The sequence below is a fragment of the Solanum dulcamara genome, chromosome 1 (assembly GCF_947179165.1).
Source record: "Solanum dulcamara chromosome 1, daSolDulc1.2, whole genome shotgun sequence".
NCBI classification, from domain to species: Eukaryota; Viridiplantae; Streptophyta; class Magnoliopsida; order Solanales; family Solanaceae; genus Solanum; species Solanum dulcamara.
The window spans coordinates 40,377,254-40,449,342 of NC_077237.1; the positions used below are offsets into that span (position 1 = coordinate 40,377,254).

At 37.5% G+C, this 72,089-nt stretch overlaps 1 protein-coding gene across 3 annotated transcripts; it reads right to left on the bottom strand.

Annotated features, from left to right (window-relative positions):
* Window positions 1-19,079: 19,079 nt before the first annotated feature.
* Window positions 19,080-31,791, bottom strand: LOC129900987 (ATPase GET3B-like). Of its 3 annotated transcripts, none has more exons than XM_055976429.1 (12): window positions 31,561-31,791; window positions 26,727-26,926; window positions 26,542-26,604; window positions 26,256-26,366; window positions 25,915-25,989; window positions 25,748-25,816; window positions 25,609-25,674; window positions 24,963-25,040; window positions 24,778-24,876; window positions 24,021-24,155; window positions 19,787-19,958; window positions 19,080-19,408 (listed from the first exon to the last, which is right to left on the bottom strand). In XM_055976429.1, exons 1-11 carry the CDS (start codon window positions 31,685-31,687, stop codon window positions 19,821-19,823), a joined length of 1,161 nt encoding a protein of 386 aa, XP_055832404.1. In that variant the 5' UTR covers window positions 31,688-31,791; the 3' UTR covers window positions 19,080-19,408; window positions 19,787-19,820. The 3 variants fall into 3 exon arrangements, with proteins under 3 accessions (XP_055832404.1, XP_055833680.1, XP_055833007.1); XM_055977032.1 differs by lacking the exon at window positions 19,080-19,408 and adding an exon at window positions 19,513-19,675; XM_055977705.1 differs by lacking the exon at window positions 24,021-24,155.
* Between the last annotated feature and the right edge of the window lie 40,298 nt (window positions 31,792-72,089).

Genomic DNA, 72,089 nt, shown 5'->3' on the forward strand with positions numbered 1-72,089 from the left:
GAATTATCTAGTAGATTCAAAATACGAGCAGAGTTAAGTCGATCTTTCAACATTTGGAAACTCCTTTTACACTCATCCGTCCATATGAATTTCACCTTTTTTGAGTCAACTTTGTTATAGGAGATGAGATGAAAGAAAAACCTTCGATGAATCTTCTATAGTAACCGGTTAGATCCAAGAAGCTCCTAATATCCAAAGGAGACAATGGTCTAGGCCAATTCTTGACCGCCTCTATTTTCTTAGGATCCACCTTGATCCCCTCGTTGAACACTATGTGGCCAAGAAAGGCCACCTCCTTCAACCAAAACTCACACTTGCTAAATTTTGCAAACAATTGCCTATCCCTTAACGTTTGGAGAACAACCCTCAACTGATCCTTATGTTCTTCCTCACTCCAAGAGTAGATCAAAACATCATCAATGAACACCACAACAAAGTTATCAAGGTAAGGTTTGAACACCCTATTCATTAGGTCCATGAACACCATTGGCGCATTCATCAACCCAAAACTCATTACCACAAACTCGAAGTGTCCATACCTTGTCCGAAATTCTATCTTGGAAATGTCACACTCCCTCACCATTAGTTGGTTCTAGTCAGACCGAAGGTCGATCTTAAAGAAGTAACTTACCCCTTGCAATTGATCAAACAAGCCGTCTATCCTAGTAAGTGGATACTTGTTCTTAATAGTCACCTTATTCAATTGCCAGTAGTCTATGCACATTCAAAGTGACCCATCCTTCTTTCTTACAAATAGAACGGGGGCACCCCACGGCGAAATACATGGCCTTAGAACCTCTTTTCTAACAAATTATTTAATTATTCCTTAAACTTCTTTAATTCCTTTGGGGCCATTTGGTAAGGAGGAATAGAGATAGGTTGGGTATTGAGAAGGAGATCGATACCAAAATTAACTTCTCTTTTGGGAAGAACACCGAAAAGGTCATTGAGAAACTCATTGACTATGGGGACCGACTCAAGAGGAGGACTTTCAGAGTCGACATCCCTAACTCTCACTATATGGTAAATAAAACCTTTAGAAATAAATTTTTGAGCCTTGAGACAAGAAATAAATCTACCCTTCACCACTGAATTACGACCCTCCCATTCAAGAATGGACTCATTTGGGAATGAAAACTTCACTTGACGAGTCCTACAATCTATGGTAGCATAAGATGCATTTAAAATTCCATCCTAAGGATGACATCAAAATCTACAATATCAATATCTATAAGATCACAAGGAACGACTTTATGCAGGATGGACACGGGACAACCCCGATAGACCTTTCTAGCGACAACTAACTCACCCACAAGGGTAGATACAAAATAGGGCTCTACTAACATTTCGAGCAATAAATGAAACCTATTAGCTAAGAATGGAGTAACAAATGACAAGTTTGCACACGGATCCAACAATGCATACACATCAAAAGTAAAGATCTTCAACATTCCAGTAATAATATTTAGTGCTTCCTCAACCTCATGCCTTCCATGCAAAGCATAGAAATAGTTGATGCGTTGTCCACCTCCTTGAGTTAGTTGTCCATGAGCAACTTGGCCTTGAGGCCAACCACCATCACTATCTCTACAATCCCGAGCATGATGACCCAGTTTTCCATACTTGAAGCACGCATTTGAGCTCGCCAAACACTTTCCTTTGTGGGTCCTCCCACACTTCTTACATGGGGGAAAAGCTTAGGCTCCAACATTCTCTTGTGGGACCATTTGGTTGGGACCTTTGTCCTTGTTGAACTTAGAAGGAGGAGTATTGGTGGAACCTTGTCCTATAAACCATTTCCCAACTTGACCTTTGCCAATGCTACCATAACCATACCTTTGAGGGTTGGACCCTCCACCATCCACTCTAGCTTTCTTGAACCCTCTATACCTCTCCCTCAACTTCTCATATTTGATTTATTCTGCATAAGTCATCAACCAGGATATGTCCATCTCCTTGACCAACATGGCCATTTTGCATTCCTTGGACACCAAGCTTGAGATGCCAGAAATAAACTTACTCATCCTTACCCAGGGGTCGGACACCATAATGGAAGCATACTTGGATAGTTTTGTGAACTTGAGGGCATACTCCCTCACACTCATACTCATTTGACGGAGGTTGATGAACTCTTGGATTTTGGCCTCCTTAAGCTCCAATGGGAAGAAATGGTCTAGGAAGGTACCTTTGAACTCTTCCTATTTTGTCGGTCCCCTTTCTTAATTCCTATCAACAATCCATTGCTCATACCACACTCGAACCACTCTTTTTAGTTGGTAAGTCACTAGTTCAACCTTTTCATCCAGTGGAACACCTATGATAGCCACAATCATGTACACCTCATCGATAAAATCCATAGGATCCTCATCTAGCTTAGAACCATCGAACTTGGACAGATTCATCCTTTGAAAATCTTGAATCCGAGAGGCCAGATTTTGCACTTGAAGAGGAGTGGCACCTTGATGCCTTTGGTGGGATAACACTTGATCCAATAATGCAATGATTTTGCAAAACTCGGCATGAGTTACCCCATTCTCATGATATAGATATTCGGAATCGGAGGAGTTTGGTCCTCATCGTCAACCCTTGCTCTTAGAAGTGCTCTTCCATGAGGCATTATCTAAAGAGCATAAAATTGGTTGTTAGTTAGAGGAAAACTTAGGATATTCTAGGTTACGACATGAATTGAAAGAAGTGAAGACCTTCCTAAACATCCTTATTCTCCTATTCATAGTTGTGGCATGCTTCACAACCGTGAACAAGGTCATACTTTGATACCAAGTTTGTCATGACCCAAGCCTAGGGCCTAGATGTGACACAGTGAGTGAGACACCTAGAGGTACCTTACCCAAGCCTCTTAGCATTCTTTAAGCATGTCATTGGTAATGATAAACAAATTAAGCGAAAATATAAGGGATATAGGGACTAAGGAGCTTCAAATTAATAACATTCAAAGACAATATAATATCACGACCCAACTCCGTAGGCCATGACTGGTGCCTGATTTGGGCATCCATACGTACCTTTCACCCCACTTAGTATGTTAGCAGAATAGACAAAAGTAAGAGTCAAAAAGGGGTCGCTAGAGAGCGCATGAGAACAGATATAGCACAAGAGGGCCGTTAAGGCCATCACAGAACACAAAGCCCAAAATATATATACATAACCCACATCACAAGTCTACAGACCTCTACAGAATGATAGCGTAGTCATATGATAGGATAGGGCCCCATCGTACCTTTAACCAACATGTACAAATGTACAACAGAAAAGTTAGCACCAAAATAGGGCTCTAGATAAAGAAGCACTGTCAACCAACAGGGTGGATGTCCTAGGCGAGCGGATCAACAAACCGAGCATCTGTACTTGTGGGCATGTAATGCAGCCCCCAAAGAAAGAGGGTCAGTATGGACAATGTACCGAGTATGTAAAGCATGGACTTTAATAAGTAAAGCCATTACCAGAACAGAAAGTGCAAAAATGAGAAAAATATCTAGAATACCAAAATGCTTTTCATAACTACAGATAATGTATGCAGAAAATATATGCCATATTCTGCCCCATTATGGGACTCGGTGAAAAAATCGTGGGCGCCGCCCCATCACAAGCACCACAGGACATCATAACTCCAGAGTAGGGAATATTTCTGTAACAGATCATATTATATCAGATGGTCATATCAGATCATATCATATCATATGTGTATGGCACATCATAACTCCACAAATCCTATGTATAGGTCATACCTGCCCCCTCACGTGGGGGCATGGCGAATAATGCAAAGAAGTACACATGATAACAAATCCTGGCCCGGGCTCAGTGAAAGAAGTATTGAGGCATCCACGAGTGGAATAGTGAGAAACTAAATGCAATATAAAATACAAAACATTTCCAGAGACTGGATAGCGTAACTCCGATGCCAAGTCATATAGGAGAAATTGAGCGATAATCATAGTGCATGTCTTTCAGATGTCATGATGGTCTATGTCAAAATAATCTTTCTGAAATCATTTCCATATTTCAAAATATATTATGGGGCTCAATGAAATAATTAAAATAAGCTATCATTCAAAATCAAGATAAGAGTCATATCAAGTACCTTTTGAAAGTCACTATGGATTACATCAAAATGGAACTTCTGGAATTTTATACTCATATCAAAGCGTAATAAAATATCCTTTGGAAATCAAGAAATTGGCCATCCTAGTGACTCTAGAAATAGGAACTTCCTTGGAACCATAAAAAAAATTCATATATTTGTTTCATAAAGACCATGCCAAAAGAAAGATTAACTTTTCATACTTATGTCAAAATATGCCAAGAGAAGGAATAAGCTTTACACTTATGCCAAAAGGAGGAAACATTAGCTTTACATACCTCTTACGTATTACTCTTAACACGTTTGCCTCATCGTCTATTGAACCTATTTAACATGAAAGTAATTCTAAGGTTAGTGACCTTCGACTTTCTATCTTGTAATTCTACCACCAATTACCCATAGGAATCAATCCCTTATCCATTCCCTTAGACTAGTTCATTACTAGTTCCGAAGTTAGCAAATATCTAGCAGCATCTCCCCTATAACTTGCCCTATCCAAACTTCCGTTTTAACCTCCAAACCTTAGCATACAACCAAAAACAACAATAAGAAGCATATATACAAGTAAACCACTTCAACATTACACAACACAAACTCCAAACAATTCGCTTAAAACTACGATACCAAAATAGGGTTTTTAATCTCTATTTCGTAAAACCTTTAACCACACGAACTGGGGTGTCATGTGGCTGAAACCAGAAGTATATACAGTCATTTTTAGTCATGTTCCAGCCCTTAAATACTAAAAAACAACACCCAACACAACACCACAATAACAACGACTCTATCCAAACTTTAACCCGTTAAAATTGCATCAAACCAGACCCTACATGACCTGCAACGTTCGTTAGTTATAACATGTATATTTTCATGTTTCCAATCCGTATTTATACATTCATAACATGTCCAAACCCTTACCAAAATGTAGGAGAAGAGAGCCAAGCCATACCTTGCTAGAACTCGCTAAAACTTGCCTAGGAAGTTCTCTTAACATGCTGAAAATTGACGGGTTGTTCGCGTCCCTTTTTCGCTACTCCAAATAGAAATTTTACACTGTTCAACACCGTCATGTAGATATGGGATACCTTAAATAATTAATTCACGAAACGAAAGTTGGAGGCTTACCTCAAATTTGTCAAATCTGTGGCTGTCTTCTTCCTCTCTCATGTTTTTCTCTCTTTTTTTGGATAAGGAAGCTGAAAATGAGATATTCTTTAGCATAACATACATATATACACCTCCTTAGGAGGTAAAACTTGGCAGACCCTAGGGGTGACATGTGGCATCCTTCTAGGGGTGACATGTGGCAGCCTACTAGGGTGCCACCTCATCCATGCGGCCACTCATATGCTGCCACATGGTAGTATGGGGTCCACCCCAAGTAGGTCCATCACCTACTTGCTTCCAAGTAGGTGCTACGCCTCCTTCCAACTCTTCCATGGGTTCGTAATCTCATCTTACTTTAAGAACCTATGTAATACTTGCTATGTATGCTCGACACGCCCTCCAATAGCTTAAGTATGTAAGACATCCAAGTTGGTAGCTTACGCAAGTAAGTTGAGTCCCACGACTTGTTATTTTGGCCCCTAACTCATTTCAAATCCTTATAGCCCTATTTCCAACCTTCACTCTTATGGGGCATCACGTCCTCCCTTCCTTAGAGTTATTTGATAACACTATAAATAATCTTGGTCACGTGGCAACTTTTAAGAAGTTTAAGAAAGCTTTTTGAAGTACAAAAGTACGGGGCATAACACATAACATCCTTTATTATGTCCAATAATTCCATCTACATTAAGACTTGGCAGGGCTAAGACATGTCCCTAGCTCACCCTCAAGATTAAGTCAAAAATACCAAACTTAATTTAAATGTCTAAAGTTATATATGATAGGAGTGTCATTCCCAAAACATAGGAACTCACCAAAGTGGTATCCTTCAACGCTCAACTTAGCCACGGGAGGAGAGTGTGGAGCAACACCGATCCCTAAATGGTGATATCATGTAGGCAAACGATTTTACATCAGAAGATAGAAGTATGTGAGTATGCTACGAAATGAAGAACATAAGAGAGAGACATGTATAGGCAATATGCATAAGTGAATGCATGCATGAGAAATCATCATTTGAATCCTTAAAATATTTATTTTGTGGGGAAGCGACTATAACTGATATTTAAGACCATGCGAGCTATTACATGGAATCCAACATATCCCCCTACATTGGCACGGGAAGACTACTTGCCTGGTAGAACTCCATTCAACTTTAAACATTCTTTAACTTTAACTTTAATGGTTAATCGCTTAAAGTTGACCTATATAGAATCCTACATCAAAACTCAATTGGTAAGGAAGCTTTCAACTTAACTTTGTGCTTAAGAATTCTTGTGACCTTAAAACATCTCCAAATCTATTCCCATACTAAAGAATTAACCTTAAAGTCCATAAGATAGAATGAATAGACCACTGGATGGACCATCTTTATGGTCCATGAAAAGCTCCACGAGCCGTGATGGTCGTCCATGGCCCTTCCCTTAGGATATTTCCTAAGGGGTTTGGGGAGGGGTCACCATAAAGGTCTTCATGGCCCGTGGTGCTCACCACGGTCCGTGGTCCTTTGTCGTGGTCTTCTTCCTGTAAGTCTGAACCTCTGAATCTCCATTACGGTTGCTCACCACTATCTGTGGTCCTTTGTCTTGGTCTTCTCCCTGCAATTCTGAACCTCTGAATCTCTAGAACGGTTGCTCACCACGGTCTGTGATGGCTTCTGTGGTCAACCTCTGGTGCTGATTTCTACAACTTTCTGAGATTTCCTCCTTTGATCCTTGGTTTAGGACTTCCCAAGTTTCTGGGGTATTACAACTCAGAACTCAGTGTTGGAGATTTGGTCATTCAAGGGAACTTTCAGTGCTTGTTTCTCCTCTTCAACCATATTTCTTCTAGCGGGGTATCTTCATGGAGGCATTTTCTTAAAATCGCAATGAACAAGTGTTAGGGGAAAAGACTTAACCATTTTACCACACGATGTAGATCATGAAAGAAGTGAGCCTTTCCTAAGATAATTTGTAGCCTCCTATTCATGGACGTGGCTCACTTCACACCAATGAACAAGACTCTACTTAACGAGGCATGTTAGACTCCCTAGGACTCTTGAACCTTGTGCTTTGATACCAAGTTTGTCATGACCTAAACTAGGGCTAAGCCATGATATAATGATCAGGATGTGAGGGACCCCAACCAAGCCATCTTAGCATATATCTCATACACAAGGTAAAGGAAACATAATAAGGATAAGCGGAAGTAAACTTCAAGGGGATGGGACTAAGGGATAGAATTAATTAACCAATGTCTGAATGGACTACCTCATAATACTGTCTAAACATGCCTCTAGTCTAATCTTTTGATGGGGGGCTTAGAAAAAGCCCCTAGCTCACCCGAAACAACAGAAGAAGTCAAAAAGTAGCAATATGAAAGGAAAATCATTGCCCTCGATAAGATAAAGACTCAAGAACTCTTTGATATCTAAGAAACTCTAGCCACAAATAGGATGGTTGTGAGTATCGTCTGCCCCTGTATTATCAAACAAGGTAGGCAAAATATGTGTTATTACATAGAAGGTACTAAGTATGTGAGATATGCATGAACAAGTAAAGGAATGTGTACAACAAGCCATAAGATGCATGAAAAATCATAATGAACATGAGTAAGGCTTAAAAGCATTTGAAAACATATGAAAACTCTTGGTCAATGCATATCATAAAACTTCATCATAAACTCATAGCTTAACCTTCAACTTTTGTGAGATAAGACCGTTAACTGACATCTTAAGACCATGCGAGTTATAACATGGAATCCGATGGAACCCTCATCGAGAAGGGGAAGGCTACCTTGCCAGGGCATACTCCATCATGGTACTCAACTCAGTTGTGCTATATATGGATCCACTAGCTAGGCCATAAAGTCAATCCTATGTAGGCAACGTAGTTTGGGACTTTAGGTTGCTACTAGGATTCCCTTGGGTAACTATCTGCGTCACCAGACCTAACTCCACCTAGAAGTCCTCTCAGTGCTTAGTTAATATACCAATGAAAACTCATAAAAACACATGATCATAACATAATAGGGAAAGATAGTAACTATTTATCAATCCATCTTTATAAATATATTAGGAGTAGCTCATTAACTTTAATGATTCATATGAATCCATAACTTCGGTGAGAATTGTATTCTGAACTAGAATCATGAATTGGATTCGAACCAATATTGCTTTTATCATCATCTTTAACATGATTGTATAAGAATTGGACTTATCACACCATAATAACTTTCTTTGATCAAAACTTGATCATTAAAATCATAATCTCAACTTTAAATCATGAAAACTTTCCTTGAAAAACATTGAACTCATAATAAACTCATGAAAATCATCCTTGAATCTTAAAATCATAATAGAGATAGTTTTATGCATGGGCATCCATAATTCATATTAAAATCATGCAATTCATGTAGAAACATGCTTATAATAATCATTGATAACTATTCAAAAGAAAATTTACACAACCCAATGCAATTCATCAAAACTAGGATTAATACATCATTGAAAATAGAGGAAAACTTAGAGAAAACTTTGGGACTCCATGGGTTAAAGGAACCCATAGATCAATACCCAGATATATTGATTGAAATTACTCAATATTGAAGAAGAAACCTTGGTGAAATCTGAAACTCTATCTTGGAACTTGCAAAAGAATCCTTTAGAGAATTTTGTCCTTTCCTTAGAGAATTTGGAAGAATGTTTTAGAATCAGGGATATTTTGAAAGAATTGGGTAGATATAGGCTTAAACTTAGCCATAATTTTGTCTAGATTCATTGGACCGATCTTGGGAAATGACAAAATTACCCCATATTAAAACTGGGATTTCGACCCTACGGGATAACTTTATGAATCGTAGAAATAATGACGAGTTGTCAAGATGACTCGTCTTGTAGGTCTGAGAAAAGGGTTAAATTTCAAGTCTTTGAAGTTTGCAAATAAGTCATTTCTACGACCCATCTTCATGACGATGAATCGTCATTTGGAATCATCCTGCAAGTTCCAAAACCTGCAAACTTTAAGGGTCGCTAAACTTTGGTTATGAGTCATGTGTATGACTCATAATAACTTCTACGAATCATCTTGTCAAGTCATAGATTCGACCTTGAGGAACTTCTGAAACATGTCCTATGAAGTTTGGGTTATGGGTTAGTGTTACGGCTCATCGAATGAACTATGAGTCATAATGTTGACTCATAGGACCTCTTTTAAGCTTTGGTCCTGATCAACACGCAAGACTCCCTCTAGAGTCATAATATTTAGTCCAGTACACATTTTGAATAATTTCATCTTGGTTTGAACTTTCCTACTTCTGGGGTCTTACAGGAACCAAGAGTTAAAGGGTGCTACATGGGAGGTTGAATCTGATATGATTTCATATTATCCTCATCTCTTTCCTTCCGTTCTTAATTGAGGTGTTAAGTTCCTTTCATGATTACTTCTTTGAAATCATGTGCCTAAGTCAATCTCATGTTTTCACATGCATGCATAATTATAAAGTTGATTTTAAGCTATGATTTATGTTAAATTTGAAATCTCATGGCTTATGAATTTTAAATATGTTATTGTATTCATGTTGGGCTACTATATTTCTTTTCCTATCCTCTCATACTTGTTGAGTCTCATTCGAAGAAAAATATTCCCAAGGGGGAGATATTGTGAGGTCCTGGAAATTGGAAAGTTGAAATTTTGAGCCAAGAGAGAAATCAGTGAAACATTAGGTCTGAAGCTCGCCAAACCCCTTATGCAACTCGCCAAACTGTTCAGTGGCTCGCCTAGGTGGTTAAGAACTTGACTCAAGGGAAAGGGAATTTAGGCAGGAAATGAGGGGACTCGACGACTCACCTAAAACTTCAGTGAAATTAGCAGAGAAGTATTCCCAGGAGAAAGAAAAGTTGGCGAGGAGGATGAGGGAATGGCGACTCGCTGAGATGGAAAGGCGAGTAAGTTATCCTCACAAAGAACTTTACAGAAGTTAGCAGGAAAAGGAAGAACTAAATGAGGGGGAGGTTTTGAACGGCCACTTGTCGACTAAGTAGGCGAGCAATGTCGAGCTCACCAAAATAAGCTGAGGTTTTTCCCTCAGACTCAGGAAGGTCGGTGAGATAGCAGGAAGGTCGGCGAGCATGGCATTTCTCGCCCAACTATCCTCTACTAGTTTTAATTAAGGGTTTTTTAGTTAAATCTGACTTATTTAATTCCTAGACTACGTCGTTTTATGCCTATTCCTAAAGATTCTAACTACACAAACCCTTTGAATTCCCCTTATTCACTTCTCAATTGTCAATTACAATAATTCTCTCTCTAAAAGGATCCTCCCAAATTCTCCTTCGAAGTTCAAGTTAGGCTTCAAGGATTCCAAGGTTTAAAGTCTCCACATTGACTTCATTTAGATCTTATTTGATTAAGGTATGTGGGAATTCATCCATGGATCCTTTCATCCATGGAGTCCCAAGGTTTTCTCAAGATTTCTCTTATTAAGTTCTATTCATAAAGCCCTAATTCTTATGTAACCACATTGGGTCAATTCAATTATAGTTTCTCTCATTATCATTGCTTTAATTATGTCTAAATTGAGTTGATTTGCATTATTTCAAGTTGATTCCCATGGACCCGTGCATTGTATTATTTTCAAGTATGAACCTACGAAATTATGATAATGATTTATAAAGTATTTCATGAAAGGCTATGATGATGAGGTATTATGATTTCAATCACGATTTCAATGATGTTTCAAGCAAGTATATAGTGTGAAAGGTAATACTAACAAAATCATGTTAAAGAGGTTAAAGGATTTTCTCACCAAATCAAGGATTCATAAGGATTGAAATGTTTTCTCATTTTTATATGAATCAATCATGTTTAGGAGTTACTCTTATGATTATTTTCATGATGATTTAATGATTATGTTTTAATGAATTATGTTGGTATAGTGACTAAGAACCGAGAGGACTTTAAGATGGGGTTCAGTTCTGTAGCCAAGTAGCTACCCAAGAGAATCCTAGTAGCAAACTTTAGTCCCTAACTACATCGCCTTTATGGACCAGATAGTTGATCCACGTATAGTTTATGATGTTAAGATGTTCTAACAAAGTCAACCTTGGCAAGTAGCCTCTCTATTCTCGATGAGAGAGTTACATCAAATTTCATGTTACAACTCGCACGGTCTTAAGTGTCGGTTAAGGTCCTATCCCACACAAATATATATGGTATGATATGATGTCTTACGTTTATTTTATGATGCATTGACCACATGATTATGATGTATAAATATTTTGAAGGTTTTACTCATACTTTAAAGATATTGGTCACGCATCTTACGTTCATATGGTGTATGTTCTATTATCATTGTTCATGTATGTTTTTCATATACTTAGTGTATTCCATGTACTAACGTATACTTTTTGCATACATTGTATCATAATGTAGGGTCCGATGATCACGCTCCTCCCACTCATGGCTAGAGTTTGAGTTCTACTCTTTTATTATTAGTGAGTCCTCATGAGACAAGGATGAGACAATTATGCTCTCATTATTCTTATGCTTTTATTTCTCAATATGGGTGATCTAGGAGCTTGTCTTGCACCACCATCTAGACTATAGTAGAGGCAAGTTTAGGCGTCCATAGATTTGTGGTTCCAATTGTTCAAACATGTTGCTTTAAGTTTTTCTCTTATTGAGACTTATCCTCCGTTTATAATTTCCTTGATGTTTTAAGTTAGCTTATGTATGTGATGCATACTAAGAGGATTTGTTAGGGTCCCTTAGGATTTCGATTATTGTGTCATGCCTAGAGCCTATCTTGGGTCGTGATAAAATCTTAAATGGACCAATGAACCTAGGGATAAGCTTACCCGTCCTCTCGAATCTCATGACGCCCTTTATAGGAACACCCGCAGAAACACACAATCACCAACCATGAACTCTAAGGGCCATAATTTCCAGTCAGCATAGCTCTTTTGCCTACTTTAGCCAGTACAGAGTCGATCTTGGATCATACGAACATTATCGATATAATCAAGCAACAAGTCAGTGCCCTGCGGCCTAACCTCAAAAGAATCAAACCATCCCACCAGAGAATGATACCTCCTACCATATAACGCCTCGAATGAAGCCATCTAAATAATGGAATGGTAATTGTTATTATACGCAAACTCTGCCGAAGACAAGAACTGATCCCACTAACCCCCAAAATCAATAACACATGCCCGAACATGTCCTCTCAAACCTGAATAGTCCTCTCAGACTGATCGTCAGTCTATGGATGGAAGGCTTTGATGAGCTCAACCCTAGTACCCAACTCTCTATGAATAGAACTCTAAAAATGTGAAGTGAACTAAGTACCACGATCTGAAATAATAAACACTGGAACACAGTGCAAAAGAACAATCTCTCGGATGTAAATCTGAGCTAACCTCTCTGAACTATAAGCAGTTTGAACTGGCACAAAGTGAGAAGAATTGGTCAATCAATCTATGATGACCCAAATAGCATCAAAGCCCTAAAAGGTACGTGGCAAGCCTACCACAAAGTTCATATCTATCCACTCCTACTTCTACTCTGGAATGGGTAGTCGCAGGGTAAAAACCACATGGCCTCTGGTGCTCATACTTTACATGCTGATAGTTTAAGCACGTTTCCTCAGATCATGATACATTTTTGCCGCACCAGGATGAATAGAATATCTAGAACAATGGGACTCCTCCAAAATCAGCCTAACCAAGTCTCCAACTCTAGGAACACAGATACGACCCTCAATTCTCAGAAAACCCTCTGGATCTAAGATCACTTTTCTAGCCTCACCGCTAAGCACCCTATTATGAATCACCTTTAACTCTGGATCATCAAGCTATTGTGCTCGACTCTACTCCTCAAAGAAGATTTAGCCTCCACGCAAGAAAGTACCCTGCCCGGCTCAGAAATATCAAGTCTAACCATCTAGTTGGCCAGGGATTGGATGTCCAAAGCCATAGGTCGCTCCTTCATAGCCAAGAAATCCAAACTCCCCATAGTTACTGTCTTTCGGTTCAAGTCATCTGCTACCACATTAGCCTTGTCCGAGTGATAAAGAATTGAGATATCATAATCCTTCAGTAACTCCAACCACCTAAGTTGTCTCAAATTAATCTCCCCCTAGTTGAAGATATGTTGAAAACTATGATGGTCAGTGAACACTTCGCAATGAACTCCATACAGATAATGCTGCCAAATCTTCAACAGGAAGACTATCGCCGCCAACTCTAAGTCATGGGTAGGGTAGTTCTTCACGTGAAGCTTCATCTACCTAGAAGCATACACAATAACTCGGTCCTACTACATTAACACAAAACCCAAGCCCGCACCGAAAATATCACAATAGATTGTAAACCCATGGCCCTTAACAGAAAGAGTCATATCAGAGTTGAAGTTAATAAGGCCTTGAGCTTCAAAAAACTTGCCTCACACTCGTCAGATCACTAGAAAGGAACATTTTTCTAAGTCAATCAAGTCAAAGGTGTCGTTATCAAAGAAAACCCCTCCAGAAACCGCCTGTAGTAGCCTACCAAACAGATGAAACTACGAACCTCAGTAGCTAAAGTAGGCCTAGCCCAATCACGAATGGCGGTGATCTTTGCCAGATCCACCATAATCTTATCCTTGGACACCACGTGCCTGAAGAATGTCACAACTCAAGCCAAAATTCACACTTAGAGAATTCGGCATGTCTCGAAAGGTCTGGAGTACAACCCTCGAATGCTGCTCATGTTGCTCTCTACTCTTAGAGTAGACTAGGATGTCATTAATGAGCACTATCATAAATGAGTCCAAATAGGGCCTGAACACATGGTTTATCAAATCCATGATTGATGTTGGGGTATTAGTCAACCCAAAAGACATGACTAAGAACTCATAATGGTCGTATTGAGTCTTAAAGGCAGTCTTAGGGATGTATGTTGCCCTAATCCATAGCTGGTGGTAGCCTGATCTCAAGTCTATCTTAGAGAACCCTGTTGCAACCTGAAGTTGGTCAAATAAATCATCAATCCACATCATAGGATACCTGTTCTTAATGGTCACCTTGCTCAACTACCTGTAGTTAATACACATACGCAAGGTACCATTCGTGATGAATAGAATATCTAGAATAATAGGACTCCTCCAGAATCAGCCTAAATAAGTCTCCAACTCTAGGAACAGAGATACGACCTTCAATCCTCAGAACACCCTCTGGATCTAAGATCGCCTTCCTAGCCTCTCCACTAAGCACCATATCATGAATTACCCTCAATTATTGATCATCAAGCTATTGTTCTCGAATCTACTCCATCAAAGAAGATCTAGCCTCCATACAAGCAAGTACCCTGCCAGCTCATAAATATCAAGTCTAACCATCTGGTTGGCTAGGGATTGGATATATGAATCCATAGGTCGCTCCTCCACGACCAAGAAAACCAAACTCCCCATACTCACTACCTTTTGGCTCAAGGCATCTGCTACCACATTAGCCTTGTCAGGGTGATAAAAAATTAAGATATCATAATCCTTCAGTAACTCCAACCACCTGCACTGTCTCAAATTAAGGTCCCTCTGGCTGAAGATATGTTGAAAACTACGATGGCTAGTGAACACCTTGCAGTGAACTCTATATAGATAATGCCGCCAAATCTTCAATGCGAAGACTACTGCCACCAACTCTAAGTCATGGATAAGGTAGTTATTCTCGTGAAGAGATACCTAGAAGCATATGCAATAACTCAGCCCTGCTATATCAACACAAAACCCAATCCCGTACCGAAAGCATCACAGTAGACCGTAAACCCATGGCCCTCAACAGAAAGAGTCAATATCGGAGTTGAAGTCAACAAGGCCTTGAGCTTTAGAAAGCTCACCTCACACTCGTTGTACTACTGGAAAGGAACTCTCTTCTAAGTCAATCTAGTCAAAGGTTCCGCTATCGAAGAAAAACCCTCCACAAATCACTTGTAGTAGCCTACCAAACTGATGAAACTGCAAACCTCGGTAGCCGAAGTAGGCCTAGCCAATCACAAATAGCGTCAATCTTCGTCGGATCAACCATAATCCCATCCTTGGACACCACTTACCCCGAGAATGTCACAGACTCAAGCAAAAATTCACACTTAGTGAATTTGGCATACAACTATTGGTCTCGCAAGGTCTAGAGTACAACCCTCAGATGCTGCTCATGTTGCTCCCTACTCTCAGAGTAGACTAGGATGTCGTTGATGAACACTATCATAAATGAATCCAAATAGGGTCTGAACACACGGTTCATCAACTCCATGAATGTTGTTGGGATATTAGTCAACCCAAAAGACATGACTAAGAACTCATAATGGTCGTATTGAGTCCTAAAACTCATAATGGTCGTATTAAGTCCTAAAGGCAATGTTAGGGATGTCCGCTACCCTATTCCTCAGCTGGTGGTAGCTCAATCTCAAGTCTATCTTAGAGAATATTAATGCACCCTAAAGTTGGTCAAATAAATTATCAATCAACGGCATAGGATACCTATTCTTGATGGTCATTGTAACACCCTGATTTTTCTTTTGTGGTTTTTTCTGAAGGATTGCCAAGTGATCCACGTTATCTATGAAGTTCTACGTAAGCTATTGATTGGGATGTCTTACATAGAAAAGCTACTTGAGTACACATCAAGCTTAAGTAGCAAGGATTACATAGGTTCTTAAAGTAAAACGAGATTACAAAACCACAAAAGAGGGAAAAGGAGGCCTAGCACCTACTTGAAACAAGTAGGTGATGCACCTACTTGGACCAAGTAGTGACACACCTACTTAGGGTGGACCGCATATTGCCACGTGGCAACTTTGGATTGGGCGTATAGATGAGGTGGCGCCCTAGGGGCTAGACATGTGTCACCCTAGGAGATGCCGCGTGTCACACTTTAAGGGAGCATATATATACATGTTAAGATGACTAAGAAGTCATTTTTCAGCCTTAAACTTAGAAAGACTTGAGAGAAAAATCAAGAGAAAGGAGAAAGAGAGCTACGGGTTTGGCCAATTAAGGTAAGCCCTCTGATTTCGTTCCATCAATTAATTATCTAAAGTATTCTTCGGTTAAGTAGCGGTGTTTAACAACGTAAAATTTATAGTTGGGGCAGCGAGGAGGTTTCTGTTCTTGGTAGCAAACCTATTTTTGGATATGACTGTCGTTAGTAATATTAGTATAACTCATTGTGTAAATCTTTGTTTTGAGTTATTCAAGATGTTTTGGAAAGATATTTCATAGGTATATAACTTTCATCTAGGCTCAGAAATCCAGTTTTTCTTTTAGAAGCTCAAAAAAGGGTGATGAAGTGTAGGGGAGGTGCTGCCCAAATTTTGTTTTGGAAATCCTACATGGACAGCTGTTGGTATTTTGGGCATATCTTTTTGTACAGAATTGCTATAGGGGTGATTCAAAATTTTATGCGACCCTAAGACACATGTATATAACTTTCATTGAGGCCACAAAGCCTACCTACCACATTTACCCCTTCAAAACTGAGCAACACTACAGGACAGTAGGCTGTCCAAAATTCCGATTTGAATAGTTTGGGCTGATTTTTCTTAATTTCATGTTTAGTTTTGATATGATGAGACTTTTAAACTTAAGTAGATATTTTATTGTGTATTTAAGGTGTATATGTGCTTATACAAGCTAAGAGAAACTGTTTGACGAAGTGGATTTTGGTTGCTCTATGGCGGAGAGGAATTGAGCTCCTCGAGTTGTGGTAGAACCTGTTGTATGCTAAAACGCCAAGGTTTGTGTATAAACTTGAACTTAAAATATTTTATTTTTTGAAATTTGAAGTATTTTTATGGGTTGTTTCCTTTCTCCTCGTTTTGTATTTTGGTATGACTATTAGCTCAAGTATTGCAAAACTTTCGCTAAACCGTCCACTTGTATGAATTGCTTGATCATTTTGCATTCTTGATGGGACTTTGTCCTTCTTGTTACGGTGACTTGTCATCGATATTGGCATGCCTCTCGATTCGGATCTTGCCCATCTTGACTTTGGATTTATATTTTGTCTTGATGATGGAGTTTCGCCCATTCTCGAGTACGAGTGGAAAGCCACTTTCAACATGGTTCTTGATTCTCTTGATATTAGGTGACGACCCTCTTGATATGGGCTTCGGTCCTTCTTGATTTCGGGGCTTTGGTCCGTCTTGATATTGATTATGCTTAGTGTGAAGGCATGACGTACCTATTGGGCGAAATTGATTATTTAACAACTCTTTCGAATTGAATTATAAGTTTCTTGATACTTGAGCCTTCGAATATTGATATTGATTTTGAAACTCTTCAAGGTTTGTATTCGATACTTTGACATACTTGTTCACTTGGGCTTACTTTTACCTTATTGATCCACCTGCGATGAACCAGGGAGTTGAAGAATTTGATGGCTCCAAGCCCAAAGTTTTTATACCACTAAGCTTTATGCTTAGCGATAGTTATTTTCTATCGTAGGTAATGTGCGGGACGAGGTATGAAGATGGACATTTGGTGTAGACTTTTTGGAGCCCTTGTGAAGATCACATCTGCATATGCATCTAGTTTTTGTAAATATTTTGGGGGACTTGTACATGATACATGTGGCTTGGGAAAATAAAACTATATGCTTGTAACTTGAACAGGGTGACTAGTTTTGCTATTTTGGAGTGTGCTTTTAACTCAAGTCATGTCTGTACTACGTTTATATGTTGGCTTGTTATTTTGCACAAAGGAGGATAATAGTTTTGTAATAACTACTGATTCAAGTTTTGTGTGTTTTATGGACCCGCAACAGTGTTGACTATTTGTGTTTTAAAAAAAAAAGTAAAACTAGCTTTTGTTTCGCAAGTGACATCCTACCAAAGGGGGTGCTACAGTCACCTTGTTCAGCTGCCTGTATTCAATTCACATACGCAAGGTACCATTCTTCTTCTTCACGAATAGGACAGGAGCACCCCAAGATGATACACTGGGTCTAGTGAACCCCTTGCTCAAAAGGTCCTTGAGCTGCTCCTTAAGCTCCCTCAACTCAGTTGGAGCCATCCAATTAGGTGGAATAGGAATTGGCTGAGTGCCCAGCTCAACATCAATGCCGAAATCAATATCACGATCAGGAAGGAGACCCGGTAAATCAGTAGGAAACACATCAAGAAACTCTCTAACCACTAGAGCTGACTCAAGAGAAGGAGCATCGGGCTAGTATCACGAACATAAGCAAGATATGCAAGACACCCTTTTCCTACCAACTATCGTGCCCTCAGAAAAGAGATCACACCCCTAGGCATATGGCTAACAGTACCCGTCCACATAATCGGAGGAATGCCAAGCATGCATAAGGTGACAGTCTTGGAGAAGCAATCCAAGACCGCATGATGAGGTGATGGTAGCTATGGCGATGATGATGAAGGATGAGGAAGAGGTGGTGGTGATAGAGAAGGAGATGATGGTTGTTGCGGCAGTGGTTGTAATGGTGGAGGAGAAAAATGTGGTGGTGATGGTGGAGGAGAAAAAAAGGAGGCAATGATGGTAGTGAAGGAGGAAGAGGAGGAGGAGGTGATGGTGACGATGGCAGCGATAAAAGGGGTGGGAATAACGATAGCGACAGAAGGGGTGGGGACGGCAGTGGCAGCAAAAGGGGTGTGGAATATAGAGTCTTTGTATAAATAATAAAACTTCAGAGTTTTAAAATTAGTGTCATTAACACTAGTCTTAAAATTGTCACCTCTATTCAATAATTAAGACTTACGTCACTTTTTCTTAATTTTGAAACTTTTTTGTCACTTTTAATCACTTTTTCCCATTTTACTTGTTTATTAGAACTAGAAGAATATACTATACCAAGTTTGACAGAAAATAAACGCAGAAGCATATCTATGTAAGGACACAAGCCATTTCTTAGCAGTTTTGAAATCCACAAAATAAAAAGCATCGTATAGCCCATTTATACAACAAAACAAGTTCACTATGTCCCAGGAAAAGAAAAATATAAACGGTTGATTCACATCTAGTTTACTTGTTTCACTAGTGCTTCGCCACGATCTTTTTTATTTCAAATGTTGACTCATCCCAAGGCAACTCCCACTGTGTATTTTCCTGTAACATAGCAAAATAACACGAGTATCGCATGTATTTGTGTTCACTAGTTAGAGCAAGAGCATCAAAAGACTTGGGTGCTCATAGTCCATCGATGCAGTTTGTTGACAAATGCCACTGGAAACATCTGTATCATTCAGAAAAAGAAGCTTGTATAAATGCAGATTATATCAAAAAAACATTAGCAAAAGAAAATGATAAGGCTGTAGCATATGTGCAGCCATTTGACACTTCCATCACAATTCCAGGATATCATCATTGAGTTAATACTTTGTTTATACAACAAATAAAAGAAATGTCCACTCGGTCATCCCAAAGAAAGAATAAAAGGACAAGACCAGTGCAATAGTGCCATGTCAAATTAGCAATAATCCCCAGAGACAACTAAGGTAAGCTGCAGAGGAGAATATTAAAAGGTTACTGCCTGAACTTCAAGAGTGACATTTTAACGTAATGGGTAAAGAGGACAAATCACACAAAATGGATAGTGAATACAAGAATGTACCTGATTAGCTGATGCAGTGTCAAGTTCTTTTTCTTTATTTCCAGACAATGTCCCCTAAAAACTGAAGAGCTGGAACACCTCTGATCTCTACATCAACAAGGGGTGCCTGGACCAACATCAGGCTAGAGAGCTCTTGGTCATTCTGGATCATATCCAGAGCACGACTTTGGTCCTGTGATACTTCAACCATCAGTTATTCGTAGCTAGAACTACATAGAAAATTCCAGAAAGTCAATTCAGATGCATATTAAAGAAAAACAAAGCGATCATCTACATGGAGAAAATTCTCAGTAATATTATCATATTAGTTCTATTTTGCTTCCTGTACTTAGAGACTGCAACTGGAAGTGGTCAAAAATATTTCATCTGTGTTGTACAGCAGAAAACTTATTTAAATTTCATTCATAAATAAGAGAACCAACCGCATAAATTTTTTTTAAAAAGTAAATAAAAAGAAAAGAGACTTGGAATTTGCACATTATGAATTGGAAAGAGAACAGGGAAAACGTACGAACCCGTTGGATATGATATATGGAGACAGTTTCTAAATTGTACATAGAGTAGGTACTCGACTACATATCTGTTGAGCTAGGAGCCATGAGCTATTCCACATGGAGTTTTGATGATCAACAAACATAACAAATATGATGCAAGAACCAGATGTTACATATGTCTCAAATAAGAACAGGTATTGTTTATGACAAACAACTACTGAAGAATCAATTCCTTAACATGTCTACTGCAAGAGCTAACTATAGAAGTACCAGGTCCTTACAGTAGACTACTGAAAACTGTTGATCAGGCGCAAAGCAGATTCTAAGTGCATGAAGGATTCCTTGAGGAGCTGGGATTACGGCTAAATCATATGGATTAAAAAACAAGAAATCAAGATGGAAATATTACTAAATTTGCATACATGGAAAGTGCTTCGAAAATTGGAGAAAACAAAGAGGCTGACGCACAAATGGAAACCAAGTCAAACTTGGATTAGGTGCTTGGATTCTTGAATTTATTCTTCAAGGATTAGGAGAACAAGAAGCGGTCATTCCTAATCCTATGTAAATCATTGCATTGATGCTATTGAAGACCCACACAACAAGAAGAGAACACTTAAAGAGAGAATTTTTTCCAAGTGACTTTGTATGAGAAAGAGTCAACTGGCAGCGTGAAGAACCTGTTTCTATCAAGATTTATCATTACAGTTCCTGTTGTCAAGTTTGATTCTTTGAGCTTATATTGTAACCTTTTACGTTCATAGAAAATTTGTATTAGGTGTTTGAATTGTAAGGGTTTTCAACACTGGTAGAGCATTGAAAGAAGTAGCTACAATTAGGGAGATTTGTAGAGGGGAATGGTCTATGAGGTAGTCCCTTGATTATAAAGTTGTAGCCTAAAAAGTTGCACAAATTTAGCAGAAATTTGGGAGAAAAGCCTACGGGGTGGGTCGTGGCTTTTGACTCCCAGGAGCGAGTTCTCCATGTAAAAGTCATTGTGTTGATTATTTGTTCCACATTTACTTCTTGAATAGTAACTGAAGAACCTTCTTCTTCAGTACATAAGTGACAACATAAAATAACAATTAGTACCAAAGCAGGTTCTTTCAAAAGGCTAACACCTTGAAAGACTAAAGAGGGCTGCACTACCAAGAGTTCAAGGACAATCGACAACAAGGCCACCATCCTTTAATGGAAAATATTATGGTTGGTGGAAAGTAGGGATGCAGGACTTTATTGTTGGAGAGGACCTACAGCTATGGAATATTATTGAACAAGGTCCAAAAATCCCCATGGCCAAGGATGACAACGGGGGAGAAAATGGTCCCAAGACTAGGGATGAGTTAACTGATGAAGACACCAAGGCAGTCCAAAAGAATGCCAAAGCCAAAAAGGTTCTTATTTGTGGCATTGAACCTGATGAGTATAGTCAAATGTCTTCATGCAATAATGCAAAACAAGTATGTGGTTTGCAAACTACACATGAAGGGACGAGCCAAGTTAAGAAGTCAAAGATTGCATTGCTCAATAGGCAATATGAGCATTATTAGATGCATAAAGGAAAAACTCTTCAAGAGATGTTCAATAAATTCATTGACATCACTAATGAATTGAACTCTCCTGGAGAAGTCATCCCTCGAAGGAAGAAGACTGAAAAACTTCTAGATATCTTGCCTGACTCTTGGGAAAGCAAGGTCAATACAATAATGGAGGCAATATTTGGAGACAATGTTATGGATGAACTCATGAAAAACTTGAAGACCTATGAAATGAAGAAATTCCAAAATCAGAAGAATGCTCCACCAAGAAAGGATGTGAACCTGGTCCTTAAAGCCACCCAAAATCAAGATGTTGATGAAGATATGCTAACCTGGAGGTTCCAAAGGATTATCAGGAGAGAAGGGCTATAAAACAGAGGTAGCACCTCAAATTCAAGAGCACCTGATAGGGGGAACTCTGAGGTATGCCACAGATGTGAAGTCCTCGCCACTTTATCCAGCAATGTCCAGAAAGAGAGACTGAGTGGAGAAGGAATGTTCGTGACAAAGAAAGCAGTGATGAAGTTCGTAGAAGCAGGATATCAGGAGAGAAGGGCTATAAAACAGAGGTAACAACTCAAATTCAAGAGCACCTGATAGGGGGAACTCTGAGGTATGCCACAGATGTGAAGTCCTCACCACTTTATCCAGCAATGTCTAGAAAGAGAGACTGAGTGGAGAAGGAACGTTCTTGACAAAGAAAGCAGGGATCAAGTTCCTAGAAGCAGGATGACTACTCAAATAGATCAAGTAGTAAGGAAAGCACTAGCTTCCATGGAAAACTCCTCAAGTGATGATGAGGATGATGACATTGAAGAGGACAATCAATTCCTACTGGCCATGGAAGAACCTGATAATATGATTTAGCCACTGAATATGAAGACTGAAAGGCTAAGGTGAGTGAAAATAGAAGCATATGGTATGTGGGTAGTCCTTGTTCTAAACACATGACAAGAGAAGGAAAATTTTCACTCACTAGAAACCTATCAAGGAGAGAGTGTGGAATATGGAAAGCGAAAAAAGACAACATTAGGATTGGAAAAATTGAAAAATCCCACTCCCATGCAATTCAGAATATATATCATGTCAAAGCATAGAAGCACAGCCTATTGAGTGTGTCATGGATGTGTGATAAAGGGAACCAGGTTCTATTCACCTCAGATGACTGTACTGTTACAAGTTCCAAAACCAAGAACCTGGTTCTTAGAGGAGAAAGACACAAAAATGTATATACAGCTGACGTCATGGCTCCCGTGAGGAATTAAGCTATAAGCTAAGGTGCACATGAGAATGACTCACTATTATGGCACAAAAGGCTAGGACATGAAAGCTTCTCTCAACTCAACAAGTTGATATCAAGGACCTGGTTCTTGGGTTGCCAAAATCCATGTTATGAAGAAAAGGTGTGTGATGCACGTGCCAGAGGAAAACATGTCAAATCCTCATTCAAATCAAAGAAGATGGTTAGTACAACCCGACCACAAGAGCTGTTAAACATAGATATGTGGACCTATGAGGGTTCAAAGCAAAGCGAGTAAGAGATACATGTTTGTGATTGTTAACAAGTACTCCAAGTTTACATGGACATTGGTAAAGGATTGTATTATAGTGTCTATAATAGGGTCTCTATGTAATAATGTAGATAGACAATTCAATAATATTTTGTCTAGTCTTTTGTATTATGATAGGTTTTATTTTTTCCCTTTCTAGAGCTGACTATGAGGCCGTTTGGATGGGCTTTAAGTTGGTCAAAACCAACTTAAAGCCCCTTTTTAGTTTTTGACGTGTTTGTCTAATGCTAACTTTAAGCCATAAAGTTCTTAAAGTCAGTCAAAAATGAAAAGTTAGGATTCCTAACCTTTTTTTTCTAAATGCTTAAAGTCATTTTCTTTGACCATGGAAATTGCTTTTATATCCCTTATATTTTAACTAAATTCCCAAACTACCCTTTTTATTTTTTTAACCCTAAAATTCACATCATTTTCCTCATTTAAGCACTTTTATTCAAACACTCAACTGCTTATTTAAGCCCTTCAAAGTTCAAAGCACTTCATACATAAAAGTTACTTTTTTTAAGCCCATCCAAACGGGCTCTATCTCTACTTCTGTAAATCTTGCATCCTCTGGATGCTTTGTTATTAATACACTTCTTACTTCATTAAAAATAAAAAAAGATTTGAGATGGGCATAAGATGGTCAAACCTTTCTTTTCATTGAGCAGAACTTACAATCTGAGGCTGATGTCGGAAGGACCTGATTAGCAATAAGCCTCTTGACAGGAACATCTTCCATCTTTAAGGAAGCACACAACCTGGATGATTCGCTAATTGCCATAACCTAAAGGGCACATGGTGACGCCCACCGGAAACAGAGTGAGAACCACGAGTCAACAAGCAGCTCACTTCTTTTCATATGGCAACAAAACCAGGGTATTTTGCACTATAAAAGTCTACACTAATTGTATTTCTCTAACATTTTCAATTTACAAACTTCTCGTAATCCAAAATGTTTCAGGCGATTTTTGTGAACTTTTAAGACTTGATGTAGTTGGCAGATAACCAGAAGGAGTAGGTTTTATTTTCTCTGGGGGGCAATTTAGAGTTTAGTTAGTTCTACGCTGTACAGGAAACTGCCTGTTTGCCTTGAAATCCTTTTGAATTTGAAAAAATGACACTAAAAACATACCAATAGCTAATATTTAATTGAGACTGGTATTTCCAGAAGTACACTTCAGTTTTTTAAATTTTTAATTTAAGCTCAACCGTGAGATAAATACAATAGTTATGTGACGCAAACCTTGGAGACCATGGTTTAAACTTAGCGGAAACAAAACACACTATAGGTGATTTCTCTCCCTCTTAAGAGTTACTCCGTATACAGTGGTTCACTGGCTTATACTAACAGATCCCAATCAGGAAAATTTAGGAAAACATGCACAACACCAGACAGCAAATATTACCGTGGGGATTGTTACTATGATAAATTCCGTTGAGGTTGTGTCACGAAAAAGCTCCCTTACTTTTATCATCCTCTCCCTTAACCGCTCTAATTTATCTGCCTGCACACGTACAAAATATGTGAGATTGACAAGAGTTATGCACATGAACACCCAGCAGTACATATTCCTAACTATGTAAAGCTTACAGCATCTGGCTTGGGCGTTCCTTCCTGGCCAAAGACAGACTTTATTGCTGAAGTGGCAGAAGCTATCTTCTGTCTCAACTGAAAAAGAGTTTATCAGAGTAGAACAAAAGTAGATTACAAATTTGAACCAGGTCATGAGTACTTTAAATATGAATATATGATAACAGGACAGCTGAAATAGAAAAGGAATTCCAGAGCCTTCATTCAGTTGCAGAAAGAAACTAGCTGTCCAACTAAAAGCCATAAACCAAAAAGTTACCTTTCTTAAGGAAGAGAAATTTTAAGCAGCAAACAATTTGAAAAGCATAACCAAGGAACCAAGTAATTGCACACTGGGAACACAATGCAGGGAATGAGAGGATGAGAAGCTATAAGCACAACAAGTGAAGGTCTTTCTGCATTCCTTGAGCATTATTATACCTTCCCTATTCATTGCGGGTTGGTTATTTGTCAGCAGTGGTTTTTTTATCAGGTTAAATATATCATCCACTTTTTTCACACATTTACTCTGATAGAACAACTGATCAATAATTACATGATAGAAGAAAGATGATTCCTAAAGAGAAAATCTGTCCATATCATGTTATTGCATTCATGAAATTTTCTTTTCCAATCAAAAGCAGATCCAGTTGAACAGATTTGCTACCTTCAATATCTTTCCAATTGATTTATCCAAGAAGTCTGGCAAAGACAAGAGCCGTAGAGTATGTCCCTGAGAAGAACCAATAACTATTAGGAATGTCTTCCCAAAACATAGTTTACAGGACATATCATGCAGTTCTCACCGTCGGGGCTGTGTCAAACACTACACGAGTAAACATATTATATTCCGGCGATTCAAGGAATTGCATAACCTGACAAGAAGATCTGTAGCCAGTTAGGTTGATGGAAAACATTAACACTTTTGATGGAAAATATGAACAAACACTTGAAGTATAAAAAGTTCTGGCACCTTTGAAATTGCAATGGCTTCATCTAGACCAGGAGGGGGTGTATCCAGCAGTTCTCCAAGCTTTAGTTCCCCAAGCTTGCACATGCAAGGGTAGGAATAAATTAGTAGTGAAACAAGTGAAATTAACTCTATTTTGGTCAAGAAAATTGAAGGTCAAAACTAAACACGCAACTGGCAGAGGGAATCAAACAGAAAAGAAAAGGACTTCAATTTCATTACTCCTCGTAAGTGCAACCTAAGCTTTATGTGGCTAGCTAAAAGACTTATTTTCCACTTTTATCACTCTTATTAAAGGAGAGAACTCACAAAGATTTGATTTAATTTAGGGAAAACAATTTTACCTGTTCAGCAAGCACCCCAAGGCCCATACCGTCCATAAAGTCTTTGATACCAGATCCTCCACTTATCTGGGTCGCACTTCGAAATTCTTCCTTGGCCTTTTCAGGATTCAACTGACATATTGAAAATAGTATTCAAAATGAGCCTTAAACATGACACTATTTAGTTTAGTACCAAATCCCCAGCCACCTCCATCCCTGGCCTCAAGCGAGGAGAACATAGCAATACTAGATTATTAATTCAAGGTTGGATATCACCAAAGAAAAGTAGGAAGAGGATTTTCACAACCTCAAGGGCAAATAATGGAGAATACGGGCCTTCAACTGGAACTAGTGTCCCGCCAGTCAAATCCTACAATCAGAACATGCAGACTGAATGAATCTTGTCACACAAGAAAAAAGGTCCAAAAATAAAAAGGGAAAAAGTGATTCAGAAAACTGCCTGAAATGCAATACAAAAACACTATCTCATACCTGGGCAAAAGAATCACTCAAAGAATGTGCAGGATCAGTTGAAACTACTAAAGTGGGATGACCATTATTTGCAAATTTTACAGCAAGTGAAGCAGCACAACTTGTCTTCCCAACTCCTCCTTTACCACCTAGCATGTAATACTTACGCTGGTTCCCAGAAACCATTTCATCAAATCCAGCAGGAGAAGCTACTGCACTCACTGCCATTAGAACAAAGATTTAGCAACATTAACAAGCCCATAATAATTGGCATGGCTCGTGGAGGAAGTGAATCACTCGAGTTACCACTTTCTAATTGAATTCTAGTCAAATAGTTCTGATTGAGTTTACAAGGAATATATGACACTCAATATTTCTATTACTCAGAGGATGAAAACATTACAGGGAAGTATACCATATAGACTAGAGAAAACATCAAAACTTTCAATTTGCAACCATATACTGGCTCTTTTACACCACACAGAAATTAAGGACAAATCTTCTCAAATTCATCAGCAGCTATCAGATGGTCAAACCAAAATTGTAAACAGGCTAATATAGCCATGACCATCACCCTCATTTTAACGAGTGTAGTCGTATGATTACATATATCACTGGTTGCATCGTCTTAAACTTGGGGTCTCTCTTCAACCTTATTCATCAGCATTTCCTTCAAGCATTCAACTAAAATAAGTGAATTAACATATGATTATTTGCTGGGACTGCAAGGGCAAACCATCTCCACATCTTAATCTTGTAGCTTATGTCACTGTGTAGGGATGCAAACTAGCTTAGTTTTCTCTGGCTTCCAAACATATTACTCAATTCGACGATTGTAATGAAAAAAATAAGATTTTCAATGACTTGTTGGTCCTAAATGATGAGGAATATGGTGCAGTCACCTATACCAATATATGCTAATTATACAGCTTGCATCTTCACACCTTTTTTCTTAAAATCATAATCAAGAATTTCTTTGGTCTCCCCTCACAGGTGCAAAATCCACAAGAAGCTGTTTTTTTTTTATAAAAAAAATAATCAAATGGAGTGACCATAGCCACTTTTTATTAAAAAGAAACAGAAACCATGGTCCAAAAGAAAGAAAAAAGAAACAAAGGATTAGGCCCAAAAAACAAGCCCACTCCGAAAATAAAAAAAAACAGACACAGACAAACAAAATCAGATAGAGCCTCCATTAGGAAAGTAGACAAACCATCGCTTCCAATCTAGTACCTTCCGGCAACTAAGAATGCCGATGGAAGATTCAAACAGAAACAAATGGTCGCGAACGGTGAAGAACTGGAGAAGATCGATCTGGGGGAAGAGAGGAGCCTTCAAAATCTGCAACTTCTAGGTCCGCTTCAGCATCTGAGCTAAGGAGCTTGGGTCGATATCACTTTGGACATCTAAAATTCTCACAGACGCCATAGAATTGATTCCAAGGAAGACTTCTTCAGCTCCTTACTTATGGCCTTGCGGCGTTGCTATAACTCTAGGTAAAATTAAACTCCCTCAACTCGGTAAATACCACCGACGTTCAGCATCACAAATTTTCACACCTACTCTATTTCTCAACAGGTTGAGTCCAAAAGGACTAATACCACTGTTTAAGATATTTCCGTAGGAGGTCCGTCAAAAATGTGACATCTTGATTGTCTTTACAGCAGGTAAGAAACCAAGTTGACCTTAAAACCTGTGCTATTGACTATGTTTGGGCGTGTAACTGAAGTATTGTGAACCTCTGCCTTATGTTTATTGACTGTTGTGTGTTTCTTGCTAGCCTGGGATTTCTTAATTGATGACTTGTTGCTTCAGTTTTGTGTTGAATGATAGTAAAAGCTGCATTTTGACATTTTTTGATCCTAAGACTGGGTAGTGGATGGTTGTTTTGCTTTTCGAGGATTTAGGCTTGTTGGTGTTTGTGGTTGTACTAGCCATATTATTGTTGTTCTTGTATTTTATATCTATCATCGTTTGTGGTTTACTGTGTTGCTATTATTGCACTATTTTGTTGTTCTTGTTCCTTTCTTGTAGCTTTGCACTGCTTACCTTGTTAGTTGCTATGTTTTTTCCTACATTGTTGCCTTCTTCTTTGTACTTAGATTTGCTGTACTTGAGCCGAGGGTCTGCTGGAAATAGCCTCTCTACCTCCACGAATTAGTGGTAAATGTGGATAAATTGGCTACAATTATGGGTTGTGGCATAGGCTCTTTCCCAATAACTATCTAGGCCTACCACTGTGAGCAAAATACAAAGCATCAACAGTATGGAATGGAGTCATTGAAAGGGTGGAGAAAAAATTAGCCACATGGTAAATGCAATACCTCACCCATCAGAATGTTGAGTCTAATCAGTGTTCTAGACAATATCACTACCTATATTATGCTCCTTTTTCCCATGTCCTCAAAGGTTCAGAAGCAACTAAACAAGGTAAGAAGATCCTTCCTATGGAAAGGCAATAGTGAAGGACATAAATTTCATCTGTTGAAATGGTCAAAGGTCAGCCGAAAATTCCAGGAGGCTGGGTATCAGAGAGACAAAGATTTATCTAAACACAACACCAGCTTGTTAATAAAATGGTGGTGGAGATATGGTCATGAAACTACAAGTCTTTGAAAGAAGGTGGTAACTGGTAACTACCAAACATGGGAAGCAAAACCATTGGTGCACTAGGAAAAACAGATCCCCTCGTGGTGTTGGCACTTGGAAACACATTAACCAGCTTAGAGATGATTTCTTCCTTGACGCCTCTTCCACAGTTGGAAACGGGAACCTAGTGAGCTTCTGGAAGACAAATGGCTTCACAACCAACCCCTGAAGGATTCTCATCCGAGCCTCTAGCAGTTAGCAGTGGACCCTGATTCCTCTATAGCGCAAAATAGAGCAGGGAACTCATGGAACACTCACCACAGGAGATATTTGCAAGAATAGGAACTTGGGAAGATCTTTGACCTTTACAGAATCCTAAAAGACATCATTGTTAACCCCAAACAAGTGAATGACTAAGATGGGGCAGCTCTAGTAAGGAGTCATACACAGTGAAAGCAGGTTATAGTAAATGTGTGCACAAAATGAAGGGACTGAACACTAGCCTTGAAAGCTGATTTGGAGGACAAAAGTACCCACAAAAAATCATATGCTTTACATGGACGGCCATTAGAAAAGCACTCTTGACACAAGAAAATCTCTGTAGAAAGAAGTTTCAGCTAACAAACAGATGTTTTATGAGCCAGTATAGTTTAAAATCAGTCAACACCTTTTTTTGCATTGTTCAACTGCTACAGATTTGTGGAACATGTTCCAGTCAGTTTTTGGTGTATCAGGAGTATCTAGCAGATGACATCAACATGCATTTGTTAGAGTATTTGGAAAGAAAGGAATCACAAATGTTTTGATGAGATTTCAACTCCCAACTCTTCTTTGAAATCTAAATCCTTGATAAATCTCTTCAACTGGAGTGATTTAGCCCGTGTAAACTATTTAACTCCCCAACTATTTATCCGACCCCCTTTCCTTAGCGGTTCCAAATTCCTGTCAACAGGGTATGGTTCTTTTTTATCACCCCGGATGACGCACGAAGGAAGCTTCGAGCTCATATTGGTCATGGGTGAGGCGTCGGTCGGTCCTAGAAACGGCGGCAGCCTTTTTCCAATTCTTGCTGTTTTCGCCGGGGGAGATTGGTGCCCCTTGAGGTATGCCAATGATGCCATCCCTTTTGTTTCATTAGCTCTCTGTTTTTGGCTTAACAACCAACCCTTTTTTGCTCTTTTAGAGAAATGGCTCAATGAACTATAGGTAGGTTTTTGTATCTAGGATCCATCCCTAATCTATTTTGTATTGTTACCGGATCTTCTTGATGCAATCAATACAACAATTACTTCATCAAAAAGAAAATTCATCAATCTTTCACCAAGCATTAGGTAATCTTCCCATGTAAGTGGAAACTGAACATAGTAAATGAATAGGACTCGTTACATCACTGGTTTATCTTCAATGGATCAAAACCAAATAATTGAACTGAATTAACTTTAAAAGTGTCAAAAGTCAATCTAAATTGATACAAAATTGATCAGACCAAGCAAATACAAATCCCATTGAACTTAGAGGCAATTCTTGATCCGGCTCTGATCTTTCATCCTAAGGGAGACTAACGGAAAGCAATTAATTCTATTTTAAAAGCACAACCAAATACTTGATAATTCAATACAAAATTTATGAGCCTGATTGTTTCTCTTATGCAGCAGACCAAATTACTCCTGAGGGGAAAACATTTGGGCTAGAGACTCGGGTCCAATCAAGGCATTTAACTAAGAGTCAATTGAGAGGATCAAGACCCAAGTTTTAATCATTGCTGGTTATATTTATGTGGAATATCAGCTTAGGTGTACTAAAAGGCAATGGTGCACCTGCCTTGTTCAAATTCTTGATCCAGCTCTAATCTTACACTAATGGTTACTAGACATTCTCCAACCATTTTAGTCATCTATATTTCTCACCTCAGTTGTCTAATCAAATGAGCGTTGGATAGCCAAATCATACTACTCCTATGGTGGTTATCATTTGTTAGACATCACCTGTAACTGGGAACCTTTAAAACAGAAAAGAAAAATGTTTATCATTTAATTTTGAACACCTTATCAAACTTTATATTAGCAAAGCAGAAGGATAAATCCCATTTTTTCACAATGGCGAATGAGAAAAGAAAGAAAGAATGAAATAGATCCCCTTTTTGTTCCTTGTTTACAAATTAAAATTCAAAAACTATAGGAAACACAAATAAAAAAAACATTTAGAATAATTGACTGGCAGAGTAACAAATAGCAGAAAATCTTGTGTCTTTAATAGAGAAATTGACCTTGCAAAGACTTTATGGTCTGTTTGTTTAAGGAAATCAAAATAGCCGAGCTGAAGGTTGGTCTGAACTTGAAGAGAGAAAGTGGGTGTGAGGGTCTGAGTGAATGGCCATAACCCACAACTTCCATTGCCGCCGAAGATGAACAACACTATCTTCTCCAGCTTGGACTTTTAGGGGGAGACATTAGTCATTCATAATTCATTTGGATATACAATGTCTAACTTCAATTTTTTTATTTTATTTTAATTAAATACAGGGCACCATGTTCGAATATTAATGGAAGTCATCCACGACCACTTAAATTTTTTCACTTTTTTCCTCATATTTCACTATTTGCTTATAAGCTGTTTTTAAGCTGTTTTTAGCTTTTTTGAGTATTTGGCTGGCCAACTTAAAGTTATTTTGTGCTTAAAATACGCCCCAATAAATAGTTGGATTTATTTGGATGAACTTATTTTAAGCAGTTTATAAGTTGAAAATAGCTTACAACAACAACAACAACCACCTAGTAAATTCATAACGTGGGGTCTGGAGAGGGTAAAGTGTACGCAGATCTTATTCCTACCAAGGTAGGACGGCTGTTTTCGAGAGACCTCCGGCTCAAAAGAAGCATAAAAAGAGGTCAGATAAGGCTAAGAAGTTCAAAGCGTTATGGGAAAACAAATAACGAATAACGCAGATAACGAAAGCGACACAGATAAAATAGAGTAATCAAAGTACAGAAAGTAATAGAAAGATAATAACAGAAGTCAGAGCACAAGAAATTATAGTACGCTAATGCGCCTACTAATACGGAAGAATAACGAGACTATGTACTAGCCTTCTACCCTAATATGGGTCCTCCACACCCTCATATCTAAGGTCATGTCCTCGGTAAGCTGTAACTGCGCCATGTCCTATCTAATCACCTCTCCCCAATATTTCTTCATCCTACCCCTACCTCTTCTGAAACCATTCATGGCCAACCTCTCACACCTCCGCACTAAGGCATCTGTGTCTCTCCTCTTCACATACCCAAACCATCTCAGTCGCATTTCCAGCATCTTGTCTTCCACCGAGGCCACTTCTACCTTATCCCGAATAGCCTCATTTCTAATCATGTCGCTCCTGGTATGCCCACACATCCATCTCAACATTCTCATCTCTGCTACTTTCATCTTTTGAATGTGAGAGACCTTAACTGGCCAACACTCTGCCCCATATAACATAGCCGGTCTAACCACCACTTTGTAGAACTTACCCTTAAGTTGTGGTGGCACCTTCTTGTCACATAGCACACCGGAGGCGAGCCTCCATTTCATCCACCCTGCCCCAATACGATGTGTGAAATCATCGTCAATCTTCCCACTTTCTTGCATGATAGACCCAAGGTACTTGAAACTACTTTTCTTTTGGATGGCCTGGTCACCAAGCCTAACTTCCGCACCAACCTCTTGAGGTGTCTCACTGAACTTGCACTCTAAGTACTCTATCTTGGTCCTACTCAGCTTAAACCATTTAGACTCCAAGGTATGTCTCCAATCCTCCAGCTTAGCGTTAACTCCACTACGAGTCTTATCGATCAAGATTATGTAGTCCACAAAAAGCATACACCATGGCACCTCACCTTGAATTTGTCGCGTCAATCAATCCATCACCAAGGCAAATAAAAATGGACTAAGGCTGATCCTTGATACAACCCCATCTCAACTGGGAAGTGCTCTGAGTACCCTCCTACTATCCTTACCCTGGTTTTGGCATCCTCATACATGTCATTGATCACCCTAATGTATGTCACAGGTACACCTTTAGCCTCCAAACATCTCCATAGTATCTCTCATGTAACTTTATCGTAAGTCTTTTCTAGATCGATGAATACCATATGCAAGTCCCTCTTCCTTTCCCTATACTGCTCCACCAGTCTCCTCATAAGATGGATGACTTCTGTAGTTGAGTGTCCCAGCATAAATCCGAACTGATTCTCTGAAATATACACGTCTCTCCTAACCCTTATCTCCCCCACTCTTTCCCCCACTTTCATAGTATGGCTTAGAAGCTTGATACCTCTATAGTTGTTGCAGCTCTGGATATCCCCCTTGTTTTTGTATAGAGTGATTATTACGCTCGACCTCCATTCTTCGGGCATCGTTACTGTCTTAAAGATGATATTAAATAACCCAGTTAGCCACTCCAAACCTACCGAGCTCGCGCTCTTCCAAAATTCCTCAAGAATCTCGTCAGGTTCGGTCGCTCTTCTCCAGCTCATCCTACACACAACACCCTTAATCTCTTCGACCAAAATACTCCTGCAACACCCAAAATCGTGAAGCCTCCCTGTATGTTCCAAATCTCCCAACACAATCTCTCTGTCCCCTTCTTCATCCAAGAGTTTATGGAAGTATGACTGTCATCTTTGTTTAATGAGGGTCTCCTCTACCAATACTTTTCCATGCTCGTCCTTAATGCACTTCACTTGATTCATATCGCATGCCCTTCTCTCTCGCATCCTGGCTAGCTTGAACAATTTCCTATCCCCGCCTTTCTCTTCTAGTTCAGCATAAAGGCGTTCAAAAGCTATTGTTTTTTTCGTCGAAATCACCGACTTCGCCTCATTCCTCGCTATCTTATAAAGTTCCCTATTCGTCCATTTCTCCATCTCATTCTTGCTTTCTATCAGCTTCATATACGCTATCTTCTTTACTTCCACCTTCCCTTGCACTTCTTCATTCCACCACCAGTCCTCTCGATGTTGGCCATAGCTACCTATCGAGACTCCCAACACTTCCCTTGCTACAACCCTAATACAACTAGCCGTCCTATCACACATAGTGTTCGCATCCCCATTATTATCCCAGGACCCCATATCCTTTAATTTCTCTTCCAACTCCAGGGCGCTAGATGTGGTCAAACTCCCCTATCTGATCCTAGGTCATTCATCCCCGACCCTCTTCTTCCTCATCATCTTGATCCCTAAATCCATCACCAAGAGTTAATGTCGGGTCGTAAGGTTGTCGATCGAAATGACCTTACAATCTTTGCAAAGACCTTTATCATCCTTCCTAAAGAGTAAAAAATCTATCTGAGTCTTAGCCACAACACTCCAGAAGGTTACCAAGTGGTCCTCCTTCTTTGAGAAACTCGAATTGGCTATCACCAACCCAAAAGCTCTTGCGAAATCTAAAAGTGAAACTCCTCCTCCATTTCTGTCCCCAAAGCCAAAGCCTCCATGCACATCATCATACTCTCCCGAACTAGACCCGATGTGCCCATTGAAATCCCCTCCCATGAAAAGCTTCTCAGTAGGTGGTATACCTCCCACTAACTCGTCCAAATCCTCCCAAAAACGCCTCATATCCTCCTCGCCTCAGCCCGCTTGTGGCGCATAAGCACTAATAATGTTCAACGTGATCCCTTCAATGACCACCTTAATCGACATCATCCTATCAGTGACTCTCCTAACCTCCACCACCTGGTTTCTTAAATTACTGTCTACTAAAATGCCTACCCCATTCCTATACTTCGATCTACCAGAGAACTAAAGCTTATACCCGTCTACCTCCTTAGCTCTAGAACCTATCCATTTGGTCTCTTGTACACAAGCTATATCAATCTTCCTCTTCTTTAGAATCTTAACTAGCTCTATGGATTTTCCCGTTAATGTCTCAATGTTCCAAGAACCTATTCTCAGTCTAGACGCTCCTTTAACTCACTTAACCCTCTTTACCCTCGTCCCCGTCCCCATCCCTAAGCGAAAAAGTTGGCCTACACCTATTTTTTTTAACTTATAAGCAGTTTTTAACTTATAAGCTGCTTAAAAAGAAGTCAATCAAAACAGGTTATTAGACACCTCAATTAAAAATTATATCTATTGAATATCTCTACAATTCAAAAAGGTACCTATTAAATATTTTTTGATGACATGGCATCACAAGTGTAATATACTTCAATTGAGCGCGTGAAGCCAAAATTTTTTTATTTACAAGCCAATCAAAAAATAACATGTCAACATTAGAAAAGCAAAAATTTAAACATAATAAAAATTCCCCCGGCAAACTACATCTTCCTCAATTCCATACCAGAATACTATTCCAAATCCCTTCGCCGTCCCCCACCATATTTCTTTTCCATATTCTCCTTAATTCTTTCTTTCTACAGTCCCCCGCCACATCCTTTTCCATATTCTCCTTCATTATTTCTTTCTAGCATTAATTCCCCTCCATCAATGTTGTCGTCGTTATTTTTGGGGAAAAACATCAATCAAATAAGTGACCAACCAAAACAGAAAAAATCAAAAAAAATTACTAACAAAGATTTTCATTAGGGCTGTAGAAGAGAATTTCATCAAAAAAATAAAAATCAAATTCGAAAAAATGATTTTGACGAAACTCCATTTTCTCCGGCATGACTAATAAGAATTTGAGATTATTTTCTTTGAAATTGTTAAACAATTCAAATCCTAAAGAACTCACAACATAAGAAAAATAAAAAAAAATCTCAACAAATCTAAATTGATGTTTGAGGAAGAGAGCGAAATTGAGGCAAATGGCAGCTACGATGTTGATGGGTAACCGGAAAAAAATGAGGGATAAATGTATGAGTGGAAAAAAGATCTTTGTATAATTAAGAAATGGAAAGGAAAAAGACAGCGTGAAGATGATTATTGGAGTGTGTGTAGTGTTTGGCCGGCGGCGGGGGTTCGAAGAAGAAGGGGAAAGAAGGATTTTCTTTTGTATTTTTTTTTCTTTCTAAAAACATACTTTTTAATTGTTATTATGGACCCAATGCCACATATCTTTTCTTGATTAGCTATTATGCCACGTCATTCACAAATATATTACACACATTCTTTAATTTTAGCTGATTGTCAAAAACTTATTTGATAGGTATAATTTTTGACTAATAAAAGTGTTTAATAGGTACAATTTTTAGTTAAGGTGTCCAAGTAAAATATACGAACAACTTTAAATAGATGTCGATGACTTAAGCCAATATTAATATACATATATAATGTATGACATTCACTAATAAAGAAAAAAAATTACAAAATAAATATATGTGAAAAAGATAGTAGAAAAACAAATCCAACATAATATCACATTGCTATCCCTTTTTACTAACTCTTTTTCCCCCCCTTATATAAGCGACAATGTGAGAAGCTTGGAGTCAAGCTGGCTACTTAGTTATTTTTCCCAGCTCCTCACATAATAGTTTGTGCAATATTTTAAGGGATCGTTTGGTTTGGTATAAAGATTAATAATACAGGAATTAGTAATACAAGATTATTTTTTATCAAGTGTTTGGTTCATTGTTTTCTATTTAATATTGTGTTTGGATTAAAACTCTACAAAAAACTCCTTTCTAATTATACCCTTAAATTATTATGAGATTTTTTATTTTATGTAATTGATCAAGATAGATAAATGCCGGATTAGATTATTTTTTTTGTGGTCTTCTAACGAGCTAGGAGAAAAATAATTTTGTTGTCATGTTTGCTATTTTCTCACTTGAATTATTTGAGGGTAAATAATTGTCATCAATAAATTAATCACTTACAAAACATCAATTTTCAATTTAAAAAAGATAAATCATCTACTTTTAAAATTGAAAAAATGGTAAACAGTTGTAAATCGAATAAACCATCTATGTTTACACATAAAAATTACAAGTTGTAGTTTTAATATATATGTAATTTTATAAATTATTCAAAATACAAATAAATAGAAAACCTCATATATATCAACAAATAATACATTCAATTAAAATTACAAACGTCAAGTGGTGATATATTTACTGTTTCAATTAATAAATGTTATACAACTCTATTTTTTGGGGGCTTTAATGATAAACTATCAAATCATTTCCACTATTTATATTTAGTAGTTTTATTTTAATTTATTTGTCGTATACATTCATTTTTAGTATGTTATATATTTAAATTATGAAAAAAAATATACTATAAATTACAATTATTAAAAATTTAAAATATTTTAAAATATATATTAAAAAATTTACATGACCTTAGATAGGAGGGTGTGAAGGATCCACATTAGGGTAAAAGGCTAGTACATAGTCTCGTTATTCTTCCTTATTAGTAAGCGCATTACAATTCCTTGTGCTCTGATTTCAGTTATTATCTATTACTATTTGTACTTTGATTACTCTATTTTATCTGTGTCGTTTTCGCTCTTTGCTTTCTCATATCGCTTTGAATTTCTTAGTCTTATCTGACCTCTTTTTATGCTTTTATTGAGCCGATGGTCTTTTGGAAACAACCGTTCTACCTTGGTAGGAGTAAGGTCTGCGTACACTTTATCCTCCCCAGATCCCACGTTGTGGAATTTCACTGGGTTGTTGTTGTTGTATATATTAAAAAATTGATTGACTTTCAAAATTTTACATGTGTCACATAAATTAAGATAAATGAAGTAACATATATACTATAAAATTATATAAAAAGTACTATAAATTACAATAATTAACAACGTAAACTATTTAAAAATCGGAAGATAGCCATATAAATTGAGACAAATTGAGTAACATATATTGAGCTATTTAGGATCAGTCAGAGAATTGTCCAATTTGTCCTTCTATTTTAATTTCCTCTATTTATATTTAGTACATTGTCCGCTTTCAATTTATTTGTCTTACTTTTCTTTTTAAGTATCTTATTATGAAAAAAATAGTATTATAAATTACAATAATTAATAACTTAAAATATTTTTAAAACATATAAAAAATTTGGTTGACTTCGAGATTTCACATGTGCTCACAGAGATTAACATATATTATTTAAAATTTACATAAAATATATTATAAATTACAATAATTAATAATTCAAAATATTATAAATCATATAAAAATTTGATTGACAATCCAATTTCATTTGTGCAGCATGAATTGAGATAAATAAATTAATATATTAGGCCCGGACTTGCACGAGTTGTTGTATGTAGCTATATTAGAAGAGGGAATAGTGAGGAGCTTAGGGTCAAGAGTTTTTTTTTGGTAATTTACTTTATTTTTAGGCCAGTTGAGTCTCTCCTCGTCACTTATGAACTGAAGCTTCATTAGAAGTGCTTTTTGGCTTTTTCATTGAAGGCCACGTGGGCCTCTTCAAAAAAAGTTGCTAATTGATTTGCTTTTAATTATCATAATTTTCTTTTAGTCGAAAATTTTGTCTATTTGAGTGCACAGTTTTATTATTTGCTTCAGTTTATTTTACTTAGAGCCTATATTAAAAATAGATATTTTATTTATTTTGAAAATTTTAATTTGACTATTATTACATTATATGGTTGCTTTACTTAATACTAAGAATAACATGAGAGAAAAAGTAATAAAATTCTTTTAATTTAAAGACAGAAACCAACATGTATTATTTAAAAAATATATTAAAAACACTATAAAGCACAATAATTTATAGCTTAAAAAATATTAAAAATTGGATTAACTCTCAAAATTTCACGTGTGCACATAAATTGAGACGGAGGAAGTATCATATATTATATAAAAGTTATTATAAATTACAATAATTAACAACCTAAAATATTTTACAATCATATAAAGTTTTGTTGACTTTCCTAATTTCATCTATTTATATTAAGAATTATTTTTGTTTCAATTTATTTGTCCTCCTTTTCTTTTTAGTATGTTATGTATTTAAAATTTTTGAAGAAAGTGGTATTACATATCATAAAAAAGGGCAGTCCGGTGCACTAAAGCTCTCGCTATGCGCAGGGTTCGGAGAAGGGGTACTACAGATCATAATAATTAATAATTTAAAATATATTAAAATTTGTCTGTCTCGCAAAATTTTACTTGGTGCCATATAAATTGGGACATGGGGAATAACATTTATTATTTGAAAATTATGTTAAAAGTGTTATACTATAAATCACAATAATTAAAACACATATTACAAATTTGGCTAACTCTCAAATTTTCACGTATGCTACGAAAATTAGGACACAGAGAGTAATATATATTATTTTAAATTATTTTTCTTACTTTCCTTTTTAGCATGTTATGTATTTAAAATTACGAAGAAAATGGTCCTATAAATCACAATGTTTAACAATTTAAAATATACAATATTAAAAATTACAATTTTTATTGAATCTTAAAAATTCACATGTGCCACATAAATTGGGACAAAGAGAGAACATATATTTTTTAAAAATTATATTAAAAGTACTATAAATCACATCACATAATTAATAAATTAAAATATTTAAAAATCACATAAAATTTGATTAATTCCTAATTTTATCTATGCCACATAAATTGAAACGAATAAAATAACATATATTAATTACATGCTTGCACGGACTATTTGTTTCTAGTTAACGAAAAGAGAAGGTAACGGAGTATTGACAAAGAAAGCTAATGAAATTACATGTAAATTCTCTATAACTCTTGACTTCAATAATTTGTACTCTAAAATATTCTTGATTCTTCGAAATCTCACATGAAGATATTTTTAATTTATTTCATTGATTTCTTCATTCTCGTAAAAAGCAACATTGATCATATCTAAATAATAAATACTTCCTTCGTTTTATATTTACTGATCACCATATTAAAAACTAATTAAGTATACGTGTTTTGCACGTATGTATCACGTTAATTAATAATAATAATAATAATAATTATAATTATTATTATTATATAAAAAATAAATTCTTGTGTGTACATTATATTATTAAGTACAAAACTTTTCAAAAAAATAACGTAAAATTTTATAAATAAAAAGTGTACTTAAAGAGGAATATCACCATTAACAATTAAGGAACAAAATTAAATGTGGTAAGCAAAATTTCATCATTAATATCAAAAGTCAAAATTATGTTGTTATTGATACACTAAACCCACTCTAAACTATCGGGTAAGGAAAAGCAAATCATGTTATGTATGACTATGATAATATAACATAATTAGTTGTAACAAATTAACAATAACAAAATGGATTATGATAAAACAGAAAATGACAACTTGCAAGATGTGAGAGAAGAAAACTGAAAGTCGTCTACGAATAAGTTAACAACACGATAGTTTTGCCACTATATTAGTATCACAATGTCAATATTTATTTCCATATAAGAAATTATTATATTATCAAAATATGTCTAATAGTATTTGCACCTATATTATCACAAAGTTAATGTTATAATATTAAACCCCAAAACAAAAAATTGTGGCATCTATATCAACTAACTATAAAAAATATCAAAATTAAACCCCAAAACAAAAAATTGTGGCATCTATATCAACTAACTATAAAAAACATCAAAAAAGGGAATTTGATAAATAACAGTAACGCCTCAAATAAATAAATACCTCTAACACAAAAAGGGCATTTGATAAATAACAATAACGCCCCGGGAAAAAAAAGAAAAATAAATAAATAACCGTAACACGAAAAGGGAATTTGAAAAAGAATCTTCATGTGATTTTTTAATAGATATCATTATATTACATCGCATCAATATGAGCATAATAATATAACACAACTATTTATAATAAATTAATATTATTATAATAATAATAAATTAAGATAAAACAAAAGATGACAACTTAACATTTGCAATGAATGAAAACTGAATGTTATTTATATATAAATAAAAAGTGTATACAAAAAATAAACAAATTATATAAAATAAAATATTTCAAGTAATAGTAAAATAGAAAATAATATTAAATTCACCATAATGATGCTACGAAAATAGTGAATGGGATCATATTGGCACTTTTGACACAAAAGGGATATAATTATAATAAATTTTCTATTGACTTGTAATAATATGGTCCAAGAAATAAGAATTGAATTTTCATTATTTGAATTTTGCCTATAACTATGACTACAATTTAAAAACTCACCGAACAAAAATAAAAATACATGAAAAACTTACAAAAATTATGTCTCAATAATTATGCCTCCAATCTAAAGTCACCATTTTAACTTTAATACACGAAAATAACTTAGCTTTAAAGAGTTAGGCTTTCAAGAACCCAATCAATGAGTAAAAAAGAAGAGAGAGGAGCAAGAATAATTTGTGCAAATTAAGTTGGATCTTTGCGCTTTTAATATAGAATAGATATATAAAATAATGGTATAATAATTGAGTATTAAAATAATGGTGAAAAGACAATTTTCTCTAAATCAGGATCTTTTAATGAAGGGCAAAAAATTCAAACGACATTTTTAAGGACCTTTGTGTGCCTCTGTCCTGAGCATCCGACCTACCACCTGACCTATCTCCTCGAGCTCCCTGGTGACCACCTCGTCAATCATGACCCCGGGCACTGCCTCTAGCTAGAGGTGCTATTGCTGGACCTGGCCGAACTGAATGTGGAGCAAGTGCAATCATCCCTTGCCAGGGACACTCTCTAGACCAGTAGCCAAGCTCGCCATAATCAAAAAAACCCTGCATGGCCCTAAGAAGGGCCTGAAGAACCTGAATATGAGCCCCTAGAACTCTGATTTGCACTAGAACCACCCTGATGGTACTTCTCGCCCCCTTAGCCTTGAAGTAGAGCCTAAATAGGCCAGCTAGATTGGCCCTGCTATTGATAATGCTGGTGAGGCCTATCAAAAGAGTCTCTTCCCCTAGAATGAGAACCACTATAACTACCCTGGTGATGAGCCCTCTTGTAATACCCCAAAAGTCCCTAAGCACAAACCAGGATTTATCTGTACAGAAAATTCATGAAGTTTGCAGAAAATGACTTTTACAAAAGGCATTTACGACTCATACAAAGTTTCACAGACCGTAGATACAACCTGTGAAGTGGACTTCAGAAATTGAGATTTCAAGACCAAGGTGTAACACCCCATACTATTTCAACTTAGATTAATTCCGAGAACCATGAGAAAAGTTGAGAGGTTGTCACTATCAGTGACCATGAGTGGGCACTACGACTCGTAGAATGTTCTACAAGCCGTAGGTAGGACTCGTAGAGTCTATCCACACTTAGAGAAATGTTGAGTTCTGAAAACCCTCCCTACTAGTTGACCTTACAATCCATAGGGTGTTCTACGAGCAGAAGGGTCTCGTGGAACCCCTCTATACTTGGCCAAAATTCAGAGTCTAAGGTCAGTCCCTACGAGCCTAAGTTACAAGCTGTAAAATGTCCTACGACCCGTAGGAGATTCAACAAACTATAGAAAGGTGTCCGTAGACCCCAATCCCAAATCCTTAGACAAGTCTATGAGAGGGTCCTTACGACCCGTCCCAGGGTCTACAGCCCATAGAAGGGTGGTCGTGCACCCCTTGTGCAATTTTTAGAATGTCCCCTTTTTGGACTAGGACTTCTAAGATTGACTTTCTATGGTCCGTAGAAGGACCCATAGACCGCTTCGTCCCAGTTTTAATAAGGTTAGTTTGGTCTTTTCCCACCGTTCTCAAATTAAATCCAAGCCATTTTGGGACTAAAATTAGTCCTTTATTAGTACCCAACGGAGGTTTTCTCTCATTAAAACTTAAAATCTTTGAGAGTATGAAATGGAGAGAAGGAGAAGATCTAGGGTTCAAGAGTTTCAAGCAAGGTCATCAAATTTCTCTTAGATAATCTTCATTCCAGGTATGTAAGGCTTATCACAATGTTGGACTAAGTTCATTGTCATGCCCCAAATTAGAGGAGGAACAATAGGCACCCGATGCCTCACTTGATTGAGTGAACCAACAGATACATAAGAAATGAAACCATGAGGGCTGACAAGGCCAACTTAACTGATAAGGAAATAGCAAGCCGACAAAGCTGCAACTAAAATCATATATATAATAACCCGACAAGGCTATAAATGGATGCTGAGAAGACCCAACAAGGTATGTCCATAAGTCTCTACGGATAGTACAACCCAACTAGTTAGAAAAAGTCCCCAACAATACCAACAAATATATATGAAGCTCAAGTATGCCAAATCTATAGACAACCAACAGCTCCAGGAAGAATGATGCTTACCAATCCTCAGCTGAGACAACACACCTATTGCAAAGGTTGATCAGGACCGTTGAATAAACTGCAGCACAAATGCAGCATCCCAAAGCAATGGGACGACAGTACGAATGAAAATGTATTGGTATGAAAGACGGAAAGTAGAATCATAAATAACTACAGTAAAAAAGATAATAGAGATACCACCTGAAACTAAAACTCTGATAGTCTCCATGGCCAACATCTAACCTCATAATAATCAAATATGCATGGTATGCTTGTGTAATAGTATTTTGTGAATACATATATATAATGCAAATGCATGACATACCCAACCAAATGCTAGCAATGGAGGCCTTTTCGGCAGCTAATCGACATCATATTGCCAACTTGGGGCCATCTATACAATATATATAGTCATCTTGGCAAATAGGCCCCTTACCCCTAATTATAGCTCGGAGTCCATGAATAGCATGCCATGTATGATATGAAATTTGAATGCACATAGTAGGTTAACAAGAGCTTAGCCAATCTTGGCTCTGTGGTATCCTTATTCTCATAATCTCGTAGGTACTTTCGTATAACATGTACATGTCACGTGAAATCTCATATGATGTTCGAACAAACTTGAACACTTAACTCGAATTTAGAAAAGTAACTTAAATCTGAGGATATTCATAAAGAGCTTAAAGAATCTCCTCATGACTTCATTTAACTTCGATATGGCCATTTAAGGCTATAAAATTCATAATAGACTCAAAGCTCTTGACTCACGCTTTGGGGGAAGGACAAGTAGGTCCATGGGGAACACATCCACAAATTCTCTAACCATAGGGACTGAGTCAACTAAAGGGCTATCTCTACTAAAATCACATACATAGGCCAAGTAAGCTAGACATCCCGAAGCAACCAACCGCCGAACCTGCATAAAAAAGATATTCCCTATCGGTGTATGAATGTAGGCACCTTGCCATAGCACCGAAGGGATGCCAGACATGGCTAAGGTAACAGTCTTGGAGTAGCAATCCAAGACTGCATGGTAAGGGGATAACCAATCCATGCCCATAATCACATCGAAATCTAGCATATCAAGAAAAATAAGGTCAACTCTAGTATCATAACCCTGGATGGTCACTAAGCAAGACCACAACATCTGATTCACTACTAAAGACTCATCCATTGGAGTCAAAACATAAACATGCTTTGATAAGGACTCATACCTCATACCTAATCGGGGAGCATAATAGACAAATACATATGAATACATGGATCCTAGATCAAATAAACATATAGCAGGTTGGTGGCATAATAGAAGTGTACCTATAGTGACATTGTTGGATGCCTCAGCCTTTGCCCATGCTAGAGTCGCGTATAAATAGCACTGTGCACCTCTATCCAGTGTATTCAACCTACCTACTCACCTACCTCCCCGTGCTCTACCTCTAGCCCCTTATCAGCCACCCTGACGATCCTAATCTAGAGCTCTGCCTTTAACTAGAGGAGGCACTACTATTACTGGTCTAGATGCTGGAGGAGCTGGCACCCCTCACCCACACTGGTGGAACTTGTGGGACCAATAATCAAGTGACCCGCAGTCATAAGACCCTGAAGCTGAATGACCCGTAATAACCCAATCACAGTAGGTGTGGAGTGAGTCTGATCCTCTTGGGTCTTAGACCCTGCTAGGACCACTCTACTAACATTGGTTTCCCTTAGAAATAGGTAATGTGTCACGACCCGACTTAAGGCCTAGTCGTACCACGATGATTGAAATCCCAAAGGACCCCAACCAAGTCTCTTAGTATAATATTCATGAGCATACATAAGGTAATAAAGTAAGTACACAAGATCAAAAGGAGTATGAAAGCATAAAATCCAATAGAACTTAACTCTTAAATGAGAAAGCGACAACATAAACTCTTACTATCCAACATGCCTCTATTGCTAAATACGGGCATAAGACAAACTCCTAGATCACCCAAATAGACAACATAAGAGTAATAGAGTATAACTGTCAAAAATGAAATAAGTGTAATATCTTCAAACTATGAGGATTCACCAACAGTAAGCTAATAGCAAACTCTAGCCATGAGTGGGAAGATGATGGACCACGATAGACCTTCACGGCCCATAGTGCTCTTCATAGCCTGTAATGGGTCTCGTGAAGGCCACCTGGTGCCAAAATTTGCATGTTTTAGGAATTTCATCTTTTGTTCCTCATTTTCCATCTTTTCAACTTTTGGGTTCTTACAATATCTCCCCCTTAGGAACATTCATCCTTGAGTGGAACTCAAGCTAGCATGAATGGAATAAGAAAAGAACATAACAACCCAATATGAAAGTAAAACATCTCGATAATGCATAAAACATGAAATCTTTAATCTCAAGCTAAACAATGACTTTAAAACTCATTTCAAGAACATGAATGCATATGAAACCATAAGAACAACTAAAACATATGATTTGAGCTGATTGAATCATGAAGGAACTAAATACCTCAACTAGGTACGGAAGAAAAAATATGAGGATATTGTGACATCATATCAGCTTTGGCTTCCCATGTAGCACCCTCAACCTCTTGGTTCCTCCATAGCACTCTAACTGAAGATATTTCCTTGTTTCTCAACTTTCTAACTTACCAGTCCAAGATCTCAACTGGAGCCTCATCATATGAAAGACTCTCTTTAACTTCAATGCTATCCAAAGGCACAATGGATCTAGGATCACCAACAAACTTCCTCAATAATGACACATTGAACACTAGATGCATCGAAGCCAAATCTGAAGGCAAATCAAACTCATAATCCACCTTACCAATCCGCCTCAAAATCTGATATAGGCCAACATAGCAGAGACTTAGTTTTCTTTTCTTATCAAAGTGCATCATACCCTTCATGGGTGAATTTTGAAGTAGACCAGGACTTTTGCCAACTTTGGGCTATTTTCAGTCTTTTTCTAATGAGTCTAACCTTCTTCATAACCTCAAATACCAACCGCCTTGCTTAAGGTTGATAAACTCTTACACTTTGGCATCCCTCAACTCTAATAGGAAAAAGCTATCAAGAAACACCTCCTTGAACTCATCCCAAGTCAAGGGCTCCGCCTCTCTAGGCCTCTCACTTTTCCATTGATCAAACCAAATTTGAACAACACCCCTCAATTGGTACATAGCAAAATCCTCCATCTCAACTAAGCCAACCCCCATGATCTCAAAAATCTTATGAATGCCATCAACAAACTCTTGTGGATCCTCATCAACTTTAGAACCCTAAAACTCCAGAGGATTCATCCTCATGAAATCATGAACTCCTTTTGTTGTCATACTAATATTAAGGTTTACAGGAGAAACCACCTCACAATTTACTTGAGCCTTAACGGCTTGAACAAGTACTTGAAAGGCCACTCAGAACTCGGCAATGAAAACTTGATCATTCAAAGGATTATTCAGAGTATGTTAATACTCTTCAACCATGTTCCTTCTAGTGGGGTATCTTCGTGGAGGCATATTCTAAAAATTGCAAAGAACAAGTGTTAAAGGGAAAAGACTTAACCACTCTACCGCACAATATAAATCATAAAAGAAGTGAAACTTTCCTAAGATGTTTCGTAGCCTCCTATTCATTGATGTGGAACATTTTACACCAATGAATAAGACTCTACTTAAAGCAGCATGTTAGACTCCCTAGGATTCTTCTAAACCTTATGCTTTGATACCAAATTTGTCACGGCCTGAAATAGGGCCAAGCTGCGATACGACAATCAAGATATGAAGGACCCCAACCATAAGCCATCTTAGCATACATCACATACATAAGCTAAAGAACAAGATAAAGAAAAAAATAAGTAATCATCATAAGGGAATGAGTCTAAGGGAAAAACAAATCAAAATACATCCAAATTGTACTACAACATAAGCCATCTAATCATACCTCTAGTCTAATCTATGATGGGGGCTTAGGATAAGCTCCTAGCTTACCCTAACAAAATAAGAAAGTCGAAATAATAGAAATATAAATAAAAGTCATGTCCTCGATAGAATGAGGACTCACCAACTTTTTTAGAATCTAGGGCAATCTCTAGCCATAAGTAAGATGGTCGTGAGTGTCGTCCATCCCAACATTATGAGACAATGTAGGTAAATATATGTTACTATGTTTGAATATACTAAGTATGTGAGTATGCATGAACAAGTAAAAGAACATAATCAATATATCATAAGATGCATGACCAATCATAATGAACATGAATAGAGCTTAAAAGTATTTTAAAACATAAGGAACTTATGGTCAATGCATATAATAAAACTTCATCATAAATTCATAACTTGACATCTCATAAATTAACTTCAACTTATGTGGGATAAGACCTTTAATCGATATCTAAGATAATGCGAGCTGTTACATGGAATCTGATTACTTATGCATCGAGATAGGGTAGGCTACATTTCCAAGACATACTCCATAGATAACTCAACTTAACTCAACTGTGCTATATGTGGATCCACTAGCTAGGCCATGAAGGCAACCTATGCGGGCAATATAGTTTGGGAGTTTAGGTTGCTACTAGGATTCCCTTGGGTAACTAACTGTGTTACCGGACCATACCCCACCTAGAAGTCCTCTCGATGCTTAGTCAATATCTCAATGGAAAACTCATAAAACATGATCATAGTATAATAGGGAAAAATAGTAATTTCATATCAATCCATCTTTAAAACATTTAGAAATAGCTCATCTAACTTAGTGATTCATAAGAATCTATAACTTCGGTGAGAATTGTCCTTATCACCATCTTTAAAACATCTTTGATCTTAACTTTGATTATTATCATATCTTCAACTTTAAAATCATAATCTCAACTTTAGCTTATAGAAACTTTCATTAAAAATCATTCAACTCATGATCAACTTATAAAATCATCTTTAACTCATGATTTTAGCTTGAAAACAACTTTATGCATGGGCATCTATAATTTAACTTGAAATCATGCAATTCATATGTGAACATGCATATAATATCATTCATAACATCTAAAAATAAAATCAAATCAATCCAATGCAATTCATCAAAACTAGGGTTCATAATCAATTGTAAATTGAATGAAAACTTGAGGAATCTTTGGGACTTCATGGGTGAAAAGAGCCCATGAATGAATCCCCACATACCTTGCTTGAATTCACTAATAATTGAAGAAGAACCTTAAAGAAATATGGAAACCCTAAGCTTCATGGTGTTCCATTGTCTATCATCTTGGATCGAGGTACTCAGTTTTGGAGATCCTTCCAAAAGGGTCTTAGTAATCACGTGAAACTTAGTACAGCTTTTCACCCACTGACAAATTGTTAGGTCGAGCCTACCATTCAAACATTAGAGAATATGTTTAGAGCATACGTTATAGATTTTAAAAGAAATTGGGATAATCATTTGCCATTGATAGAGTTTGCTTATAATAACAGTTATCACTCAAGTATTAAGATGGCTCCATCTGAAGCTTTGTATGATAGGCGGTGTAGATCCCATATCGATTGGTTCCAAGTAGGTGAAGCAAATGATCATCCCAGCTACCTTTGAAGTCAATACTACAGGCCTGTAACATATCTTCTAGCATCTGAATGGTACGTTCAGCCTGTCCATTAGTCTGAGGGTGAAATGCTATACTAAGATTTACTTGTGTTCCCAATTCCTTTTGGAATGATCTCTAGAAGCTAGTTGTAAATTGAGCCCCTCTGTCTGAGATAATAGATATAGGAATCCCATGAAGTCTTACTATCTCTTTGATGTATAACTTCGCATAATCTTTAGCTGAATATGTGGTTCTAACTGGAAGAAAATGGGCTGATTTTGTCAGCCTATCTACAATAACCCATATGAAATCATACTTCCGTGAAGTGCGAGGTAAGCCTGTAATAAAATCTATATTAATTGCTTTCCATTTCCAATTCAGGATCTCCATCTCCTATAATAGTCCACCAAGTTTTTGATGCTCAATCTTAACATGTTGGCAATTTGGGCACTGGGCTACGAACTCTGCTATGTCCTTCTTCATGCCATTCCACCAGTATAAACATCTAAGGTCATGATACATCTTTGTTGACCCTGGATGAATAGAATATCGGACACAGTGTGCCTCTCCCATAACATGTTGCTGTAGCTCTACAATCTCAGGTACACATAATCTGTCCCTATATCTTAGCACTTTATCAGGTGTGATCTCGAATAGGGTCTTTTTATTTTGAAGGGTTGCATCCCGATACTATGCCAAAATAGGGTCTTCATACTGGCGTTGCTTCACCTCTTCCATGATAGAGGATTCAACAACTCTTCGAATAGAAACTCCACCATTACTAGAATCAGCCCAGAAAATACCTTAGCATCGCTATACTAGTCTTTATGTAGACCCTATGTTTTCTCTTACCTCCTTCAGTTGATATCAGGGCTCAACTATGGATTTTGCCCTCAATACTAATTATATCTCAATAGTTTTGCCTCAACCATCTTATATTTTTCTTTAATGTATTCGAAATATTGCAATCACATTGCTATTACTGACTTTTTATTATTTTTATCAAGTAATCACTTGATCTCACCATTAACATACCAATATTCGTAGATTGCATAACAAAGCCTCATAGGTTCAAAGTTTCTCCATCACAAAGGAATATCATAAAGTAGAAGATCATTTTTCTCTCCAAAAAGATGTATTTATACATTTCCAAAAGTCTTCAAAAAAATAGCCCTCAAAGACACTTCGGTCAGCTCCATCGTGCTTGCAGATTGGATCACCGATGCACCAAATATGCATTTCCATCACCTAATCGACCCTTCAAATTTAGGAAAAACATTCAAACTCCAGTCACTTTTGGTGATACTGATGGACTTTGCTGAGTGGATTTGGCAATGCACCGAATGCCCTCAAGTTTACTCAATTATCAAAATATGCCCTATTTATGGTTGTCGACCTAAGGGCTCATATGAGCAAGTTTGTATCGGGTTGTCAGATATGGTCATGACGGAGTGCAAACCAGCTATGCTGATTTGGGAGATGGATATATCTAGACTCATGACCTATGCAGATCAAGTACAGAGTGAGAAGCTAAAGGCGAAGAATAGGGAGTCCAAAAGGGCAAGGACCGATGATAGTGGCTTCTCCTATGCCAAGTCTGAAAGTGGTGGACGTCCTCGTTTTCACCAAAAGTACTCCAACCAAGGGTCTTCTAATGCCACTACTCCAATATTTGACAAATATAGGGTGCCCAACCCTAAACCTCAAGGAGGTGCTCCTATAGTCCAAGTTACTCCCACATACAAGAAGAATGGTAGGAACCACAAGGGAGAATGTCTATCTGGATTGAATATGTGCTACCAGTATGGTAAATCGGGTCATCATGTTAAGGAATGCATGGTAAAAAATGCTCGTCCTCAAGGCCAAGTTGCTTAAGGTGGCCAAGTGCAACCAAAGTGTGGTCAATGTAATAATAGATTTTATGCTCTTCATGGTAGGCAAGAGGTGGAGGAGACACCAGATGTTGTTACCGGTATGTAATGGGTCTTTCACTATGATGTTTATACTTTGCTTGGTTCGGGTGCACATTTATCTTTTGTTTTCCCTTATGTGGCCATGAGATTTAATGCTAGTCTTGAGATATTATTAGAGCCTTTCTCCATTTATACTCCCATAGGTGAGTCAGTTGTGGCTAAAAGAGTCTATAGAAGTTGTCCGGTTATGGTTTTCCATAAAGTTACTCCATGTGATCTAGTTGAGCTTGATATGACCAATTTTGATGTTATCCTTGGTATGAATTAGCTATATGCATGTTATACTTCTATTGATTGTAGAACCCGAGTGGTTAAGTTCCAATTCCCAAATGAGCTAGTCCCAAAATAGAAGGATAGTAACTTTGTGTAGAAGGGTCAATTTATTTCGTGCCTTAAAGCTCGAAAAATAATTTCCAAAGGTTGTACATACCATCTTGTAAGGTCTATGGGTGAGAATTCTGAAGCCCCTATCCTAGAGTCGGTTTCCATTGTAAATAAGTTTCCAAATATGTTTTCCGATGATCTACCCGGTGTTTATCCTAAAAGGGAGATTGATTTTAGTATAGACTTTCTTTCGGATACTTAACCTATTTTTATTCCTCCTTACTGAATGGATCCGATGGAGTTAAAAGAGTTGAAGGATCAATTGAAGGACTTGTTAGACAAGGGTTTTATTAGGCCAAACATATCCCCATGGGGTGCTCCTATATTATTTGTTAGAAAGAAGAATGGTTTACTACGTATGTGCATTAACTACCAACAGTTAAACAAGGTAACCATCAAGAACAATTATCCAATTCTGAAGATAGATGACTTGGTTGATCAATTGCAAGGGGAAAGTTTATTCTCCAAAATAGATCTCCATTCCCATTATTACCAATTGAGGGTGAGGGAGTGTCACATTCCCAAAATAGCATTTTGGATGAGGTATGACCATTATGAATTTCTAGTCATGTCGTTTGGTTTGACCAATGCTCCCGTGGCTTTCATGAACTTAATGAATAGGGTGTTCAAGCAATAATTAGATATGTTTGTAATTGTATTCATTGATGACATTTTGGTTTACTCTCGAAATGAGGAGGAGCATGCAAATCACTTGAGGATTGTGTTGCAAACTCTAAGAGACAAACGACTAATTAGAAAGTTCAACAAATGCAAATTTTGATTAAGGGAGGTGACTTTCCTTGGTCATATTGTATACGGTGAAGGAATTATGGTTGATCCTAAGAAAACTGAGGTGGTTAAAAATTATCCTAGACCATTATCTCCCTCACATATTTGGAGATTCTTGGGCTTAGCTGGATACTATAAGAGATTTGTGGAAGGGTTTTCATCGATCTCTTCACTCTTGACCAAGTGACTCAAAAGAATATAAAGTTTCAATGGTCGGAAGTATGTGGAAAGAGTTTTCAAGAAATAAAGGATCGTCTCACTACCGGTCCTATCTTGACCTTGCTGGAAGGGTCCGATGGTTTTGTGGTATATTGTGATGCCTCAAGGGTTTGTCTTGGTTATGTGTTGATATAACATAGTAAGGTATTAGCCTATGATTCTAGGCAACTAAAGGTGCATGAACAAAATTATCCAACCCATGATATTGAGCTAGCAGTAGTTGTGTTTGCTTTGAAGATTTGGAGGCACTATCTTTATGGTATCCATGTGGATGTGTTCACTAACCACAAGAGTTTATAATATATATTTAAACAAAAATATTTGAACCATCGGCAAAGGAGATGGCTTGAATTGTTGAAAGATTATGACATGAGTATGTTGTACCATCTGAGCAAGTCAAATATAGTTGACGATGCACTAAGTAGATTGTCCATGAGTAGTATTGCTCATGTTGAGGAAGATAAAAAGGAATTGGTTAAACATGTCCATAGATTGACAAGTGTAGGTGTGCGTTTGGTAGATTCTAATGATGGAGGTATTGTTGTTCATAATGGTTCAAAATCATCTCTTGTAGAGGATGTTAAGGCCAAGCAAGACCAAGATCCAATGTTGGTTGAATTAAGGAAGTCGGTTTCCGAAAAAGCCATTGAGGCTTTCTCCCAAGGGGGAGATGGTGTGCTACATTACCAAGGTCATTTGTGTGTACCTTATGTTGATAGTTTGAGAGAGTTGATATTGAATGAGGCCCATAGTTCCTAATATTCAATTCATCCAGGTTCCACCAAGATGTATTGTGACTTGAGAGAAGTGTATTGGTGGAATGGCATAAAGAAGGACATAGCGGAGTTTGTAGCTAGTGTCTAAATTGCCAACAAGTTAAAGTCGAGCATCAAAGATAAGGAGTCTAGCCCAAGATACTAAAATTCATACTTGGAAGTAGGAGGATGTGAATATGTATTTTGTAATGGGTTTGCCTCATACTAAGAAGCAACATGATTCCATTTGGGTTGTTGTAGATCAAATGACTGAGTCAAATTATTTTCTATAGGTTAAGACTTCTTATGGTGCCGAAGATTATGTTAAGTTATATGTTCGTGAATTGGTAAGACTTCATGGTGTGCCATTGTCCATCATATCAGATCAAGGTACACAATTCACTTCACACTTTTGGAAGTTGTTTCAAAAAGGTCTAGGTACAAAGGTTAAGTTAAGTACCACTTTTCATCCTCAAACAGATGATCAAGCCGAAAGAATGATCCAAACTTTAGAGGATATATTAAAGGCGTGTGTTATTGATTTTAAAGGGAGTTGGGATGAACATTTTCCATTGATTGAGTTTGTCTATAATAATAATTATCACTCTAGTATCCAAATGGCTCCTTTCAAAGTATTGTATGGGAGGAGATATAGATCCCTGGTAGGATGGTTTGAAGTAGGTGAGATGGACTTGATTGGTCCTTATTTGGTGATGGATACTATAAAGAAGGTAAGCCTCATAAGGGAGAGGTTGAAGATGGCTTAAAGTTGTCAAAAGTCCTATTTCGATGTTAGGAAAAGAGAGCTTGAATTTGAGATGGATGATTGGGTCTATTTGGAGGTTTCATCCATAAAGGGTGTAATGCATTTTGGAAAGAAAGGGAAATTGAGTCCTAGATATATTTGACCTTATAAGATATTGAGACATATTGGCAAGGTGGTTTATGAGTTAGATTTGCCACTTGAGTTAGATATGGTGCACCCGGTGTTTTATGTGTCTATGTTGATAAAGTTCGCGAGTGATCCAAACTCCATTGTGCCATTGAAATATTTAAGTGTTGAGGAAAATTTGACTTATGAAGAAGTTCCAGTGAATATCTTAGACTAGCAAGTTAAGAAGTTAAGGAACAAAGAAGTTGCGTCCGTTAAAGTGTTATAGAGGAATCAACAAGTAGGAAGTGCTAATTGGGAGGTGGAGGCGGATATGATGAAATAATACCCGTACCTCTTTCCCTCTACTCAAGCCTAAAGCAGTAAATTGTTCTTATTCGAGATAAATTGAACTCTTACGTATTCAGTTCCTCATATGTCATTCATATGCATTCATACTCATGAAATAGTTGATTTTAAAAAGTTATGATTTTATGTTAAGTTGAAATTTTCATGTTACATGCATTATAAGATGTCATCATGTTCATGTTGGGTTGTTAGTCCTCTTTTCGTGTCCTTTCTATGATAAGTTAATATCATTTAAGGATGAATGTTTCCAAGAGGGAGATATTATAAGACCCCATAAGTTGGAAAGTTGGAACCAATGAGAAATATCTTATAATTTTGAACCCGTGTGAATGAGTCACTCTACGGCTCGTAGAGTTTACTATGGCTCATAAAGTTTAGTCGTAGAGTGACCCCTTCAAACAAAATGGGATGTTGCCTCAAGAGAGGTTCTACGACCTAACAGGATGAGTCGTCATCCTGTTGATGAGTCATAGAAACCCCTCATAACCCAAGTTTAGAGGCCTTGATTCAAAGATTTCTCCAGCCAAGTATACGAATTACCATGATGGGTCGTAGAAATAATGACAGGACATAAGAACCACCCATCGCAAAACTTCAGAGTCCCAAGAATTTGCAGGTTTTTGGGACCTGCTGGATGAGGTTTATGAGTGATCCGTAGACAAGTTAACAGTCCGTAAACCTTACCCGTTCCAAAACTTTAGAGACTCGATTTTATGCTCTTTTCTCAAACCTACAAGATGAGTCGTTTAGATGGCTTTTCATCCCTTCAACGACCCGTAGGAATGGTTTCGTAGGCTTAAAATCCAAAATTTAATGAAGGGCAATTGTGTCTTTTTCAAAGTTTGGTTCAATGAACCTAGACACTTTTATGGCCAAGTTAAGAGTCTATAAATATTCCATTCTTCAAATTCCTCTCCTATTCAATTCATTCTTCCAAAATTTTCAAAGGCAAAGAACTCAAAGTCTCATAAGGTTTCTCTCCAAATTTAAGCTAGGGTTTTCATATTTCTTTAAGGTTCTTCTTTAATTCTTAGTGAATTCAAGCAAGGTATGTGGGGATTGATTCATGGGCTCTTTTAACCCATGAAGTCCTAAAGATTCCTTAAGTTTTCATCCAATTTATAATTAATTATGAATCCTAGTTTTGATGAATTGCATTGGGCTGGTTTGATTTCATTTTTAGATGTTATCAATGATAACTATATACATGTTCTCATATAAATTGCATGATTTCAAGTTAAATTATAGATGCCCATGGATAAAGTTGTTTTCAAGTTAAGATCATGAGTTAAAGATGATTTTATGAGTTGATCATGAGTTGAATGATTTTCACAGAAAGTTTCTATAAGCTAAAGTTAAGATTATGATTTTAAAGTTGAATATATAATAATGATCAAAGTTGAGATCAAAGATGTTCTAAAGATGGTGATAAGAACAATTTTCACCAAAGTTATAGATTCTTATGAATCACTAAGTTAGATGAGCTATTTCTAAATGTTTTAAAGATGGATTGATAGGCAGTTACTATTTTTCCCTATTATGCTATGATCATATTTTATGAGTTTTTCGTTGGGATATTAACTAAGCATCGAGAGGACTTCTAGGTGGGGTACGGTCCGATAACACAATTAGTTATCCAAGGGAATCTTAGTAGCAACCTAAAGTCCCAAAATATGTTGCCCACATAGGTTTCCTTCATGGCCTAGCTAGTGGATCCACATATAGCACAATTGAGTTCAGTTGAGTTATCTATGGAGTATGCCCTGACAAGGTAGCCTCCCCTGTCTTAATGCAGAAGTCATCGGATATCATTTAACAGCTCGCATGGTCTTAGATGTCGGTTAAAGGTCTTATCCCACATAAGTTGAAGTTAATTTATGAGATTTCAAGTTATGAGTTTATGATGAAGTTTTATGATATGCATTGACCATGAGTTCCTTATGTTTTAAAATGTTGTTAAGCTCTATTCATGTTCATTATGATTGGTCATGTGTCTTATGACATATTGATTTGCTTCTTTTTCTTGTTCATGCATACCTCACATACTTAGTACATTTAAATATACTACCACATATTTTTCCTACATTGTCTCATATTGTAGGGATGGACGATACTCACGACCATCTTACTTGTGGCTAAAGATTGCCCTAGATTCTAAAGAAGTTTGTGATTCCTCATTCTATCGAGGACATGAATTTTATTTATATTTATATTATTTCATCTTTATTCTTTTGTTAGGGTGAGCTAGGAGCTTTTTCTAAACCCCCGTCAAAGATTAGACTAGAGGCATGATTAGATGGCTTATGTTGTAGTCCGGTTTGGACGTATGTTGAGTTGTTTTTACCTTAGACCTATTCCTTTGTGTTGATTACTTCTTCTTATCTTTATTTTGTTCTTTACCTTATATATGTGATGTATGCTAAGATGGCTTATGGTTGGGGTCCCTCACATCTTGATCGTCGTGTCATGGCTTGGCCTTAGTTTTGGTCGTGATAGAGGCTATAAGGCATTTTAGGAAATCCTCACTTTTTATGGTCTGTGTCATGCTATAGAGTATACTCTAAGACTTATTTTCCCAAATGATTGTCCTTTACAATTTTCATAAATGCCTCCAAGAAGAGAACTTGTGTAAGAAGGGGTCAATGCTAATGAGGACCAAGCTCCTCTAATCCCTTAAGATAATGGTCCCTACCAGACCAAGTTACTAATGCGGAGTTTCAGACCTCTATCACTATGCTATCCCAAGTTATGGCCAACCAAGGGGTTGCGACTCCTCTTAATGTTCCTACTCTGACTTCTAGAGTGAGGGAATTTGCAAGGATGAACCCTCCCAAATTCAATGGTTTAAAAATTTATGAGGGTCTTCAAAAGTTCATTGACAAGGTCTATAAGATAGTTAGTATTTTGGGGGTGACTTCGGAAGAGAAAGAGGAGTTGGCAGCCTACCAACTCATGAGTTTTGCTCAAGTTTGGTACACTCAATGGAAGTTAGAGAGAGTGGATAAATGTCCTATTGATTGGGAAGCCTTCAAAATTGCTTTCCTTGATCTCTTTTTCCCTCTTGAGCTTAGGGAAGCCAGGGTGTTGGAGTTCATCAATCTTCAACAAGGCAACATCAGTATGAGGGACTATTTTCTCAAGTTCACCAAGCTATCCAAGTATGCTCCTTCATTAGTTGCTAATCCACATGCCCGTATGAGTCAATTCATATTGGGGGTGTTTGGTTTGGTTGTATGGGAATGCCATACTACTATTCTTGTCAAAGAAATGGACATATCTCAGCTTATGACTTTTGCCAAACAAACTGAGGGAGAGAAACTCAAAAAGATGAGAATGAGGGATTCTAAGAGGGCTCGATATGAAGGTGGGTTTTCTAATTCTAGGATCGGTGGTGGAAATGACCGTGCTCAACAAGGCCAAAGGTTGGGGCAGAAGTTTGATAAGGTTAGGGTGCCATACCCTAAGGTTCAAGGAAGAGGTATAAATTCTAGTAGCCCTTCATTTCCCAAGTGTGAAAAGTATGGGAAGAATCATAGATGGAATGTTTGATGGCAATGGGTTCTTGCTATGGAAGTGGAAAGTTGGGCCATAGGCAATCCGAGTGCCCTCATATTACCAACAAAGGTAGAGAAGGTCACCCTCAAGGACAAGTAGTCTAAGGAGGCCAAGTGCAATCAGGTGCCCAAACTCAACCAAAAGGTGGCCACTGCATAATCGATTTTATGCACTTCATGCTAGGCAAGATGTGGATGAGACTCCTAATATGGTCATGAATATGTTACGTGTCTTTTACTTTGATATTTATGCATTGCTTGATCTGGGTGCCAACTTATCTTTTGTTACTCCTTACCTTGCTATGAGGTTTGATGTTTTCCCCAAAGTGTTATTAGAACCTTTATTCGATTTCTACTCCTGTAGGTGATTCAACATTAGCCAAGAGAGTTTATAGAATTTTTTCCGTTTTGGTCTTGCATAAAGTTATTTCTTATGATCTGGTTGAACTTGACATGACTGATTTTGATATTATTCTTAGTATGGATTAGTTACATGCCTCTTATACATCCATTGATTGTAGGACCCTTAGGGTCAAGTTTCAATTTCCTAATAAGCCTATTCTTGAATGGAAGGGTAATGATTTCCATTAAGGGTTGATTCATCTCATGTCTTAAGGCCCCAAAAATGATTTCCAAAGGGTTCATCTATCATATAGTTCGAGTTAAGGATGTTGATTCCAAAATTCCTATTCTTGAGTCGGTCCTTATAGTTATGAGTTCCCTGATGTATTTCCCGATGATTTGCCCGGTGTTCCTCTCAAAAGAAAAATTGACTTTGGCATTGATATCCTTTCTGATACTGAACTTATTTTTATTCTTCCTTACCATATACTTCGGCGGAAATTAAGGAGTTGAAAGAGCAACTGAAGGATTTTTTGGATAAGGGTTTTATAAGGCCAAGTATATCACCATGGGGTGCTCCCATGTTGTTTGTTAGGAAAAAGGATGGGTAACTCCGAATATGTATAGATTATCGATAATTGAGTAAGGTCACCATGAAGAACTAGTATCTAATTCCGATGATAGATGATTTATTTGACCAATTGCAAGGGGCAAGTCATTTTTCAAAGATTGATCTTCGTTCCGGTTACCATCAACTAAGGGTAAGGGAGTGTGATATTCCCAAGATGGCTTTTTGAACATGGTATGGTCATTTTGAATTCTTAATCATGTCGTTTGGGTTGAATGATGCTCCCATTATCATCATAGATTTGATGAATTATATTTTCAAGCAATACTTGAATATGTTTGTGATCGTCTTCATTGATGATATTTTGATCTACTCTCAAAGTAAGGAAGAGCATGCTGATTCTTTGAGGATTGTGTTACAAATTCTCAAGGATCGTCAGTTGTATGCAAAGTTTAGCAAATGTGAATTTTGGTTAAGGTAAGTTGCATTCCTTGGTCATATTGTTTTCGGAGAAGGAATTATGGCTGATCCAAAGAAGATTAAGGCAGTTAAGAATTGTCCTAGACCATTGACTCCTGATATTCAGAGTTTCTTGGGATTAGCTAGTTATTATAGATAGATTGTGAAAGGTTTCTCTTCCATTGCATCGCCCTTGACTGCTTTGACTCAAAAGAAGGTGAAATTCCAATGGTATGAAGCATGTGAGAAAAGCTTTCAACAGTTAAAGGATAGACTTACCTTCGCTCCGGTGTTGAATTTGTCGGAAGTTTCTGATGTTTTTTTTCATAGTATGATACTTCACAAGTTGGTCTCTATTATGTGCTAATGCAAAACAGTAACGTGATAGCTAATGTTTCAAGGCAACTCTAGACATATGAGAAGAATTACTCGACTCATGACTTAGAGTGGAAGCGGTGGTATTTGCTTTAAAGTTGTGGAGACACTCGGTGGTATTTTCTTTAAAGTTGTGGAGATACTATCTCTATGGTATCCATGTGGATCTTTTCATCATTCACAAGAGTTTGCAATATTGTTCACTCAAAAGGACTTGAACCTTCAACAAAGAAGATGGCTTGAGCTGTTAAAGGATTATGAAATGAGTGTGCTATACCATTTGGGTAAGGCAAATATAGTTTCCAATGCTCTTAGTAGATTATCCATGAATAGTGTTTCCCATGTTTAGGATGAGAAGAAAGAGTTGGTTCGGGATGTACATAGATTAGCATGTTTGGGTATGCGATTGGTTGATTCCAAAGATGGTGGTCTTATTGTGTAGAATGGTTTCGAATAATCTCTTGTGGTGGATGTAAAGGCAAAGAAAGATAGTGATCCCACTTTGGTGGAATTGAAGATATTATTTTTTTAAAAAGACATTAAGGCTTTCTCCCAAGGAAGAGATGGTGTTTTGAGATATTAAGGCCGATTGTGTGTTCCGAATGTTGATGACTAGAAGGAAATGATATTCTCTGAAGCTCATAGTTTATGGTATTTTATTCATCCCAGTTCCACAAAGGTGTATCAAAATTTGAGAGAAGTGTATTGGTGGAATGACATAAAGTGGAATATTGCCAAATTCGTGACTAAGTGTCCTCATTGCCAATAAGTGAAAGTTGAGCATAAAAAATTAAGAGGTTTGGCTCAAGACAATGAGATTCCTACTTGGAAGTGGTAAGCCTTGAATATGGACTTCGTACAGGTTTGCCTCATACTTGTAGGCACATGATTCCATTTGGGTGGTTGTTGACCGAATGACTAAGTTGGTCCATTTTTCTCCCAGTTAAGGCTTTATACTCAGCTGATTACTATGCTAGATTGTATTTCCAAGAGTTGGTTAAGCTTCATTATCTTCCATTGTCCATTATTTCAATCGAGGTAAGTTTACCTCTAAGTTTTGGAGATCTTTCCAAAAGGGTCTTAGTACCCAAGTGAAGCTTAGTACAACTTTTCACCCACAAACGGATGGTCAGGCTGAGCATACCAATTAGACATTCGAGGTTATGTTGAGAGCATGTGTGATTTATTTCAAAGGAAATTGGGATGATCTTTTGCCATTGATAGAGTTAGCTTACAATAACAGTTATCACTAAAGAATTGAGATGGCTCAATTTGAGGCATTGTATGGTAGGCGGTGTAGATACCTTATCAGTTGTTTTGAGATTGGTGAAGTTGATTTGATAGAACTTGAGTTGGTATGTTAGGCTATGGAGAAAGTTAGACTCATTAGAGTATGATTGAAAATGGCCCAAAGTCAACAAAAATCCTATTTGGATGTGAGGAGAAGGGAACTTGAATTTGAAGTTAATGATTGGGTTTATTTAAAAATTTCACTCATGAAGGGTGTGATGCATTTTGGTAAAAAGGGAAGCTAAGTCCCCGCTATTTTGGCATATATCAGATTTTGAGGCAGATTAGTAAGGTAGCTTACGAGTTGGATTTGCCTTCAGGTTTGGAATCGGTGCATCCGGTGTTCTATGTGTCATTATTGAGGAATTTTATTGGTGATCATATCTCCATTGTTCCATTGGAAAACATTGAGGTTAAGGAGATTCTTTCTTATAAAGAGGTTCCAGGTGAGATTTTGGACTGACAGGTTAGAATGTTGAGAAACAAAGAAATGTCTTCAGTTAAAGTGTTATGGAGGAATCAAGAGGTTGAGGGTGCTACATGGGAGGCTGAAGATGATATGATGTCCTGATATCCTCATCTCTTTACTTCCATGCCTAGTTGAGGAATTTAGTTCCTTCAGGATCCAACCATCTCAAATCATGTATTTCAGTTATTCTCATGGTTTCATATGCATTCATGTTCATAAAATGAGTTTTAAAGTCATGTTTTATCTTGAGATTAAAAATTTCATGTTTTATGCATTATCGAGATGTTTTGCTTTCATGTTGGGCTATTATGTTGCTGTCCTATTCTATTTAGGTAGATTGAGTTCCATTTGAGGACCAGTATTCCCTATGGGGAGATATTTTAAGATTCCGGAAGTTGGAAAGATGGAAAACAAAGATCAAAAGATGAAAACCAAGAAAAATACAGTTTTGGCACCAAGTGATGACCAAGAAGGCCATCACGGGCCATGGTCCTTACCATGCCTCATGGTGTGCTACCATGGTGGAGTTCCTGAACCTTAGTCTTGTAGGGAAGGAACCACAAAAAGGGGCCAAGAGTCCATGGTGAGTACCACGAGCCGTGGTGCCCTTCGTGGTGACCCCTCCTCTAAGCCCGTAGAAAATTTCCAAAGGTAGGGACGACGCTCGACCACCACGAGCTGTGTAGCCCTTTATAGACCATGGTGGGTTTTGTGGTGTTCTCTTTTGCAGATCCTGCACCACGCCCATAAATCACAGCCTATGATGACCTCCACAGACCGTAATGGTATCTGTGGAGGAAGTCCTCAAACTTTCCCTACAAACTCTAAGATTTCAAGTCCAAGTCTACCCCCATGGAAGATCGCCACGGACCATGGTGTGCATAACAAGCCATGGTGGGTCTTGTGGTGGGCAATATTCCCAAGTACCTTAACACGGATGGTACCACGTACTGTGGTGTCTTTGACGGTCCGTGGTGATGACTCATGATGGGTTCCAATTTTTAGTTAAATGAAGGGTATTTCAGTCATTCCCCATTCTTTCATTAATGTTTGTAGACATTTTTGGGACTATATTCATTATGTAATTGTCCTAAATACTCCTAAGTCTATTATTTTCCCTCAAAAACTCTAAGATCACTTTTAAGACTTCTCTCCTAAGGTTCCTCAAGAGAACTTCATCTTCCTCAAGTTTTGGCTAGGGTTTCTTCAAGAACAAGCTCATTTCTCAATTAAGTTCAAATTCATTCAAGGTATGTGGGGATTTATCCATGGGTTCCTTTCACCCATAGAGTCCCAAGGTTTTTATTCGAAATCTCATTAATTGTAATTGGGTTTGTAACCCTAGTTTGATGAATTGCATTGGACTGTTTCAATTATATTTTTAATCATTATGAATGATCATTGTAAGTATGTTTCTACATTAATTGCATGATTTTAAGTTAAATTAAGAATTCCCATGCATGAAGATATTTTAAATAATGATATACATGAAGTATGATTATAAAGTTCAATGATTTCAAGTATTCTCATGATTTTCATCCAAATTGACTATGTATATGAGGTTTACTCTAAATTCAAGTATGAATTATGATCATGGATTACAATTATATTCAAGTTATGAATCCCATACAAGTTATGAAGAAAGGTGACTTAGGATCTTTAATTGGTGACCTAAGAACTAAGGACATGAATTATGCAAGTATGATATTGTGATGTTGAAAGGATTATACTCACATTGCAAGTACAACATGAAAATGAGCTAATCTATGAATTATGAGGTTTATGAACAAGTTATGATATATATTAAGTATGACCATTATGTTATGTATTCCATAGGATTCTATTTAGCACCGAATGATGACTTGAGGTGGGGGCTCAACTTACGGGGTCCTTATATAAAGTCTCTTGTCTAATAAATATATGAAACCACAAGATATACGTTGATGGCCTAGCTAGTGGATCCACATATAGCATATGTACATGACTCGCCTAGAGGGGTAGAGTCTACCTTTGCAAGTAGATTCACCTTTCTTCCGTTATATAGAGAGACATCAGAATTCTATGTTATAGCTCGCATGGTCTTATTATCGATTATGGTTTTATCCCACATATGTATACTTTTCTTATGTTCTCTTATGATCTCAATATGTCTTTTAAATGCTTTGATCATTATGGTTTTCTCATGACTTTACCCATTCTCTTTCATCATGTACGTAAATTGATCATTGCATCCTATAATTTATATTGCATGTTATGCTCACATACTTAGTATATTCAAATGTACTAACACATATGGTTGCCTACATTGTTTCATAATGTAGGAGTTGAGGATCACATTCCTTTACGTAGCTCGTTGAGCTTCCATATCGGCGGAGTTTTGTGAGTCCTCATCTATCAAGGACTATTTATGAGTTGTTTGCTTTATAAAGACTTTATTATATTCATATTGAGGGTGAGGTAGGGACATGTATTAGCCCCCGCCCATCTTTAGTAGAAAAGGTATTATTGGACATATGTTGTACATTATATGTAGTCAACTTTACATCCTTTTATAATTCATGCTTTAGACTCTTCCTATGTTATTTCCATATTTACTTTATCTTATGTATACTTATGATATGTCAAGAGGCTTGGTTGGAGCCCCTTGGGGTTTTGATCACCGTGTTATGACTAGTCCCTAGGTCAAGTTGTGACATTATTAAGATGCCTTATAGCCTCCTATTCATGATGTGGTGCGCTTTAAACCGATGAACAAGATTCTACTTGACGCGGCATGTTGGACTCCCTAAGACCATGAACCTTGTGATCTGATACCAATTTTGTCATGACCCGACCTAGAAACTAGTTGTAACACGGCAATTAGAATCCCAATGGACTCCAACCATGCATGTTAGCATAACATTCATGAGCATACATAAGGAAATTAATCAATAAGCTAAATCAAGATACGAAAGAAAAATCTCAAATAGAACATAAGTTTGGAAATGAGAAACGACAACATAGACTCTTTTTCTATCTAACATGCCTCTAACAACTTGATGTGGACATAAGACAAGCTCCTAGCTCACCCATATAGACAATATAAGAGAATGAAGTAACAACTATTAAGATAAGAAATAAGTGTCATGTCCTTGAACTTTGAGGTCTCACCAACAATAAGGATCTAATAGTAAAACTCTAGCTACGAGAAGGAAGAGGATGGATGTGATCGTTGGTCCATACATTATAGTATAATATAGGTAAAAGTATGCGTTAGTACATAGAATGCATTAAGTTTGTGAGAATATGCATGAATAATAAACATGGGACATAATCAATTTGAATTATAGATTCAAGACCAGTATCTTAAAACATGAGTAAAAACTATAAAAACATTAAAATTAGTCATCTTATTGGTCAATGCATCAAAACATCATAAATCATCGTAAGAGCTTACATATGTGGGAGATAACCATAACCGATATTAATACCATGTGAACTATTACATGGAATCTGATGATCCCCACATCGAGAAGGGTGGGAGGCTGCTTGCCAAGGAAGGATCCGTCCAATCATTATCATTATCATGTGCTATATGTGAATTCACTAGCTATGCCATATTGGCAAACCTACTGTGACAACATAGTTTAAGAGACTAGAGGTTGTTACTAGGGCTTAGGTCGAACCCCCACCTCAAAGTCCACTCGGTGCTAAGTACATCATCCCATAAAATACATATCATGCCATAATCATAAATCATACTTGTAATAATCATAATTTTTAATAATCATAATTCATAAACTTGTTCATAGGAACAACTAATTATCATGTAATTCATATAATGTGAGTATAGACCTTCCACAAAACATCTTTAGGGTCTTAAGTCACCTTCCTCATTAAGGATCTTAAGTCACCCTTTCATTAGAGTCTTGAGTCACCTTTAAGGATCTCAAGTCACTCTTTCTCATAAACTTGCTAGAAATATCATCAAAACATTATTCATAACCATTCATAAGGCATTCATAAACTTCTTTGCATAAAACATCTTTAAACTCATTCATAAAGCTTGCATTGAAATAACATTGAAAATCATGATCATATCTTATAAATCATACTTGAAACTAGTATATAACATGGATCATTGAATTTCAACTTGAAATCATGCAATATAATGTGAATTATGCATAATTAGGCTAATAATATTGGAATAGTTCATAATTAAGAAGACCCAATGCAAATCATGAAATTAGGGATTTTAATTAAAGAATTCATAAGAGAATTGAGAAGAAATCTTTGGGATTCCATGGGTGCAAGGTATCCATGGATGAAGTCCCACATACCTTGACCTTGATGAACCCTAAATTGAAAAAAATGGAAGCTTGACTTGAAGGAATCCCTAGAATTGCTTGTGGAAGAAGAAGACCTTAAAGAGAAGACTGGGGAGAGAAGGATTTGGGGTTTTTAGAGTTATGTTGAGAATGTGAGGGTTAGAAGACTTTAGGATAGTTAATTGATAGGGATTTAGTCCCAAAAACCATGCACATTCATTAATGAAAGTAAGGGAATAAATAAACTACACTTCATTAAGCTAAATTTGGGACCCATAATGGGCCATCACCACAGACCGTTATGGGAAATATAGTCTATGGTCCCCTTTGTGGTGAGGGACTTGGCTTTTCTAAAAAAAGGGTTTTGGAAGGTTTCCCACCACGAGACCCACCACGACCCATTATGGGAACCATGGTCTATGGTGGTCTTCCTTGGTTTTGGACTTAGGATTAAAATCTTAGGGGTTGCAGGGAATGTTTCAGGACTTCCTCCATGGAGACCTTCATGATCCGTAGAAGTCATCACAGTCTGTTAACGTGGATCGTGAAAAGGACCCTGACAGAAGGCCTGTAGAGGTGTCCACCATGGGAGCCATAACTGTCTGTGTCCATACCATGGCTCGTGGTGGCTCCTTGTGGTCCTCACCTCTAAAACCCAATTTATAGGGCATGGACCACGATAGACCTTCATGGCCTGTGGTGTTCTTCATGGCCCATAATGGGTCTCGTGAAGGCCACCTGGTGTCAAAAGCTCTATTTTTTAGGAATTTCATCTTTTGTTCCTCATTTTCAATCTTTTGAACTTCTGGGGTCTTAAAACTGGGTTCGAAAGAACATCATTCCGTTACTCGGAGTTTATGATAACCTAATTGAAGATCAATCTTGTAAAAGTTGCTTGCTCCTTAAAGTTTGTCGAACAAGTCATCAATTCTAAGAATGGGATACTTATTCTTAATTTTGACATTGTTCAATTATAGATAATCAATACACATATAGAGAGAACCGTTATTCTTTCTGACAAAGAGAACTGGAGCACTCCATGGAGAGACACTCGATCTAATAAAACCCTTATCTAGCAAATCCTTCAATTGATCCTTTAATTCTTTTAATTCTGTTGGGGCCATTTGGTAAGGAGGAATAGAGATAAGCTGAGTATCGATGAGGAGATCAATATCGAAGTCTATTTCCCTTTCAGGAGGAATACTTAGGAGATCATCAGGGAAAACTTCCAAAAACTCATTTACAACTGAAACTGACTCAAGAGTAGGAGTTTCAGAGTAAGTATCTCTTACCTAAACTAGATGATAGATATATCCTCTAGAAATAATTTTTCGAGCTTTAAGGCGTAAGATGAGTTGACCCTTAAACATGGAATTACTACCTTTTCTTTCTAGGACTGGCTTATTAGGAATCTGAAACTTGACCACACGGGTTCCACAACATAAAGGCATAACATGCATGAAGCCAATCCATACCAAGAATAACATCAAAATCGATCACATCAAGCTCTACAATATCAACTGAAGTGACTTTATGAAAAACTGAAATTGAACAATTTTTATCGACTCTTTTAGCCACAACTAAGTCACCCATCAGAGTATAGATCGAAAAAGTCTCTAGCAATACCCTAGGATTGACAATATATCTCATAGCAAGATAAGGAGTAACAAATAATATAGTACCACTCGGATATAATAATGTATAAACATCAAAGTTAAAGAATTTCAACATACCAGTCATGACATCAGGGGAATCCTCTAACTTTGACGAGTCTTAAGGGCATAAAATCTGTTTTGGCACTGAGCGCCACCTGAAGTAGTAGCATATTGATCTAAACGATCGATAGTCTGAGTCTTAACTGGGGGGTGTAGCCCCACTCCTACACTCCTTTGCATGATGACCCAACTTTCTTCACCTATAGCACACATCCGATCCTACCAAGCACTCTTTTAAGTGATTCCTACCATATTTCTAATAGGTGGGGGAAGGGCATCCTGAAGAAGGGCAGGGTTGAGTTCTTCGACAACTATCCTCATCAATCTTTGCAACCAAAGGGCAATCCCTTATCTTATGACCCGTCTTACCACAATAAAAACATGCGCTTGAACCAGCTAGACAATCTCTTAGGTGGTTCTTCCCATACTTTCCAAACAAAGGGTAGGGCTTCTCCTTGTCATCACCCTTTCTAGAACAAGAGCCAGATGCCTCCCCTGCTGACACCTTTCGAAGGTTAAAATTATTTCCTCCCTTAACATTCTTTTTTCTCACCCACTTTCTTTTCTTAATATTCATGCTCACATGAGTTACTAATTATTGGTTCGATTGAGCAGTCACATCTCAGGAAAAAAGCAAGATAGAATAATGAAACTCTAAATTAGAGATGTCGGCACGTGCAGGTAGATTAACCAAAGCGGAAAGGTTACCATCTTGATCAATCTTCTGATTGCCCTTTTCTTGATGAGACATATTCTAAAATGCATAGGACACGGGTTAGAAGGAATCCCTATAGAGTTCAACTTTATCTCACGATAAGATTATGAAGAAGTGATGTTTTTCCTAAGATGCCTCATAGCCTCCTATTCATAGATGTGGCATGCTTCACACCGATGAACAAGAATCTACTCAACGCGGCATGATAGATTCTCTAGGACACTTGAACCTTGTGCTCTGATACTAACTTTTTCATGAACCGACCTAGGGCTTGGTTGTAACACGGTGATCGAAATACCAAAGGACCCAACCAAGCCTCTTAGTATAATATTCATAAGCATACATAAGGTAATGAAGTAAATACACAAGATCAAAGCGTGTATGAAAGCATAAACTCTAATAGAACCTAAGTCTCAAATGAGAAAGCTATAACATAGACTCTTACTATCCAACATGGCGCTACTACTAGATGGGGGAATAAGTTAAGCTCCTAGCTCACCCAAATAGACAACATAAGAGTAATGAAGTACAACTATCAAAAATGAAATAAGTGTCATGTCCTCGAACTGTGAGGACTCACTAACAGTAAACTAATAGCAAACTCTAGCCACGAGCAGGAGAAGGATGAACGTGATCATCAGATCCTACATTATGATACAATGTAGGCACAAAGTATGAGTTAGTACATAAAATGCTATGTGAGAAGATGCATGACAATAAACATAGGACGTAATCAATATGAACCACATGATTCAAGACCAATATCTTTAAAATATGAGTAAAATAATGAAAGCATTTAAATATTTATCTCATTAGTCAATGCATCAAAAGAACCTCATAATCATCATAAGAACTCATAACTCAACTAAAACTGTATGGCATAGGACCTTTAACTAACCATAAGACCATGTGAGCTAATACATGAAATCTGTTGACTCCCACATCGAGACGGGAGAGCTACCTTGCAAGGACATACTCTATTAAGTAATTCTTTTAACTTTGGTATGTGGATCCAATAGATTGTCCATATTAGAATATGTAAACCTATGCAGACAATGTGGTTTGGGACTAAAGGTTGCTACTAGAATTCCCTTGGGTAACTAACTGCGTTACCAGAACAAACCCCACCTAAATGTCCTCTCGGTGCTTAGTCAATATTCCAATGGAACTTATAAAACATGGTCATAAATATCAATCCATTTTTATAAAACATCATAGGAATAGCTCATCTAGCATCATTATAGAAAATAATAAGATTAGCTCATCTATCATATAACTCATGCAATGTGGGTGTAGGCCTTCCATTATTAAATATCTTTGATCATAAACATCTTTAGGGACTTAAATTTCCCTATCATTAACTTGCTTGAAACATCATAGAATCATCATTCACTTCTTTGCATAAATCATCTGTAACTTATACATAAATCTTTCATAGAATACAACTTAAAAATTATGATCATATCTCATAAATCATACTTGAAATAAGTATATAGTATGGGTCATTGAAATTCAACTTGAAATCATGCAATATGATATGAATTATGCATAACTAAACTAATAACAATGAATTATATCATAATCGAGAAGACCCAATGTAAATCATGAAATTAGGGCTTTTAATTAAAGAAATCACAATAGGAATTAAGAAAACATCTCTGGGATTCCAAGGGTGAAACATGACCATAGATGAAGTCCCACATACCTTGACCTTGATGAGTCCTAAATTGAAGAGAAAGAAAGCTTGACCTTGAAGAAACCTTTTGAATTACTTGAGAGAGAAGAAGACCTTAGAGAAAAATTGGGAGAGAATGTTTTATGATTTTGGGAATTATAGAGAGAATAAGAAGGTTAGAAGACGTTAGGGTAGTTAATAGGCAAGAATCTAGTCCCAAAAACCGTCCACATTCATTAATAAAAGTATAGAGAATGACCAAAATACCCTTCATTAAAACTGAATTTAGAACCCAAAACAGGCCATCACCACTAACTGTTGTGGGTAATACAGTACGTAGTCCCTTCTGCGGTGATGGACGTAGGATTTTGGAAAATGGGTTTTGGGAAGGTTGCTCACCATGAGACCCACCACAGTCTATTGAAGGCACTACGACTCATGGCAGTAGACTTGGACTTGAAATCTTGGGGTTTGCAAGGAAAGTTTCAAGACATCCTCCATGGAGACCTTCACAGTCAGTGGAGGTCACTAAGGTTCGTGATTTAAGGGCATGGTGCAGGGCCTATAAGAGGGGTTCACCACATAGGCTATTACAGACTGTGGTCCGCACTATGGCTCGTGGTAGCTTCTCGTGGTCCTTAACTTAAGAAACATTCAGCTGGGCATGGATCACGGTAACCTTTCATGGCCCGTGCTCCTCTTCACTAGGTCCTGTGAAGACCATCTGGTGCTAAAAGTTGAGTTTTGTTTAAAAATTCATCTATAGATCCTTATTTTCTGCCTTTCCAACTTTCGGGATCATACATAATGCCACCTAAATAGGCCGTCTAGACTGACCCTGCTGAAATCTCTGGTAGGATCTATATGAGTCCCTCTCTTTAGTTTGGGACCCACTGTAGATGCCCATGTATTGAGGCCTCTTATCGCTGCTCCTTTGGGTTTCACAATAAATATGCTCCATAGACCGGGTAGGGTCAACCACATCTAGAAATGAATGACCTGCTGAAGCCTGATGCTTAATATCAACCCTCAATCTATACCTCAGCCCATGTACAAAGCAAGAAACTCTCTCCTCTTCCGTGGGCAAAATCATAATGGCATAGCGGGACATCTCATAGAAAATTACCTCATACTTTGAGACGGTCATGGAGTCATGCTCCAATCTAGAGAATTGGTCATAAAGTCTGTCCCTGATGCTCTGTGGTATGTGAAGGGCCAAGAAAGTCCCCAAAAATTCATCCCAAGATATGAGAGGTGACCCAATTAGCCTAGACTACAAGTACAAATGCCATCACTATCTGGCGGGCTCGCAGAACTAATGTACCGTGAAGCCATTTCCTCTCGACTCAATGAGCCTTAAGGATTAAAGCTACTCCAGGCAGGTAGTTAAGAACTCATAGGCGTCCTCCTAGTCGCTCCAGTAAACATAGGTGGTGAAAGCCTCTAGAATGCCCCAAGCATCTTCTGCTCGTACAGTAGCATTACCCCATCAATTATAATCGGCTGTGCAGCCACATGAGCAGTAGTGGCTAGCCTTTTAGGGATACTATTGCAAACTGACCCTGTAGTACCGTGGCTGGAGCTGGTACCTATTTCATCTCACCGATAGCTACTAAGATCTAGGTGAGTATAGCCTGGATCTTCGGTCTGGTAGCTGGTAGAGGTGGTGGCTGGGCTGGTCTCGGCCCTACCGATTGTGGAGGTACATAAGCTGCCCGTGGCTCTTTCTCAGGATCAAGATCCTCATCTCTACAACGTGCTGGTGTTGCAGCCCTCGCACGACATCTAGGTCAGCCTTTGCCCTTGGATGTGGCTTTATTTATAGGCCCGAGTGCATCACCCCCAGTAATCGTGCCTCGTGTGTGAGCCATCCTGTGAAAGACTGAAACATGTGAGATATCAAGAAACCAATAAGATGCACACTATACAAAAAAGAGACAAAAGAGGAAATTTTCCTTACGACATACTATAGCATCCCTGAAGATACATTATGAATGTCTCTACACTAATCCGCAGGACTCTGCTAGATGTTAGCTTTGTACAAGTGAGATCGGTGAACCTGGGGCTCTGATACCAACTTATCACTATCCAATTTCTCGAGTCATGATGACACCTACTATAACCCACCAGTAGGTAAGCCAACCCGTAACCCAGACCGACTAGTAATGGGTTTGAGGGTAGAAACTAAACAAGAATAGGAAATTTTAAGATAAACCGAATAGATA

Excerpts from the sequence above, each read along its gene's own strand:
- LOC129900987 (XM_055976429.1), bottom strand. The coding sequence starts at position 31,687 with ATGGAAGTTGTGGGTTATGGCCATTCACTCAGACCCTCACACCCACTT. Across the intron at positions 26,927-31,560 it reads GACCATAAAGTCTTTGCAAG|TGAGTGCAGTAGCTTCTCCT; the intron begins GTCAATTTCTCT and ends TTCTAATGGCAG. Across the intron at positions 26,605-26,726 it reads TGAGTGATTCTTTTGCCCAG|GATTTGACTGGCGGGACACT; the intron begins GTATGAGATAGT and ends TTCTGATTGTAG.